Source organism: Chionomys nivalis, chromosome 7 (assembly GCF_950005125.1).
Source record: "Chionomys nivalis chromosome 7, mChiNiv1.1, whole genome shotgun sequence".
NCBI lineage: Eukaryota > Metazoa > Chordata > Mammalia > Rodentia > Cricetidae > Chionomys > Chionomys nivalis.
This window is the reverse complement of record NC_080092.1, coordinates 82,859,770-82,930,183: the sequence shown is the minus strand read 5'-3', so window position 1 is coordinate 82,930,183 and position 70,414 is coordinate 82,859,770. Positions and strand designations below refer to the sequence as shown.

General features: G+C 50.0%; 2 protein-coding genes across 2 annotated transcripts; both read left to right on the top strand.

The window, feature by feature from the left end:
• The first annotated feature begins 25,113 nt into the window (after positions 1 to 25,113).
• C1ql1 (complement C1q like 1) lies at positions 25,114 to 32,304 on the top strand. The gene is made up of 2 exons (XM_057775785.1): positions 25,114 to 25,950; positions 31,715 to 32,304. Exons 1-2 carry the CDS (start codon positions 25,354 to 25,356, stop codon positions 31,892 to 31,894), a joined length of 777 nt encoding a protein of 258 aa, XP_057631768.1. The 5' UTR covers positions 25,114 to 25,353; the 3' UTR covers positions 31,895 to 32,304.
• A 10,220-nt stretch (positions 32,305 to 42,524) lies between these two features.
• On the top strand, positions 42,525 to 63,449 carry Kif18b (kinesin family member 18B). The gene is made up of 16 exons (XM_057775634.1): positions 42,525 to 42,618; positions 52,154 to 52,480; positions 53,020 to 53,177; positions 53,487 to 53,591; positions 53,813 to 53,923; positions 54,002 to 54,199; positions 54,310 to 54,486; positions 55,056 to 55,130; positions 55,265 to 55,362; positions 55,768 to 55,936; positions 56,391 to 56,506; positions 60,376 to 60,581; positions 60,800 to 61,325; positions 62,303 to 62,386; positions 62,865 to 62,950; positions 63,167 to 63,449. Exons 2-16 carry the CDS (start codon positions 52,162 to 52,164, stop codon positions 63,241 to 63,243), a joined length of 2,505 nt encoding a protein of 834 aa, XP_057631617.1. The 5' UTR covers positions 42,525 to 42,618; positions 52,154 to 52,161; the 3' UTR covers positions 63,244 to 63,449.
• The last annotated feature ends 6,965 nt before the right edge of the window (positions 63,450 to 70,414 follow it).

The following is a 70,414-nucleotide window of genomic DNA, read 5'->3' as shown; positions in this document are numbered from 1 at the left end:
GGAGGCAGAGGCAGGCCAATCCTCTATGCCTACATTGCTTGCATTATCCGCTAATCCTCCAGACAGAGCGTCAATGAGACCAGGAGGCTGCTACTGTCCTCATTTCACAGACGAGGATGTGGAGGCACATGGAAGGTATGCGAGATCATGTGACCAGCAGATCGGAAGACTAACAACCACTGGTACTATTGATTTCCTAGAAATTCTCGTCCCAGGTCTGTCCAAATCTTGTGAAGGGCTTTTTGTTTTTGTTTTGAGGAAGGCTCTTATTAGGTAGCCCTAACTGGCACTCTCCATGGAGACCAGGATAGCCTCAAACTCATAGAAATCCACCTGCCTCTGCCATCCATGTACTGGAATTTTATAAAGCTGTGTGCCATTATTTCTGGCTATCTTGGGTGTTTTTTTTTAAAACTACGAACTACAAACAAAGCTGGCCATATGGCTCAGCAGGTAAAAGGGCTGTCACCAGGCCTGATGACCTGAGTTTAGTTTCCACCTACTGGAAGGAGAGAACTGACTTTCACCACAAATTATCCTCCAACTTCTATATGTACACTCCTAAGTAAATAGGCTAATAAATTCTAAAAATTAGAATAAATAAATAGAAACATATTTCTTCCTTTCTTCTTTTGTCTTTCTTTTCCTTCTTCCTTTCTTTAAAAAAAGGCTGGCCTTGAACTTGGTACGTACCAAAGGATGACTTTGAACTCCCAATCCTATTGCCTCTACCTCCTGAGTGCTAGGATTATAGGCATGAGCCTCTCTGATCCTGGTTTCTGTGGTGCTGGGGATGGAATCCAGGACTTCATGTACGCTAGGCAAGCGTGCTACCAACTGAGCTACATCCTCAGCCCCTGGAGTACTGTGTTGTTGCTGTTTTGTTTTTCTTTCTCTTTTTTTCTTTTCCCTTTTTCTAGTTTGCTTTTTCAAGACAGGGTTTTATTTTGTAAACTAGGCTGACCTTGAACTCAGAGGTCCACCTGTTTCTGCCTCCCAAGTGTTAGGATTAAAGGCGTGCACCACCTGTCTGACTGATTACTGGATTTTTGGTTTTGTGTTTCTTTCCTCTTGATTCTTAGGCATTCACCCAGGTAAAGGGTAACCCCGCCCCCACCATCCCACCAGGATCCAGCATTGGGCTCCCTATAGCTGGGCATAGTGCCAGCAGCCCTCTGTTTGAGGCAGGTGGGCAGGGTTGAACTTGATCAGGACTGGCTGGGGTTAGGGACGGCAGGGAAATGAGATCTACAAATAGCAGCAAATTGTTCATTGATTTCTCTCCTGTTGGAAGGAACCCTGGGACCAGTGGGAGCAAGACTGGGTTTGAACTAGAGAAGCAGGAAGGAAGGCTCGGTCTAGGGCTGGCAGGCAAAGCCAGGAGGCAGGCGTCCTGCCTTTTGGGGATGTCTCCTTCATCTACCCTCGAGATTTCTGGAAGGTGGGCAGATTCTAGTCAATACAACATGCAAACAGAGGAGGAGGTGAGGAAATACAAGAGAAAAAGGCTCTGTCCACAAATGCCTGCTTCTTCAAGATGACCCACATTTTAAATACCCTGCCCATTAGGTCCCTAGACACACACAAATGATTCTGCCATATGCTGAGGCTTGGGAATCAGGAAATAACCATCGTGCCTTGACAGGGCACAGGTCCCTAGTGACCTGTCTCCTTGCCTGTGTGTCCTCTGGGTTCCTAGAGTTGGCTTTAAGTTCCCTATGCTCCTACCCATGCCCTAGCCCCTCATTGTCTTTGTATAGGCAGGACTCTCTACCTAGAGTGTTTTCTCCATGTCCTGTCCTGTGTGATCGTGAAGACCTCGACAATCTAAGCCCTGCATCCTGCCAAAGCCTCCCGGGTTGCCTGCAGCCTCCTGGCTTCTTTCTTCCTTTAACGCCTGGGGTCTGGTCTGTAGCAATCATATTCCTGCCTTCTGCTTGCAGCGTGTGTGTAAATGTCTCCATGTGGAGGCTCAGAGAATGCTGCTCTCCTGTGGTTTCCTGGGCAACAGTCCCATCGCCTCCACTGGACAGTAAGGATCTGGCTGTCAGAAACCACTCCTAACCGTCTCCACCCCCACCTTTAGCCTGCAGCCCACGGTGCAGTGTGTGGCTGGAGCCTTGGGGACACCTGCAACTAGAAGGATCCACAGGGACATCTTGTCTTCAGCCCTGCAATTCAGAAGTTCTCGTGGTGGAGGACAGTTTCCCCTCACCTTAGTTCTGCTTCATTACCTGGGAAGAGCTGAATGAAAGCGCTCTAGGCAGCTTTCCAGTCTTAAACTCACCCCACTCCATACTGTGTGAGGATCCCATCCAGGAGGCTGTCCCCAGGTACAGTTAGAACCCAGGAGAAGAAAGAAAGAGAGAGAGAAAGAGAAAGAAAGAAAGAAAGAAAGAAAGAAAGAAAGAAAGAAAGAAAGAAAGAAAGAAAGAAGGGAGGGAGGGAGGGAAGGAGGGAGGAAGGGAGGGAGGAAGAGGGGGCAGGCATTGGTGGTACATACCTTTGATCCTACCACTTGGGAGGCAAAGACAGGCAGATCGCTGAGTTCGAGGCCAGCCTGGTCTAAGAATAAGTTCCAGGACAGTCAGGGCTACACAGAGAAACCCTGTCTCAAAGGAGTCATATTAATAATAATAAAAGAACCTGGGAGAAGTCATTGCCATCCAGTTCAGTTTTGCAGTTCTGGGCAAATTTACAGGGACCTGTGGTTGTACCTGTGAGAGGGAGGAAGAGGAGCCCAGAAATTGCCCCCCCCGGGGGGGGAATCTGACTTCCTCATTGATAGAAAAACTGAGGCTTGGGACAATGACCTGCTCTGCCTACAGTATGCCAGAGGCCAGTGCCCTCTCACCATACGGGATTCTCCTGGGGCTGGTCCATGGCTGGTAGTGGGCAGGGCATCACAGTTGGTATATGTAACTCCCTGGGCAGGCCCCAAGGAGGAGAGGGCAGTCTGTCTCACAAGCCTGCAGCCAGGACCGGACCAGCAAAGGTCCTATGAGTAGAAAGGGCTTGGCCTCTGAGGTCTCTCAGGTGAGAAGGCAAGGCCAGGTTGTACAAGTGATGTGTGGAGGATTGAGTAGACATTTGATAGCCCATTTAGTAGAGTTGACTAGCATGCACAAAGCCCTGGGTTCAGTCCCCAGTGGTGTGAAAGCTGGGAATGGTGGCACACACCTGTAACCCCAGCACTCTGGGGGTGGAGGCAGGAAGATGAGAAGTTCAAGGTTAGCCTCTGCTACCCAGGAAGTTTGAAGACAAGCTGGGATACTAAGACCCTGCCTCAAAAAAAAAAAAAAAAAAAAAAGTGATATGGAGAGCATGGATGATGGAGTGCTTAGGGATGCAGAGAAACTCTGCAGGGATGGGGGCTGGGAGAGAGGCCAAGATGCTCATTGATGAATTGATTCCCACTATTGATGTTCCTTGGAAAATTTTTGAAAGGTGACGCTGAGGGAGAGGATGGAGGTCTCTCAGAGGAAGTCATGACATGACTTGGCCCCACGGAATACCAATGAGATGTCTGCTCACTTGAACTGTCACAGCTTCCCCCTGAGGTACTGGTGGGGACATAGGAACTACAGCTGTGAGGACTTGAGGGCCCACGACAGGCCATGAGCCGTAGTTCTCGAATGTAGCATCCCAGCTACTCGCATGCATGAACATCACAGGGTATCCTAGCTCCCCATGGGAACGGTTTCTGCAGAGAGCTGATCATTCTCCAAAATAAAGAGATCATTTCCCTATTCGACGGACAGAGAATGCCCCGAGCTGGAGTTGTCCAAGTAAAGTTGAGAAGTCCCCTCTTGAGAAAGGTGGCCTCTGAGTCACCCCTCCCACCCTGCTTTCCTTATATTGTCACAGAGCTCTTATTCACGGTGTGAACGGTGGGAAATGGTCATATCCCCCTGGAGGCGTGGGGACACTTACCATGGAGGGTAGGCAGGAGACAGGGAGAGACAGGCCAATCCAGTGCTGTGACCTGGGGCAGAATTGGGAGCAGGATGATGATTCAGGATGGAGTCAATGCCAAAGCTGCCATGACCATCAATGCACAGGGTGAAGGCTAGAAGGCACAGTCCGATAGAGGAGGTGCCATATGTGCCTTAGATAAATGTCCAGCCCGATGGACAGGTCCATTGCCTTCCTAGGAACCCCACTGTGAAAAGGAGACATAGACCTTGCTTCAGGGAGCCCTCAAGTCTAAAGACAGAGGCAGCACCTAGCCTTGAGTGACCTTTGCTTGGGAGGAAATGTGATGTGGGATTCCCCTCTGTATGCTGTGAATACCATTGGTTAAGAAAGAAACTGGCTTGGCCTGATAGGGTAGAACAGAGCAAGGCGGGGAAAACTAAACTGAATGCTGGGAGAAGGAAGGTGGAGTTTGGAGAAGTCATGTAGCCCCACGGGAGACAGAGGCCGGAACTTTACCCAGTAAGCCACAGCCTTGTGGTGATACACAGATTAATAGAGATGGGTTATATATATAAGAGTTATAGACAACAATGAGGACCCTAAGAGAGACATACATAGATCTAATCTACATGGGAAGTAGAAAAAGACAAGATCTCCTGAGTATATTGGGAGCATGGAGACCTTGGGAGAAAGTTGAAGGGGAGGGAAGATAGGGAGGGGAGCAGAGAAAAATGTAGAGCTCAATAAAAATAATAATAATAAAAAGAGTTAGCCAATAAGAAGCTAGAGCTAATGGGCCAAGCAGTGATTTAATTAATACAGTTTCTGAGTGGTTATTTCGGGGCTGAGCTGCTGGGCGGCCAGGAAACAAACAAGCGGCCTCTCCTTCAATAAATATGCAAGTCGTCCTGAGGGGAGGTGCAGTGGGGGACCAGGTCTGAGCTGGATGACAGAATGTGGAAGCCAGAGTGGACTCAAAGCTATAGCTGAGATGGACTAGCAGCTAGCTGGCACACTGGCTTCTAACCCTCTAATAATCCAAAGCTGGCCTAATTCATCCCCTACTGCTGCACCTGTGTGTGCTGATCTGTCCCCTGCTCTGTCCCCAATAAATTATTAAAAGTGCTCAATGCAGAAGGAGGCCAATGTTGCTGCTCCTGGCAGAGGGGACCCCTCCAGGTGTGCCTTTTCTCAGCCATGCACATCAAACCACTCTAGATCCAGACTCCACTTCCCGGGAGGCGTGCCCCTTACCCTGGCACCCCAACCATAGGAGTCTCTAAGGTGACCAAGACCCAGATGATGAGCAATTGTTTCAGCATCACACATGGATCTAAACATAGTCATAACAACTTCCTGCATGACATTGGACAAGCCTGTTTCCTTTGCCACTCTGGACACGGAGTGGGTTCAACTTAATTGCCTTCCAGGTTCCTGCAAGCCTCACTCTTCAAGCAAAGGACATGACTAATAGCAGTATCCGGCTGGGCCAGGTGGTGCTAGAGTCCCGGAGGCTCTGCTGTTTAGCCACGTGTGGCCTCAGTCAGGAGATTCTTCCTCCTGGAGCCTTTGTCTCCTGTAAAATGGGCACATGGAAAAGGTGTCATGGGTACAAAGGCTGACTCTGCCTCCTGAGACCAGCGCAAGCATCCGATGATGGAGCCAGTCAAGCACCTGGCTCACAGTCCATACCTGATAAATCCTCCCGACAGCCAGGGCTGGTGGTATTTTATTCCCAGGAGCAGTGCTGTCTTAGCCCTTCTTTGGACTTCATTCCTCCCTCTTCAGGTGACTACTATACTACAGCTGTCTCCTTCAATATACTTGGCTCCCACACAGCCTTCCATCCCGTTTCTGCAAGGGTCCCCCTTCCCACTGACAAGCCTGCCCAGCCCCCACCCTATACACTTGCCACCACTCAAGGGGCCCACCCCACCCAGCCCCCCTCCACAGCAATTACGTAGAGCAAACAAGAGCAGCTGATGAGAAAGGAGCTGCTATTAGCTTAACCTTTCCGAACTGGAGCTGCTGGGAAGAGTTGGGGGGTGCGCAGGGAGGGGGCTCCAGCAGCAGGTGGGCTGGGGAGGGAGGCAAGCAGAGCAGGGGGAAGGAACTGGCTCCCGGGGACCAATGGCAGAGAAAACAGTAGGGGACAAAGGATGAACAGAAAACCCAGAAGTAGACTTAGGAGCCTGGAAGGTGGTGTAGAAGGAGTGGGAGGCAGACGGAAGGTCTGGAGAGGCCGACAGAACCGTACAACCCAGCACTTGAGGCTTCCTGCACACAGTAGGAGTAGTGTGCTAAAGAGCTGTAGACACTTCTACTCTGACCCTCTGCTGAATTACCGAGTAAAGATTGTCAGAGCTGCACGAGATCTCAGACACCACCTGACCCTGCGCTCCCATCTTGTAAATGGAGAAACTGAGGTCAAGAGAAAACCTTAAATTCCCCAAATCATAGTGAATTTTGGTAGAGCCTGTGTGGTCAGCCCCCCACCCCCCGAGCTTCTCCCCCTATCACCTCCCACCTCTCCCTATCCTGTCACCCTAGAGACACAAGCTTTCAAATTCAGTCAGAGCTGAGTGGACAGGGCAGGGTCCCAGCCTGCAGAGGCAAGAACTTGGAACTGGTGTCTGGTGAGGATGAGTAAGGAAACAAAACAGGGTATACAGTTCCTCAGAGAGACAAAGTATCCGCTGGCCACTACACACCGTTGCCTCTCCTCAGTCAGCTCATTATCAATGTCTACCAGAAAATTGGCATGAATCAGGAAGGCTCCAGGGAAGAGGTAGTGTCGGCCTGGGCTTTAAAGGATGAAGCAAGGAATATGTGGCTGTGTGGCTTTTCCAGTAAGGGCAAGGGAAGGTGCTGAAAAACACTGGGAGTTCAGGGCCCTGATAGTCCCTCTTCTCTGTCCTCTGGGAGGAGTTCTGGGAGGATGGCGCAGGAACGTTAGGAGGTAGAGAAGGAATGTTGCCTCCATGGAGGCCTTTCCCTTCTGAGGCAGAGGGACGATGGAGGCCGCTAGTCCTGTGAAGCAGGCCAGGAGCTAATTGGTGTGTGTGGGGGTGGTGAGGGGCTGCTACCTTTCTGCTTGCGCCCACCCATGTCTCGCCTGTTTCTGATCTCAGGTTCAGGTGGGCCAGTCAAGGGAGGACAGGTACTGACTCAGATCTTCAGAAGGCCTGGCTGGTAGCCCTGCTACGTGATCTGGGCTTGACCAAGCATGGCAGCTCACTGGTGACCCTTCATCCTCCTTGCCACTCAGGGGGCTGAGGGAGGCAGTGGGGGACGGGGAGAGAGAAGAAAGACCTGACTCACACTTAGCCCACATCCTCGGCGAGACAGCAAGGAATATTTTTAGGAGCTCATTAAACAGGGAAGAAAGAAAGGAAAGGGAAGGAAGGAAGACGAGGATTATGCATTATTTTTCATCCAAGTGACAGCTCCGAGCATCTCCACTGGAACTGTCATGCAAAAGAAATGGCATGTCTAATATTATTATGGAACGGGTGTGCGCCAGCCCGCGTGGCTATGCGCGTGTGGGAGGGCGCTTGTGCCACCAGTATGCCACACCGCGAGGTGGTGGGACCAAGGTAGGTCTGTGTATGTGACACCAGGCAAGTGTTCCCAAGTGTGCAGTGCAATAAAGACAGCTGTATGTGGGCATCAGATGCCTGGGATCTCAACGGAGGAACAACTCTCCGAAACTATGTGTAATGGGGCGTGCAGTCGGTGTACAACTGTGTAATTGGGTGTGTGTAACTCGAGTATGTGAGGCATGGATGAAAGGCCTCTACCTCTGGAGCTGGGGGTAGGGGAGCATAATCATAAGTGAGGGAGCCATCAGGAGGGTGCGGCTGTGAGCGAGGGGACAGAGTCACAGTTGATTCCAAGACTACCCCCAAAAGACAATGGGGAAATGCAGAGGGTAGAAGGGCCCCTGCACCCACCTATCCTTGTCTTGGAAGGAAAGAGAGCTGGGGCTGGAGGGTCCCGGCTCACACCCACGCTTTTCTGAGGGGAGGACACTGTCCCCCTACCGTGAGTTCAAAGTTCTTTGGATGGAGCTCAAACTACTTAGTAGGCACTTCCCCAAAATGATCTCATTGGATTTCCAGAGCGCTCTGGAGAGGCAAGCACTGTTATTCTCATTTTCCCGGTAAAGTGGGCCTGAGGTATCTGTCACTCGGACTGACAATTACTTCCCCGACATCATGGAATTCAGGTGATCAAAGTTAAGATGTGAATCTCCTACTGACTTCTTGGAATGGGTAGCGCTGAGCACAGGAAGGTGACAGAGGGAGACTGGTCGTTGGGGAGGCTTCTCGGGGCTTGTCTGGGGTTAGATGAGCATCTGCCTAGATGATGAGACCCCAGAGCACTCTGGGAAGGAAGGAACCGGGAGAGATGCGGGGAGACAGAGCCATGAAGTAGGGCTGGTGAGGAGATCCGCTACTGTCAGAGGCTGAGCTGTGGCGCGGGCCCTGCCGACTCGGTAACTAAAGCCAACCTCGTAAGTGGCTAATTGATTTCTGTTCCCTGATTAAATGTGCAGCGCTTTACACGGCAGCAGAAGGAGGTCAGCGCTCCCCCCACTTCTCCAGCGCGCCTCGTGCGGAGAGACAAAGAAATTGATTTTCCAATCGATGCACTGAGCAATGATTAAATGTTCACTGCACAGCGGGCCTAATGAGTCCCAGAGGGGCGTGCCGGCCCTTTAATTAGAGACTCCCAGGGGGCCCGGGATAGGGGCTGCCCTAGAGTGAGGGGATCCAGCCAGAGAGGAGACATCATCTCCAGAGATTTGGTGGGCTTCGCCTCCAGGGAAGCGTCCTGGCCTGAGAAATGCTGTCTAAAGGATCCCGGGATAGGGGACCCTGTGGAGGGGTCACTAGGAGGTCTCCATGGAGGGACCCTCCATCAGGGAGATCCCATGAAGGGACTTACGGACTGAGGGTCCCTGAGCTGAGCCTACCAGGGAAGACCTAGGCAAGGAGAATTGGAGACTGAACCCCTACCTCCCGCTCCCCCCACGGAATCCAAAGACCCATGTGCGTGGGCATGATGCATGGCCTCCACCCAGTGGGCTGGGGGCTCAGGCCCGTGCCACGACCTCCGGGTAGGCAGCAGTTCTCCCGCCGGTCTGTCCAGCTCCTCCGGCAGCAGAGACCCAGACAGGAAATGAATCCAGTCTAAGAGGCTGCTGCGTTTTCATTACCCAGCTGCCCCATTGGAGGAGCCGACTAAAGACTTTAGAAATTCAAATGAGGCTCTCGGGGGAGACCCGGGCTTAAACATTCCCCTGCGCAGGCGGCTTTATTGAAGGAATAAACTATATTTGCAAAGTAAGATATTGAGGCTGTCAGTTTCTCTTAGGGATATAATGAGATCCTGAGAGGGAGGGAGGCAGCAAGTTGGAGCTCCCAAGGGCGGGAGCCCCAGACTGGAGCTCTGGGGTGAGCTGACTCCCAAAGGTCAGACCTGCCCTTACCGTGGAACCCAGTCCTCCCCTCGTCCGCTATCCAGCCTGGTGTCCAGGGAGGAAGAATCTATTGTTGTGACCTGGAAATCCCAAGACAGCGGAGACCTCGTAAGTCCTCGTAAGTCCCGCTGGTCCCTCTTGGCTCTTCGTCTAATACAGCTCTACTGGGAACACAGGAATGGAGGGCAGGAGCTGAGTCTGGCTTGTAGGTTGGGGCTAGCTGTATGACCTCGAGTAAGTGAGGTACTTAACCTCGGCATGCCTCAGCAACATTTCTTTCAAATATTAATGCCTACTTCATAGGGTTGTTGGGAAGAGTAAATGAATTATTATGTATAGAGTATTTGGCATGTTACTTGCTTATGGGTAACACTCCATAAATCACTGCTACTATTAAAGAATTGCACGGGGGGGGGGGGGCTCGGTGGCCATGCGCTCAGCTGGGATAGTGCTTGCCTAGCGCACATGAAGTCTAGGTTCAGTCCCAACATTGTATAAAACCAAGTGCGGTGGGCCACACCTGTAGTCCCAAGCTCAGGGTATGTAAGTAGGAGGATTGTAAATTCAAGGCCATTCTTGGCTTTGTAGAGAGTTTGAGGCCAGCTCGAGTTAAAGATGTAGAAGACCATAGTTGGCCAGTCGGCCTCTTTCCTGAGAGAGCTTAGTCTGTGGTGACCACCCAAGAGCTACAAGGCCACCCTCACATCCTCCGTCACTGTCACCATCACCGGCATCGGCATCGCCATCACCCCTGGCATCTAACACATATTCCTGAATGGTGCAGGAATGGTGCAGGTGAACCAGAGGCCTGGACCCGATGGGAGGAATCCCGGAAGGCTTCCTGCTGGCCGTGTTTGGGAATCAAATACAGCACAGTTCTCTTGCTTTGGTAGAAAAATCAAGTCCAAGACCAGTAAAGAACCAGGATAGCAAGATCGCTAGATCCCCAAACTTACCATCTCAAAGCTCAGAGACAAGGGAAGAAGGGTGCCAGCCAGTGTCTTTCTACCTCTGTGCCACTCAGAGCCACTATAGCATGGTGTTGAGGCCAAAGGAAGCCCACAATCAGACCTGGGAGTGGAGCTATCGATTTAATGGGTCAGGCAGCAGCAACTGGGCTGCCCGCCACTCTCTTCTGTGGCCGGAGGGGAGACTGCACTTGACAGTGGACAGGGTGAGGAGACAACAGACTCAGAGGCTGCCCAGGAGCAGAGGAGGCGGAGTTAGCAGAACTCCATGGGCTCATGGTCTTTGCATCTTCCTTGCTCCCGAGATTGAAAAGTGCAGACAAAATGGCTGGGGCCGGCTGAGGAAAGTGGTAGTCTGGTTGGCATGCAGGCGGGCGGCCTTGTGATGGCACAAGAAGGCAAGTGGGAGCGAGGGGTGCAGTTAACAAGTGGAGCACACTAGTAGGCCACCCCCCAAGAATCTGCGAGGCCCAGCGTAGCGTTTTTTGTTTTTGTTTTTTTTTAAACAAACAAAAACCAAGAACATGGGTTAGAAGCCAAAGGATTTCAATACCTTCCCATACCTATAGCAGGTCACCTGATAGCTCTGGGCTCAGAGTTTTGTTTATTCAGAGTCTCACCGTGTAGCCCAGGCTTGCCTAGAATTTGTGACTTTCCCCTCAGTCTGACTGCACACAGCTCTGTGTACTCTATCTGCAGAAGGAGACAGCACTCCCCAGGCAACGCTGTGAAGGCGAGGCAGACACCACAGGACCCAGCACACAGGAGGCCCTCCCGGCTCAGCTGAAACAGAGCTCTTTCTTCTAGCTCTCTTCTGAGTAGAGCGTTCTTAAATGAACTTCCAGCACATGGTCACCACACTCGCCAACTGTCACCACCATCTCCTCCTCCTGCAGCAGCAGCAGCAGCAGCAGCAGCAGCAGGTCCACGATTATCTTCACCAACACCATCATGACCACCATCGCCATCTCCACGTAAGGGTCACACACACAAACAATACGCTTCTGTCCCTGAGTCAGGGTGCAGAACAGTGATGTATGCAGTGTCTGGGAGGTACAAAAGCAAAGCCAGACCTCCCAACTCCCTCCCACACAATGAGATACCCCCACCCAAGAGCAGTCAAACTTGGAGAACAGCATGAAGCAAAGGTACAAGGGACAAGGGAATGCTGGGTCTTCCTGCAGCCCTGACTCTCATGCTTCAGCACCCAATTACTGGCTGTTAAAGATGCAACAGATACATACAATTGGCAAAGGTGCGAGCATTAATTTAGGCCCTACTGTGTGCCAGGCACTAGCTCTGGTGTCTACATCATAATCTCCTTTGACACTATGCTAGCATATGGTGGGTATTTCCTAATTTCAAAGAGAAAGAAGTGGCAACTCAGAGATGGGGAAGATTTGCCTACAGTCACCTGATCAATTACTGTCCAAGGTGGGATTCATACCATACCCTTTTATTATTCTTATCTTACTTCATGTGTATGGGTGTTTGCCTGCATGTGTATACTTCTCCGTACCACTTGCATGCCTGCTCCCTGCAGAAACCAGGAGAGGGCATTACGTCCCCTGGAATTGGAATCACAGATGGTTATGAGTAGCTATGTGGGTGCTGGGAATCAAACCTGGGTCCTCTAGAAGAGCAGCCAGTCCTCCGAATCACCGAGTTGTCTCTCCAGCCCATATCACACTCTTGCTCCCATTCCTAGATGGCTTACTCAGGAGAGCCGAATTGCAGGTGTATGGCAGGAAGGTTTTGATCCTGGGATGGCAGTGGCCTCTGGACCACATTGTTTTGTGGCTTGTTTATTCATTTATTTTGCCTGTGTGTTTTGAGTCCCCATGAAGGTATAAAGCCCAGGCTGTTTTAAGCATGATAAACAGCTGAGGATGACCTTGAAGACCAGATCCTACTGCTTGCTTCTCCCAAATGCTGGGAGTGTCCAGATGTTTGCCACTATACCAGAACACCCAGCTCCTCCTCATTTTTTTTAAATTAAAATTTTCTTCCTTTCTTTCTTCCTCCTTCCCTCCCTCCTTCCCTCCCTCCCTCATTCCCTCCCTCCTTCCCTCCCTCCCTCCTTCCCTCCTTCCCTCTCTTTCCTTTCCTTTTTGTTTATTTTTCAAGACAGGGTTTCTTTTTGCAACATAGCTGTCCTTGAACTCGCTCTGTAGACCAGGCTGGCTTCAAAGTCACAGAGATCTGCCTGCCTCTACCTCTCAAGTGCTGGGATTAAAGGCCTGCACCACCACCATCTGGCTAAAAATGTTTAACATTTATTAGTGCACATGCACTCGGATACATGCATGTCACAGTACAGTCAGAGGACAGTTGTGGAGTTGGAGGTCAGTGTTCTCCTCCCGCCGTGAGGGTCCCGAGGTCACCAGAGTTGGCAACAGGCACCTCTACCTACCGAGTTGTCTTACTAGCCCCAATCCTTAAAAAACTGAACCAAACCAGGCGGTGGTGGCACACACCCTTAATCCCAGCATTCAGGAGGCAGATGCAGGTGAACCTCTGTGAGTTCAAGGCAAGCCTGGTCTACAGAGTGAGTTCCAGGACAGCCGAGGCTATACAGAGAAACCCTGTCTCGAAAAACCAAACCAAACCAAACAAACCCAAAACACAAAAAACCAAACCAAACAAAAACCACCACCACCAACAAAAACAACAGGGTCCTGTTCTGTAGTCCAGGCTGGCCTTGAACTCATTATCTTCCTGCTTCTTCTTCTCCAGTGTTTGCAGCAGACAGGCAACACCACATATAGCTTCTGGATCATTTTCAAATCTTCTGCTAGGAGAACAAGATGTCTTTGTCTCCAAGCTATGTACTATGACATTGCCCCTAGACCCCGAGGGAGTCACTCTGTCGTGCATTTGCTCATCTTGATGTTAAGAACCAGTTCTTTTTTTTTTTAAGTAAGCTCACTATATTTATTTTTTTAAATATTTATTTTTTATTTATTTATTTATTATGTATACAATACTCTGTCTGTGTGTATGCCTACAGGCCGGAAGAGGGCACCAGACCTCTTTACAGATGGTTGTGAGCCACCATGTGGTTGCTGGGAATTGAACTCAGGACCTTTGGAAGAGCAGGCAATGCTCTTAACCGCTGAACCATCTCTCCAGCCCAAGAACCAGTTCTTAACATCAAGCAAGCGGGAACCTTGCTGGCTTTCTCACTGGCTGCAGAGACACGGCACAGGGCCTGGCAGTAATGGTGGCTGAGTGAATCCATGAATGAACCTGTGAAAACATGAATCAGTCAGGACGTCAGGACCTGGGGAGAGCAGCACTGACGGCCAGAGAGCAGGAAAACAGCAGTGAGCACCATTTTTCCTGCATTTTCTTCTTCTTCTTTTTTTCCCCTTTCTGATTTTATAGAAATGGTTCTCTTCAGATTGCTGAGCAGAAACTGACTGATTGATGCCCCAGAACTAACACCCTCAGACAGACCCAAGGCGAGAGGACGATTATTTAACACAGCACCCAGGGGCATGTGGTATGGGAACATCATTCTTGTGTAGTATAAAGCCGATGAAATAAAAAGTTTATGCCAAAAACAAGTCAGGCTCCTCCTCGGGGTGGCTTCCATTTCCCCCGCAGCCCCTGTCTGTGCTTCCTTTCCTCTGCACGGCTGGCAGATCCTGGATTCCTGGAAATAGAGAGCGGCTCCATGCTCCCTGAGCCCCACTTGGGAGTCCAGGTCCCTGGGCAAGATCTGATTAATACTGCCCATCTTTTGGGGGCGTGGGAGCCACTTGCTTTCTTCCCCTAACGCGACCCTTCAAGGTAAGGCTAGTGCTGATCCCCGGTCTCATCTGGGTCCTTTTGGGTGACGAGATGGACACTGATGGGTGGGTGAGCTGGCAGTCAGGCTGGAGCGGCACAGTCAGATGCCCTGGGCGCTGTCTTTCCTGCTTGTCACCACTCCCGGCTGCCCAAGCAGCAAAGCAAAGCCACACTGACAAGATCCAGAGGGGAGAAGCTCCAGCTGGGGCTGTGCTGGTCTCACAGGCCATTGGAGCAGCAATGTGACAGTGTCTCATGGCGGGGAGGGCACTGTCCCTGCCTTCTGCCCTCCTCTGCTTCAACCCACGTCAGTCTCCATTTCTTTGGCTTGCTTTTATTCCATCTTTTTGTTCCAGACTGACCTCGGCTCCAAATGGCCCTCAATCCAGGCCTCTATCCGTTTCCTCCTTTTTCCCTTACTCCTTAGCCCCCCCACACACACACCGTCTTTCCTGGGGGATCTTCATTAAGACCGCAGTAAATGACTGGGACTTGAGCCCCCTCTAGGTGGTTGTAAGCTGGTATGTGTGCAAAGGCATGAGCCTGAGAGCATCAGTGCAGATGTGGGTGTTACAATGTGTGAGTACCACACGAGTGTGCAAGTAAAGGTCCTTGAAAGTTGAAAATAATGTGTGTGAGTCGGGGGTGAGTGTGGCCTTGACCTCGTGAGCCCTCAGGTAGGCTGGGTGAGGAGGAAGGACGGGGTCGACTCTGCGTGTGGAACCCCAACTGGGGACAGATGGACAAATGCATCCCTCCAGCTGGCCTCTCTGGATGTAGAAGCAGCCAGCCCCACAACCTATTTGACCACCCGCTTTGTCAGTCGAGACTCTCTCAAATCAGGCCAGAGAGCAAGGAGGCTGCTGCGCTGCAGGCAGAACCCTTGCCCGCTCCCTGGGCCTGTCAGCCACTGATCTGTTCCTGTTCCTATAAATATTTACAAATCCCAGCTGCTGAGGAGCAAGACATCCCCTGCCAGCTGGGGCTCCCAGGCTGGAAGCTGGTGGGAGGGATCTGGCAAGTGAGGACCATGGGAGGGAGGGCAGGGCTGCTGTGGAGAGACAGGTGTTCAGGACTCCTGAGTTCACAGCTTCTGACTTTGCAAAGCTTAGCCCATGGCCCCTGTAGGTCTAGAAATATCAGCCACAGCTCTGGATCAGGAAGCCTGCCCCGTTCTTATCTAACAGAGGGTCTTTCTCCTGCACCTACCTATGTCTCTCAACTCAGATACAGGAAAGGGCCTTCCTACATCTTAGATGACATGGAACTCCCCCGCAGTCCCTGGAGGGTGCTGCCAGGAGCTCTCTGGATTGGAGGAGGCCAGTGGGCATGCAGTTGGGCGCTCCGCTCTGTAGACTAAAGCATTTTCAGCTGGAGTTATCCTCCGCACCTGTCAGCCCCATCACTCCTATTACTGGACTGGGACTGAATGGATACCTGAAGGAGAAGGGTCTGCGTGCCCGAAGCTGTCCACACCATGGTCCAAGGTGGGTGCTCAGGCATCATGGTGAACTGGAGGAGGCGGAGTACCTTTTCCCAGACAGAGACTGAAAACCTAATCTTCTATGTCTGTGCCTAGCACCGTGCCCCACACGCACAGGCTCTGGGGCATCGTAGGAGTTTTGAATATGCAATGTAGCCTAGGTTGGTCTCTGTCTTATGACTCTCAGGTGCTTCATTTACAGATGTGCTACCATGCTTGGCATCCCCATTTTTTTTTTCTGCCTGGCCTGGAACTTGCGATGTAGACTAGGTTAGCCTCCAGGAACTTGCTATGTAGAGTAGGCTAGCCTCCAAGTCCCAGAAACCTGCCTGCTTCTGCCTCCTAGGTGCTGGGAACAGAGATGGGTCACCACACCCAGCTACAGCCACCGTGTTCCCAGAAGCACTTCAAAGCTGGCGGACTCCAGCTCTTAGTGGCAGAAGGACCCAACACAGACTATCTACGATTTCAGGCTCCTGGCTGGTGAGCCCCTCTGACCCGCAATGGTACAACCCCCTTTGACCTTGCTCAGATGATGTCTGTACTGCGTAGGTGTTTTGAAGACGTCAGGTCATGTAATAAAAGGAAAAATTTTTAAAGTAAGCAGGGGACCTGGTGACTCTGAGGGTCCCTGGTGGCTTATATGAATCACCCAGCTGGAGCTGTGCACAAGGGCTGTGCTCTACCAGGGAGCACAGAGGCCCCGAGGGTTTCCATCTTACTCTCTGGCAATCAGGTCTAACCACTCCACATTTGTGTTGGTTTTTGGTTTTTGTTCCTTGGTTTGTTTGTTTTTGAGCAGGGATTCTCTGTAGCTTTGGAGCCTGTCCTGGAACTCACTCTGTAGACCAGGCTGGCCTCGGATGTGCATAGATCTGCCTCCATTCCACGTTTTTAAGACGAGAAGAGGGCTCAGTGGTTAAGAGTATTTCCTGCTCTAACAGACGACCTGAATTTGGTTCCCAGCTAAAAAGACGAGAAGGGCTGAGAAGATGCTCAAAGGGATTGCTCTCCTTAGTGCCCGTAGGTAAAGAGCAGAGAACTGGGTTCAGGGGCCATGCGTTTTCTTTGGCGAAAGTCAACTCCAACCTTCTCAACTGCTTGGGAGGAAGAGCAGAGGCTGGGAGGAGGGAACAGAAGGCAGGGACAATTTTGAGCTGGCATGTGTTCTGGAAGAGAGATCTGGTGATGGCAGCGGTTCGGGAAGGGTTAAGAATATTCCTAAAATAGCCCAGCCTGAGCCCAAAGCAGCCAGCTAGTGCCTCTCCCAGAGAGCGTGGATCTATAGCAGGGAAAAGCCAGCGTACTCTATACCCCACCGCCTGCTGCTTGGCATGGTTGCTAATTGATCTCCCAGCACACCCCCAACACACACACACCAACCCCTTCTATCCCAGCAGGAGGCCAAGGGAGGAGAAAGCAGAGGGGTTGCATTTCATTTTGCCAAGGGACGGGAAATTCCAGCTGGGACCAAGAGTCTGGTGTCCAGTGCCCCCATTTCATTTATACCCCCTGGCCTTGGGTTAGGAATGAAACACAGATGGACAGGCAGGCGCAATGCATTGAAGCTGACAGTACACTATGCCAAGTTCTTCCAACACATGCATGGTCGACCATGGTAGATGAAGATCCTAGGAGGCTCACCAAACACCAGTGTGTCCCCTCTCCACTTTGGGATATTGACGTGGTATTTGGGCAGGGGGATATCAGGGAGATCTCTCCAAGATGAAACTACATTTTCACTCCAGGGACAGAACCAGCCAGCGTCTTTGCAGAACTCAGTGGGAAGTGAACATGGTTCCAAAACTGGTAAGAATTTCAGGGTGGTGAGAACAGAGCATTAAACCAAATTCAAGTCTGTTCTGAATGCAGGCCTCATACTACTGCACAGACTTCATGCCTGTCCTTGCAGCCAGCCCTGTGTAGGGCCCCATTTAGTGAACATGTACTATGTACCCCTTTCTTAGTTCTACTTGTCTCCATGGCTTTCATATACCCCTCTTCATAAAGAGATGAGAGGCATTCTGAACACAACAGGAAGGAGAACACCATGCTACCCCAGCCCCGGCTGACTTGGGCTCTCTGAAGATGCTACCACAGCCATAGTTCCAGCATTCCCACCAACTCCCCAAAGCCCCATCCTCCATTACCACCCGAGAGGGTCTGTGTGTGTAGACACCCAGTCCAGTGATGGGTTATCTAAGCTTCTCACCAGTGTGGCCTTGGAAAGAGCCCCAGGGATTCATGATGGTTCTGCCTCAGATTGACCCTACAACCTTGGGCAAACCAACCCTCCCTCCCTGGGACGACTCTGTTTCCCTCTCTGTGAATGGACAGGTCTCTAAGACCTCTCTAGATCCTGTCTCTGCCTCTTGAAGTAGGTATAAGCAGGGAGGTTTTTCCTTAAAAGGGAGGTGCTTTTGAGATGAGTTCAGTGACACAGGCTTATGCTCCCAACTGCTAAGGACAATAGTAACTCTAGCTGGTCTACAGATAGGGTTCAAGGCTAGCCTGGGCAATATAACAAGATCCCATCTTAAAATAAAAATTAAAAAGTGGGCTGAGGGTATAGACCTAGGAATAGAACTCAATGAGCTGGGCGGTGGTGGCACACGTCTTTAATCCTAGTACTCAGGAGGCAGAGACAGGACTGTATCTCTGAGTTCTACAGAGAACAGTTCCAGGACAGCTAGGGCAGTTACAGAGAAACCTTATCTCGAAAAACAAAAATAAACAAACAAACAAACAAAATAGAGTTCAGTGGTAGAGGGAGCGCTTGCCTAATAGTCATGAAGCCCCAGGTTCTATACCCTGTCTCCCCTCCAAAAACAGAATCTAATGCTTTGGAAGAGAAAGCCTTCCCAAGTCATCCCCCACCTCCCATCCTTAGATGGAGAAATCTGTGAAACCCCTCCTGAGTTCCTCAAGAGCCCCGGTTTCTTCTCTAGCCTGGCTTCTCCGGCTTCTCTGGTGGGATTGGAAGAGTTAAGGCCTGTGGTGAGGGAACCTAAGGGAGCCTGCAGATCCTGCTGGCCAGATGGGGCTTCCCAGTCGCCTTTGCAGGAGGCTCAGGCGTAATTGCACTGCCTGTCACTCCTGCGTCCTGATATCTGCCTCTCCGGCTGACCCTACGCACCCCCTATTATATTGGTTCCTGTTGGGCCTGTGGAGCCTCATCACTTATACATGCAGCTGGGGGAGGCAGACTGGGCTGGGAGAAGCAGCCCCTCCCCTTAGTTCTCCTCCACCCTCAGCCAGGGCCTTTTTTGAGCTGTCTCCCTGGAGTTGGATCTGAGATGGCAATAGGCAGCTACTGATCAGAATGGGTGGAGCAGGGTGCACAGGCCTGGGCAGGTCCCTGGAACTCCCACATAGCACCCCACCCCCATCTTCAGGCATGAGGTCCAGGTTCTGCAGTGATGAGGAATAAGAAAACCTACCAATGGCCTGGGAACTTTGTTTTTGTTTCTGGATCCCTCTGTCCTCCACAGAAGATGGGGCTAGAGGCAGGGACCTGGAGGTCTCCTTTCCAACCTCTGAGATGGGTCATAATTGAGTTCTGAGAACCAGCCTGGATCAGCCTGCTGAGGTATGCACCCCTCCCCCAGATCATAACTCAAAATCTGTTCTCCTGTACTTTCTGACCCAATGTCATACTTCTCCAAGGGGGAGGGGGCCTAAATTATGGAGAGACTTTCATGAAATCTCTGGAAATGTTCAAATTAAAATGTCATGGAGCAAATGGAGAAATTTTAATGGATATCACTGGGGAGATGTCCTTACTGTGAGCAACACATCCTTCCAGAGCTTTCCTGGACAATTATTAGTCCAGAGGAGTAAGAGGAAGTCCTAGCCGGGCAGATGTGGTGCATGCCTTTAATCTTAGCAGTTGGGAGACAGAGGCAGGTGGATCTCTGTGAGTTCAAGACCAGCCTGGTCTACTAAGCAAGTTCCAGGACAGTCAGAGAAACCCTGTCTCAAAGAAAGAAAGAGAGAGAGAGAGAGAGAGAGAGAGAGAGAGAGAGAGAGAGAACAGGGGAAGGGGAAGGAGGAGAAGAAAAGAAGAAGGAGGAGGAGGAGGAGAAGAAGAAGAAGAAGAAGAAGAAGAAGAAGAAGAAGAAGAAGAAGAAGAAGAAGAAGAAGAAGAAGAAGAAGAAGAAGAAGAGGACCTCTAAGCCTCTAAGCCAGTCTTTGCCTCTGATAACCAGTTCCTATCTAGGCCAAGCCAGAGTTTAGAGATTAGAAATGAAATCTATCTGGGCCTTGATCCTAAAGTCCTCTTCTTTGTCTTCCCTCTCAGGGATGTACCTGGAAGGGATGGAGAGACGAAAGGTCCCAATCCAGGCTCCAGGAGACCAATGTTCCTGTGCTGACTCTCTATTTTACTGGTTGCATGATCCTGGGCAAGTTACTTAACCCCTCTGTTCCTCAGTGTCCTCCCCTTCCACGTGGAGATGGTGGCACTGATTCTTTAGACTCTAGTAAGAATTCAATGACTAGAATACAAAAGAACATAGTCCATATCGGTACCCGGGCACTGGCAATAGTATCCATCCATCCCTCATTCCCATAATATACATTTCAAGATTCCTCCAGAAATCTGGAAGTCCTCTGTCCCCCTCCCTATCCTTTTAGGGTCCCTCTCATTAGTCACTAACGTAAACTCTCATCTGCCTATTCTAGGCTTTCACGTCTTACCTGGACCACAATCACCTCCTAGTCTCTCCACAAATGTTCTATTTTGGTCTTTCTTCCCCACAGGAGCCAGAGTAATCATTCTCATGCAAAATTTCTGATCATATTTCTCATTCAACATTCTTCAGTAGTAGTCTCTAATTGCCTTGGGATAAATTGTAAACTCTATCACAGCCCACAGGACCCCCCACAAGCTTAGTCCTTAACACACGCTGTTTTCTCTAGCTAAACCCCTCTCCTATCCCCCTCCCCAATCCCTCTGACAGCCAGCCCCTTACCTGACTGACTTCCTTTGTCAGGGCTTAATTTAAATAGCACCTGGATCAGGAAGTGTCCCCTCTTTGCGGCCTCCAGAGAATCCTGTGTGACTGTCACAGGTTCCCAGGCAGCAGGCTTGTCAGGCTTAATAGCTACTGCTTGTTTAATAGTCCAGCGTCCAGTGGTACGCTGTAAACTACATGAGGTCGGAAGCCTTTTCTTGCTCATCATTATGTCCCCGTGGTAATAAATTGGACCCCGAGTCAGTTAAAATTATGTTACAGAATGGATGGGAGAAAGATGAATGAATAGACAGACAGGTGCGACAAAAATGATGCTTCCTTTGTAATGCCTCCCTAGAGTCCCGTGGGCTTGCCAATCTTAATCTGTAAATCATTTATGCTTCATAACATCTCGTGCAAACCCCTACCCAAACTCAGACTCCTCAGTCATAAAACAGGGCAAATAACACTATCTACCTTGAGGTTTGTACTATGAAGACACATACTGGGCATGGTGGCACACGTCTTTAATCCCAGCACTTAAGAGGCAGAGGCTGGTGGATCTTTATGAGTTCAAGGCCAGCCTGGTCTACATAGCAAATCCTAGGATGACCAGTGCTATATAGAAAATAAATAAATAAAGACATACAATAACTTCAGGGTCTAGAGAGATAGTTCAGCATTTAAGAGCACTGGCTGCTCTTCTAGAGGACATGGGTTCAATTCCAAGCACCTATATGGTAGCTCATAATCACCTATAACTCCAGTTCCAAGGAATCTGATGCCCTCTTCTGGACTTCACAGGGTCAGGAATATAAGTGGTGCACAGACATACATGCAGGCAAAATATTCAAACACACAACACACTAATTTTCAAAAGACACATAATGACTTTAAGTCCATGATAATCAACTATTCATTTTAAAGAGAGGAATACATATAAAGTGCTTGAAATGGGTTCTGGTATTTAGTAAGTGAATCAAAACTCGCACTGGCTGCAGTAACATTATTTTATGATTTTTTTCTGCCCGTGTCTCCTGCCCAACGGTGCTTCCATTGAGCTCTTCTCATGGGGCAGATCACCACTACCATCTTGCAGCACCCAGCTAGGTGTCTCCAGTCAAGGCAAACACCACTGACTGTGGACCTGCCAGCTGCTCAGTCAAAGTCTGTTTCCCTTCATCGCTCACATCCCAGACACTGCTAACACAGTCTCTCACAGTCACGCCCACCCACTCACACTCATTCAGCGCACCTCCAAACACAAAGGACGGCTACTCATTCTCAAAAGCAGCCATACATAAGTCAGAACCCTTGTTCTCCTTTTCCTGTGCCCTCCCCAAGCAATTCACTCCATCACTGAGGACCAACCCCACCACGAAAATGGAGGGACCAGATGGATGAATCCTCTATCAGAAAAGGGAAGTCAAAGCCACACATGGTTTTGCCCTCAACAACTACGGAATCCGGAATGTGGAAAGGTGCTGCCTGCCTCCTGCAGGCAGAGTCTTCACTTCTGGACCTCCCTGAAGACCTAAGCCCTTATGTTGCTCCTTAGTTAAGGCCTGGAACTTGACAGTAGTGGCACATTCCTTTAATCCCAGCACTCGGGAGGCAGAGGCAGGTGGATGTCTGTGAGTTCGAGGCCAGCCTGGTCTACAGAGAGAGTTGTAGGATGGACCAGGGCTATACAGAGAAACCCTGTTTCAAAACGAACAAACAAACAAACAAAAATTAAAAGTAAGAAAAGATTCGTGTGCCCTCTCTAAACCTAGAAACATGCATACAGCCTCTGTCCTCTCCTAGCCCAAATACGGCAGTCTTCAGGAAGAAGACAGCTTAACACACAGCCAACTTAGGCCAAGGGTGGGTGGTAAGAGGACTTTCTTAGGTGAAGCAATTATCTTAGCAGCTAAGGCCCGACATTCTATATACGTTGTATCTCATTTAATCCCCCACAACCACCCTTTTTCCAGAGGAGGACACTGGAGGTAATGGACACAAGGCCATTGATCTAAAATCACCAGGTGGAATCGGCACCTAGTTCTTTAATTCTAGAATTTTGGATTCGGCTTTTGAGAATGAAGAATGCTTGGAGAAGGTTTTCATGAATTAAAATGAGGAGACGACGTTAATGCAGCATCCTCTCAATCCGTCCAGACCTGATCTCTCGGATAAAAAGGTGCTGAGCTCCGGAGGGGTAGGAGTAGGGATGGTCTCTTATGGGGGAACCTGGGCGGGGCCGGGAGAGCCCAGGGGAGGAGCTCAGGGGAGGAGGCGGTGGCTCAGGCTCACAGGCCAAGATGGCTGTTAATTAAAGTGCTGGCACCAGCTCCTTTCTGCAAAGTTTGAAGCCGTTATTTTCCACTCCAGCGAAGCGGGGAGAATCCGGCTGGGCTGACAGAGACGCCACACCGCGCCAGGGGAGCGGGCGCGCTTTCGGGGCGGGGGGCGGAGCACGGTGCGGCGATGAGCGCGCCTCTCGGATGGCCAGACGAGCGAGGGGGTGGCCGCCTTCGCCCCCACCTCGGCGGCTGCATATTGTTGGGTTGGTTCCCCCGCCCGCCACGCTAAGGCTGCGGGCAACCAACGAACGCCAGTAGCCTAAGGGACGAGGGTCTCTAGCGTGTGTCTTGAAGGCTGCGGGTCTGGACAAATGAAACTCCCATGACCGCGCATGTGCCCCTCGGGTCACCAGCCCGGTCGCTCTAAAGGGAATTGCACTTAAGAAACTGTCCCGAGGGACCAGGAGGTCTTCTTGGCCTGCGTCTGCCTGGAGAAGCGTAGGGGCACTAAGGTGTGCTCACATCACCTTGCACTTTGGACAGTAACTAGTCCCCAGGGACCCTGTCGCGTTGAGGTTGGAAAAGCCGGGAATGAGGCTGCGGGCTCGAATGCTAGCTAGCTTCCTCCACCACATCTTACTTACATGACTTGGGGGCAAATCTCTTAACTTCACAGAGCCTCTGTTCTCCATCTGTAAAGTGAGACTATTGGTGGGCTTTATGTCTAGATTGATTTGAAGTTCAAATATGTTTATACATACACAGCATCTAACACAGTTTGTTTGTTTTAGCTCCCTCCTTCTTGGTGATCCATGTCATTCTGACCTGGGTTAGTGCTTAGAAGGTCCTCTCTGGCAGCATCCCGCCCACCCCCACTCCTACCATCGGTTATTCCTGTGTCCCTTAGTCTCAATCTTAGGTAGGAATAGTCACAGAATCAAGTGGACCGCAGGGGGCCGGCGGTGGGAGTGTGAGCTGGGAGGAGTCTTGCAGCCATAGAGAATGAGCTGGAGTGTCATTTTTTATCGTGACCAGAGGCCTCCGAAAGACACAGTCCTCCTCTGAAGGGGGTGGGGGTGGGTGAAGGAGGAACAGAGTGCAGCAGCTTGAGCTGGGCCTCAAATAATATGACAAATATTTTGATGGAAGCAGACACATTTCAGTTTATGCAACCTAAACACTTTATTGCGCTCAAGGAAAAAAGAGAGCCTCACGCAACCTGATGGGAATGAGCTAGGGAATCCCCTAAGGGGCTAGGAGAGATCAACCCCTCCTCTTTTGGCAGCTAGAAAATAGCACTACCCAGGACTGGTTAGCATTAAGAGATAACATGGGGGGGAGGGTCCTTCACCTTTCATGGGCCTTGTTTCTCCCTTGTCTAGCTAGTAGCTGGGATCAGAGGAAGCCGCGGGAAAGAGGTCCCAGGCAGAGGCAGCCTAGCAGATAGCCCTAGGGGCAGTAGAAAAGAAAGGGTTGAAGATGTTGCCACCCTGGGAGAGGGTGTTCCTGAACAGTTATTATAATAATAATAATAATAATAATAATAATAATAATAATAATAAAAAGACGAGGTGGCTGCTTTTAGAATTCAGAGATCCCTCTGGGCATCCTAAAAGCAAAGTATCCAGACGGGTTATCTGGATGCTAGACTCCCTAGTCTTCCTTTCCCGCTTTGGCCTTCACTCTGTCCCTCTTTCTTGGTCTGTCCTCTTGCTCCTTACTTTGCACAGCCCCACTTCAACATCTCTTTGTCCCCTGCAGATAGAGGAAATGTTTCATCCTTCAACCTCCTGCATGTGGTGATCCTTTGCCCTTCTGTCACGGTTTTCCTCGGGACTGACCCCCGGGACATCTATCTTGATGCCACTCTGAGCTCTCTGCCTCTCCCTTCCGTTGGTTCTTTGGTCCTACTTATCCCTTCCCTCTGGGATCCTCCTTGTTTACCTGACTCTAGTCCCCCCCATTTCCGAACCTCTCCAGCTACCTCTGTGGCGCCCACCCCAGTCTCATAAACCCCGCCCCTCTCTGCCCCTCCCTCCTCACGTCTGCCGCGGCCCAATTAGGCGCCTGTCCCTCCCGCAGCCCCACCCCTCGCCCTCTCCGAGCCCGGCGAAGCGGGTGGGCGGGGCCCAACGGAGGGGGCGGTGGCCCCAACCCGAGAAGGCGGGAGGAGCTAAGCGCAAGGCGGGAGGCGGCGGCCACCGCGTTCAGTCCGGCAGCGCAGCGGGAGGGAAGCACGAGGCCGAAGCCGGCTGCTGGGCTCCGCAGCGCAAACAGCGCAGCGCGGCGCCCGGGCCCCGGCCCCATGCCCGCAGCCCCGCCGGACCGCCCTTGAGCGCGGGCATTACGCCCGCGCCCCCTACCCGCCGGCACCATTGCCCCGACGGTGCGGCCGGGTGGCCCGGCTCTCCCCAGGCTCCGCGCCGGCCGGAAAACGCTGCTGGCAGCCGCCGCGGGCGTGGTGATGCTGCTCGTGCTGGTGGTGCTCATCCCGGTGCTGGTGAGCTCGGGCGGCCCGGACGGCCACTATGAGATGCTGGGCACCTGCCGCATGGTGTGCGACCCCTACCCTGCGCGGGGCCCCGGCGCCGGCGCGCGGTCCGACGGCGGCGACGCTCTAAGCGAGCAGAGCGGTGCGCCCCCGCCCTCCACGCTGGTGCAGGGCCCCCAGGGGAAGCCGGGCCGCACCGGCAAGCCGGGCCCCCCCGGGCCTCCAGGGGACCGGGGCCCTCCTGGTCCTGTGGGACCGCCCGGGGAAAAGGGTGAGCCAGGCAAGCCTGGTCCTCCTGGCCTGCCGGGTTCAGGAGGCAGCGGCGCCATCAGCACGGCCACCTATACCACGGTGCCACGCGTGGCCTTCTATGCCGGCCTCAAGAACCCTCATGAGGGTTACGAGGTGCTCAAGTTTGACGACGTGGTCACCAACCTAGGCAACAACTACGATGCGGCCAGCGGCAAGTTTACATGCAACATTCCTGGCACCTACTTTTTCACCTACCACGTTCTCATGCGCGGCGGCGACGGCACCAGTATGTGGGCGGACCTCTGCAAGAACGGCCAGGTGGGCCATGAGGGGGCATGGGGCTGACCTGGGGGCAGGGCACCCAGGGAGCCCCAGCAGAATGCATTTTGGATCAGAGTCGACAGGCACACCAGGCAGGCGTAGGTGGAGACCCTAAAGCGGCCCCCTTAACTATCACATGAAGAATGGTTGCAATTAACAGGCACCCCTGACTCTTCAGCCCTTGGGCTCGAGCTCTAAGGCAAGTGGTTCAAGGGAGTGAAAATGCGTAAAGATAAATCCAGCTAGTCAGATCATAGGGCTCTAGGGCGCGCGGACCGGTCCTTGGGGGTTTGGCCCTTGGGAGGCTGATTCAGGTTGATTTCACTCGAGAGCTAAGATTCAAGCTGACGCCGACTGGCTTTAAGGGAACAGCAAAGATGTGCTCTAGGGCACGGATAAGGAGAAACAGTCTCCGCACCGGAGGACGCTAAACCGAGTGGCTAGGGCGCGCAGGAGGAGGGCTGAAGGAAATGTTTTTGGCACAAAGGCAAAGGGAGTCCGGCACCCGATAGCCTTAGTTGCAGTACATCCCTGGCTCTAGAGAAGGTATCCTCGAGCTGGTCTGATACCCTTTGCAAATGGAATGGTCAACCTTTTCTCAGAGTCTCAGAGCTATCCAGCGCCTCCGGGGAAAAGTTTCCTCCAGAGGCGGGGCGGAGTGATAGGAACTCCCCTCCTTAAGGTCTCCAGGTCCAATTCCTCCGTTATCCTAGAAGATAGGAAGGTGGAAAGGTCTTCCTTGTTCCACGGATTGCTTGGGTCTGAGATAGGGACGGCGGGCGGGCGGGCGCACAGCGTTTTCCTTGGAACCACCCACCCTGGTTTCCCAGTTCCCGGCGCTCTCACCTCTGGGTTACGTGAGCCCCACCCCGGGGGCGTGGTCAGGTTGAACCTTCTCTTCTCAGAGGCCAGGGTCAGAGCTGAGGTAGACTGGTGAAGTTAGAAGGAACCCCCTGTGGTTGAGACTCCAGATCTTCTCGGAACCCCTCCCACTGCAGCAGTACCCTGCTCTGGGATCTGCAAAGTTTGGGGACAGGAGAGTGGGCAGAAAGCCTATCGGCATGGAAGTCTGGCTTCTTTTTTCTTCTGCCTGCCCCCTCCACTCCCCAGTATGGTTTCTGCCTCTTCTTTCTCTGTCTCTTGACCATTTCTTAGCGGGATCTGCCATTCATCTCTGTCTGTCTTCTCTGGGTCCACCCCCACCCCCATAGCTGTATCTCTCTCCCATTTGTGTCTATCAGGCTTCTGGTGACTCTCCTCTTTGTCCTTGGTTCCTGACCAAATGGGAAAGCCCCAGAATCCAGCAAAGGCTCATTCTGCAGACAGCCCCACAAGTCCCCTTATTAATCACCAATAAGGCATGCAGCAATGTCACCTTCATTGATGACATTCCTTCCTTCCTCAAAGAAAGTTTGAGCTGGCCCAAAGCCGAGGTTTAGGGGACTGGAGGCTTGCTGGAATTGAGTGTTACTAGGCCTTTAGACTCTGCCCCACCACAGGGGTCTCCCAGCAGGGTCCCAGAAACAGAGCTGAGGAGACTCCTAAGATAGCATGTACTTGGAGTAGGGCCACTTGCCTTAGCGTCCTGGAACTGAAACCATTCCCCAAAAGTCTTTCCCCTCCCCCAGAGACACAGTGTTAGCACAACCTGATGAAGAAGGGTTCTCAAGGCAGGAGAACCACAGGCTGCCAGAGGCTCACTGAGGGTAATTTTAGGGTTTCAGAGACTCTACCCATTAACAGTTACTCAAGACATCCTCCTTGGGCAGTGGTGGCGCATGCCTTTAATCCTAGCGCTCAGGAGATAGAGACAGGTGAGTCTCTGTGAGTTAGAGGCCAGCCTGGTCTACGAGAGCTAGTTCCAGGACAGGCTTCAAAGCTATAGAAAAACCCTGTCTCAAAAAAACCAAAAAAAAAAAAAAAAAGACACCCCCCTCCAAACAAAAAACAAAAAAATTATAACAGCAATGGAGTCTGCGGCCTCCTCCCCAGTATCCTTTTGTGCCTCCTTCCAGATTGTCCAAGAGGTTCACGGAATCTCACCAATCATTCCACGTGTTTGTCATGACTCCCTACAGGAAACAAGGTGTGAGGCTTGTTTGGCACCAAGGGGTGAGCCCATTTGCCCACTGGGTCTTTATGGTTTATGTAGTAGAGACAGTAGTGGTCACATAATAACCCACTCATTTGCACTCAGCTGCATTGAAGGTGGGCTTGGAATGCATCTGGCAACTCTTGTCTCCGAATGTGTTGTCTAAGAGAGTGATTCAGCAGGTCGGTCCTACCGTAGCTCAGAACCACTTGGCAGGAAGGAAAGGATGCTGAACCTGGGTTTGCCAGGTAAGGAGAGGCCACTAAAGAGGAAGGAAACAGTCAGAGGAAGGGGAGAACATTTTACTAAGGAGAGAAGACAATGACAGGGCTGCACAGTGGGTGGAAGAGAGGAAAGGAGCTTCTGCCTTCCGTGCCTTCAGGACAGAGGTCACCAGAGTGGTGAGTGTCTAGATTCCTGCTTTCAAAGAGGTTGCCAGTTCTTTGGGAAGGCAGACCAATTCTGGGCAAGAAGAGCGGAGAAAGGGGTTTGCCATCCGATGCCTAGAGCCCAAGGACCTTTGTCCAAGGTCCACTGCCCTCCCTCCACAGGGATAGCCTTGTGTCAATCCCCCCAATCTGATTGCACCTGGTACTAGTGCTTAAGATGAGGCGTCTGAGAAAAGGGTTCTAGGATTGGGGAGACTCTCTACCTCCATATCTGGTTCAGATAGATTAGGGTGGACACAAAATTGATCAACATGGCTATAGGAAGAGGCCGTGTGAGGACATGCCAGTGGTCAGTGCTGTTTGTCCAGGGAAAAGGACACGGGAAGGTGAGTCTACACATGGGTGAGGGCTTGGAGGGCTAAGGCCGGCAGAGATCTGTAAATTGAGGACTGTGCCATAAAAAAACTCCTGGGGATCACCTTCTCACCTGGAGGGTGGAAAGAGACCCAGCTGTCCTCGCTAGTTTCTGGTACCAGCACAGCACAGAGCCTAGTACCACGCAAGGAAGGGGTCCTGTAAACCTATGAGTCCTCTGTGAACCAGGCACCTTGGCCACTTCTGGGAGCCACACCTGCAAACTCAAGACCCCAGCCTGGACTGGGGACAGGAGCCATTTCCCTGACTATAGCCTAGCAACTCGGTTCTCTTGGTTGAACCACTGCCTCAGTTTCCCCTCTTGTCAGCCCTTCCTGACATGGAACAGGCTGCTTTCTGGACTCCATGGCAACCTCAATTCTCCCATCTTTCCTACGGCTCCCAAGAGGAGCTGGATGCCTCAATGGCTTCCAGTCTTGAGTGGAGAACCGGGACCCCTGGGTTCCGTTTCAGGATCTCCCGCTGTCTAGGGATGGAAGGGCATCAATTCTTGCTGCTTCCATGGATAATTAGGATAATTACAGCAACAATCATGGTGATGAATAAATAATAAACGTAAGCATAACACTTGTGATGCCCGTCACATCACCCGGAGATTCCTGTTGACGGATGGCTCTGTTCTAATGGATCTGGCTATTAAAGAGCACACTGTTTTAATGAGTTAAGTCTAAATTAATCTGGGTAATAAAAATAATTGTTATTAGTAGTAATTTATTAGCGAAGATAATGAAGTGCACGTGTAATAATAAATATTACCAGGATTAGGGCCCAGGGAACAATACAGAAGTTGGCTGTTTGCTTTTTTGCTCTTCTCTGCTAGTTTAAAGCCCTATCAAGGCTTAATTTTTTTCTTTACCATCTAAAGGCGTTTGTAAAGGTGGGCAGTAGTGAGATAGCGACTTCTCATCCAGTTTTCTAGACAGAGACACCGAGGCTTTAAATTAACAGAGTTTCTTCCTCATTTCTTTCCACTTTTTTTTTTGAGGGGTGGGGAGACAGGATTTCTCTGTGTAGCCCTGGCTGGCCTTGAACTCACAGAAGCCCACCTGCCTCTGCCTCCCGGGGGCTGGGATGAAAGATGGATGTACGCCAGTATTGCCGGGCACACCTTTAAAATTTTATTACATTATTGAGGTGGGGACATAACACTTCTTGTTGTGGAGATCAGAGACCAACTTGCAGGAGTCAGTTCTGTCCTACCATGCGGGTTTCCATCTGGGAACTGAATTCAGGTCGTCAGGCTTGGTAGTAGGGGTACCTTTATCTTCTCACCAGCCCCTTCTCCTGCTTTGTTTTAGGAGACGTCTCCCCAGTTAGAATTCACATAGTTCCAGCCCTGGCTGGAGAAGAGATTAAGGAGAGATAAGACTGGATAACAATGGAAGGACATTGACTTTTGGGACGCTGCATTCGAATGTGATGGGCCCTCTTGGGTGCAGCATTGCTGCGGAGTCGGCTGGTTTAGCAAAGATGCTGTGCTTTGGCGTCAGCCGAGGTTGCAGGAGCTGCCTTCAGAGGAGCGGCATAGAGAGGAACTGTGGGAGAGCCTGCTTGAGAACCCAGTTCATCGTAGCCTTCCCCACTAGTGGCCACAACCCAGGGGATGGCTTTTCTCCTCTCGCTCTCTCTTTTTAATTTTTAAAGTTTATTTTATGTGGATGGGTGCTTTGCCTGCACGTATGTCTGTTCATCACGTGTGTGCCTGGTGCCTTTGGAGGACAGAAGAGGGCATAGGATCCCTTGGAGCTGGTGTTACAGGCAGTTGTGATGTAGGTTCTGGGAATCGAACCTGGGTCCTCTGGAAGAACAGCTCTGTGGTCTTATCCACTGAGCCAACTCTCCAGCCCCTCTTCTTCCGTTCCTTACTCTTTATTTTAGGGAGATCCTAAGTCCTAAAGCTTAGTTCTCTTGTTGCTTCAGAAATGTCCACAGATAACTCAACCACCAGTATCCTCCCTCAACGTCTTAAAACTAGTGAGAGCCTCCAAAAGTCGTGGTAACATTCAGATTTCTGTGCTAGTGCTTCCCTTGAGCAGTCCCCTCCTGTCCTCATGTCCCTTCAAGACAAGGACACTGAGTATGTAAGGTCTCAATTCCTTTCTTCCCATCCCGTTCCTCTCTGCTGCCCTATGAAGAGACATGATCATCCTTTGGCCAGGGATGTAGCTGTAACTCCCAGAGGCCTTGGGCAGGGAGGTCAATCAAAGGCCAGGAGAGGAAATAATTACCAGGCCTTGAGTCTCAGTGGCAAGGTAAAAGAGACTCTGGAATGAGCTTTGGATTGGACCAAAGGTTCAGCCCCGGTTCTCGGGTGGCTCCTTACTGGCAGCCTGGTATTACCCCAGCTGCCTCACCTCTGGCCAAGCTGTATCCTTTGTCCATCCATTGCCATGAGAGCAGGAGGGTGTGAGGGAAAGGAAAACATTGTCGATATTGAAGCAGAGAGGAAGGAAGGCTAAGGACAGATCTTCCATCTCAGGAAGCACAAGGCAGCCCTCTATGCAAGGAAGGACTTCCAAGCTGGACCACCCTGGAGGCACTGAGGTGGGCAGCAGGCAGATGGTAAGACCTGCAGGAGTTACAGAGGAAGACTCCATCTGGACTTCCGATTCGGCGCAGATGTGCCCTGCCCTAGGATCCAGGGCTTCTCTATGGCTGCTCCCAAAATGTGATGATGCATGATTAAAAGGGGATAGGGTAGGCTGGTGGGTGGGAAAGCTGGACCTGAGGGCCCCCAGATCCTCACCGTGTGGCTGCCTCACTCCCTTCCCCTCTCACACTGCCCCATTCCCCATCCCTAACGCCCCCCCCCCCCGCCTCCCCCACGCTCCTCCCCCACCCATAGGTGCGGGCCAGCGCCATCGCCCAGGACGCAGACCAGAACTACGACTATGCCAGCAACAGTGTGATCCTGCACCTGGACGCAGGCGATGAGGTCTTCATCAAGCTGGACGGAGGCAAAGCGCACGGTGGCAACAGCAACAAATACAGCACGTTCTCTGGCTTCATCATCTATTCAGACTGAGCCCCTGCACCCCTTTCAATCCGTTGCTCTTCATCCCTGGGGCTCCCCTCTCCGGAGAGGCAAATGAGAACCCATTCCCTACTCATTTTCAAATTGCCTGGCCCAGGCTGAATCGCCCCCAGCCCGCCTCCAACCACCCAGTCCAGGCCTTTACTCCTTGGAGCGCTAAATCCCCTCTCCGGCTCTCCCCCCCCCCCACCCGCACGCAGTTCCGGCCCGGGTGGCAGGTCGCCTTCCTGGTCCCAGCCTGCACTGTATATGTGTACAATAGGACTGTTTACTGCCCACCCCGTCCAGCCAGCCAGCCCCAGTCTGGGGGGCGGGGAGTTGGCGCTGTTGCTTCCTGCGGAGTGACCCCGCCTCGGGGAGAAGCGGGTTAGGGGCTGGATAACTTCCCAGCACCCACAAAACCCTGGAACAGCTGCAACTGGTCTGACCAAAGCTATAATAAAAACATTTCCACCCCGTGGGGATTTCAGTCTGTGCCCTGGGCAAGTCTGTAGGAGGTACCCTGGACCTTGTCCTCTAGACTGGGAAGGAGCATGGTAAAAGTTTCTAGGCACAGTCAGATGCTGGAATCAGAGCTGCGCCGGGAGGACCAAAAGGTCTGGTGCTTACCACAGCCCACGTGGGCAGCTGGAGTGGGAGGAGTGGGAAGCAATGCTGTTATATCTTATGTGGGGGTGAAGTGCCATTTTTGCATTGGCTACGTTGGGAACAGAGTACAAACAATTTTTTTTAAGCAGAGAGCCTAGGTTCTTGTGAGACCGCCTGTGATCCAAGTTCCTTTCCAGCTGGTGAAAGCCACAGAAAGAACCAAGCTTTGCACCAAAAGCTAGTTAACGCCTCTGGTTTTTCATCAGTAAAATGTGGGAAAGGAGACCCACTTACCCCATTGAAGATTAAAGAGTTACAATGTACATGCTCAGAGTCCATAGCTCTTCCTGTTTAGACTTCATTTTGCTTTTAGGTACCTCTCCCACCCACGCTGGAGTTGGGTGAATGGGCAGGTTTGGTTGTTAAGTTCTGTGGTTGTATTTGAATCCAAGTCACCCCGAGTCTCTTTGGCCTGCCTCTTTCGACTTCTTGTAACTGGCAAGCTGCAACACCCAGACAGATATAGCATTTCTAAATAATTATAGCTAATATTTAGAAAACTCCCACTGTGTGTCACACTGGGTAGGCACTTTATAAATATTTCCTCACAGTTGTGTGTGAGGTGCAAAATGGGTTCATGAAAAGATTTCCTATGCCCACAGATGCTTTTATTTTGTCTAATTTTTGTTTGTTTGTTGAGAGATGGTTTCACTGTGTAGCCCTGGCTGGCCTGGAACTCACTCTGTAGACCAAGCTGGCCTACAACTCACAGAGATCCGCCTGCCTCTGCCTCTAGAGTGCTGGGATTAGAGGTGTGTACCACCACCGCCCAGCATGTTTCGTGCATTTTAGTGATATATTTATTTTGAGGTGGAGTCTCGCCCACCATCTTACCAGGTGGGTCATCACTCCTGAGCTCACACGAGCCTCTTGTTCCAGCTTCTCGGGGATTACAGGTGCACTGCTTTACTCCTGGCTATTTTATCCACTTTTAGATAAAGAAACCAAAGGTCAGAGAGGTTACGTAGCTGGCCAAACCACGGGGCTACAAACCGGCAAATGCCAACCTTTGAGCCAAGATAGTGCTCTTACCCAGGGCTCCATATTCATGAGGAACTGGCATATTCAAAGCAGAGCTGAGACTGAAGCTGAGGCAGCCCTGCCCCTTTCTTCTCCTTCCACTCCAGCCCTACAGAGGGCTGATGCATTAATAAACATCTGCCATGGGCCGCAGCCACGGGCTGGGGCTTTTGGAGAATGCCAAGACTACATTGAGGGAAGGTCCCATCTGGCTGGCCAGTCTGGCTCAGCTGGAGAGACAGGAAGGAGGGGTAGCCACCCTCCTGGCCAGGCCCCATGTATGGACCCTTGTCATGGCTGGCAGATTTGAATGGCTTTCTTTATCTTCCCTTCTCTCCCCTGTTTCCCCCCGCTGCCAGCTGTGGCCATTTAATAAAATTAGTTTAATGCTTGTTCCCTCCCTGTGGGATCTGGAGATTGAAATCTGCAGGTCCCCACAAACCCAATAAAACCCCTGGCAGCTCTGGATGGAACTAGAAACTCCGTGGGAAGTGTGATTAGATTAGAAGGCACTCCTCCTGTCCCCAGGGATGTCCACAGCTGCCTCTGACTCTTTGATAGCCACACTGGCTCAGAATTACCCAGTGACCATACTTGGGGTGTCCGCCCTAACCTAGAGACCATAAGGACTGTCCCAGGACCTCTGGTACGACCAAAAGCATGCTAATTGTGTCTGCAGTGAGTGCTTGGCTAGCTGGCTGCTTTGCATTTCTTTCTGGTGACTTGCTAATCCTCATGTCATTTTGAGAGATGGGGGCTCACAGACTCGTGACTTGCCTATGGCCAGGTAGAATGTCTGGCACACCTAGGAATGGACTGAAGCCAAGGTTTTTTTCTACCTTTGCAAGACTTCAGGACTGCCCCGCGATGTCAGAGCTGCTTGGCACTTAGGCGATATCCCAGCTGCAAGGGAATCTACTAGAAGGTGTCTTCTCCATCAAACAGTGACTCCCTAAAGACAAAAATCTGTTTTCTCCCTCAGATGAGAGACAGCTGATGAGGGGCAAGAGCTATGTCTCCACTATTCAGACTGGAAAGTCTTCCGAAGGCAAGGCTTGTGTCTCCTGCATCAGACGCGTGGGACCTCAAAGTCTGTATTTTCTTCTCACGCTGTCACCTGGCTCCTTGACAGAGAGCTGTATATCCGCTTCCATCAGTAACTGATCCCTCAATGTAGTGGTGGTGGTTCCCACTAGCAGTTCTGTGGGTAGGCACAAGCTTACTTTTCCGTTCGTCTAGGCCTTTCTGAGATGAGGGAACTGTTTCTACCCGTGAGCTAGGGTAACCTTGAAGACAAGATTGTCTCCTTTAAGCTGGGAGTTCTCTAAGAGCAGATGGCCTGTCTCGCCTCAGCCTCCTCAGTCTGGGGCTCTTTAGGTACAGGGATATTCCAGAGCAGGGCTAGGTGGGGAGTGGAAGAAGGCTGGACAGACAGAATACAAGGCCACTCTAGGGAATGGAAGCAAGAAGTCTCCCCAGGTTAACCCCCCCACACACACTGCTTTAGAAAGATGTGTGACTAAGGAAGAATGTCTCTGTCAGGAGGGGAGTGAGGATGGAGATATCCCCAGAGTTCACTCACACAGGAATGGCAGCCCATTCTCTATCCAGGCAGCTGCCAGCCGTAGGTGCTAGCGTCACCCTGGTTTCTGAGGTTACTAGGTCCAGAGGGGGCAGTGGAGTCCACTGCTGGGGACTGCCCTAATTGGATGACTTTGCAGGAAGGCCAGGCAGGTGCACTCAGCCCTCCGCTTCAGCTTCCTACAACACATCTGCCATGTCGAGGTCTAGGGGTTAATTGGCTCCTGCCTCACTCCTGGTGACCAATATTTCATTTACTGCTCAGAGGGGGAGCTGCCCAGACAATCAATCCTGGACAAGTGTCCAGGAGGTAGGGGAGCTGGGCGGGCACAGGAGCTGTTCGGGGAGGAGTTTGGGGGCACTGGGGAAGGGGCGGTGGCCAACTAACTCTTCAAAGCAGCTCTGACCCTGACTGGAGTTCTGCTGACCATGATAACAGCCCCAGGACCCTCAAAGGCCCCAGGACCCTCAAAGGCCAAGAGCAGATTCCAGGGGACCAGAGACTTCCGCACTGCAGCCAGTCATGCTGTTTCCATGCCCTGGCACTGCTGCATTCCTTGATCTAGATGCTCCCCAGACGAGGCTGTGACAGGTTAGATACTGTTAATAAGGCCTCTTTTCACACGTCATGAAACCGAATTGGAGGTGTGAGTTCCTAGCTCCCAGGTAACGAACCTTAAAATTCTACAAATGAAGTGATAATGGGGTGGAAGTGAAAAGCCTGTACAGGAAGGGCCCAGAAGGGTGACTGCGAAACAGCAGCTAGTGGCTGAAAGGGACCAGAGGACTCTCCCGCCATGGGCACTTTCCACACGCCGCCCATTTGTCTTATCTGCTGAAGCTGAGAATCGAAGCCACAGAGTGGGTGGCTTCCATTCCACAGCTGGAAACACAGGGGCCCAGAAAAGGTTGCCCAGGGCAGAGCTCGAACCAGAGATCGCAGGACCTAGTGGACAAGCTGGGAGTGGAGGGAGACGAAAGACCCCGGATCAAGTCCTGGCCGTGGTACATGCTCTAGGAGAAGACACTTTTCCTGACCCTTTGTTTCCTCATCTACAAAACGGGGCTGGGTGACAAAATCAACTTGCAAGGCTCTCGTGAGGATGTGAATGAGAACCTGTAAGTTATGAGGAAAAAATGCGTATGTGTTGTTATTGTTGTAATCCAAGTCCCCTGAGCCCTGCGATGTAATGTTTTTTGTATGTCAGGGCCTGGGGTTGACATGATGCTTCCTAAGAGACAACACCTGGGTTGTTTCCCAGTCTGTTAACAACCAAGTAAGTGGGGGACTCTAAGGGGAGGATCTGGTATGGGGGATCCAGGAGGGAGAGCTAAGGATTCAGAATGTGCTCTCTGGTCTCCATTCCGGACTCTACTACCCTTCTGCTCTGTGGTTCCCAGTTGGTGTGAGAACAAGGATACCCTAAGGCCTCCATCTGTTCCTGTCTGGATCTCCTCTGAACACCTACGTATATACAGCCAAGGCCCTCGCTCGGTGCCAAGGAGCTGGACAAGAAGCCGCTAGAGCAGTGGTTCTCGATCTGTGGGTCGCAGTCCCTTTGAGGAAGTCAAAGCGGTCTTTTCACAGGGGTCACCTAAGGCCATTGGAAAACACAGATGTTTACATTACAATTCATAACAGTAGCAAAATCACAGTGATGAAGTAACAATGAAAATAATTTTATGGTTGAGGGTCAGCACAACATGAGGGACTATATTAAAGGGTCGCAGCATCAGGAGGTTGAGAACCAGAGCACTGGAGATTCAAGATACCTGTGGGGACAGTGTACAGCCACCCCCAGCATGGTGGCATGTAAGGGCAGGGGAAGCTGCACCAAGTGTGAACAGGGCTTGCTGTGGCGCAACTGCACTACGCGGGGCTTGCTTTGTTCGTGTTTTACACACACGCTGGTTTCTATAATCTGAGCCCCTGTACCAGCAATTGTTGTAGCTGAACTTTTGCGGTGACAGTATTTCTTCTTCTATTCCAGGCTGAGCGGTTCTCCTTCCCCTTAGTCACCCAGCAGGCCTTCTGTAATGCCTCCTTCCAGCTGACGAAGGGCAAATCTGAAGGCTTCTCCCCAGGTCCCCAAAGTAGAAGTTCCTTAGGTCCCTCAGAAGGAAGCTCCAGCCTGGGCAGGGAAACTCCAAGGGCAAGAAAGCCACAGACTTCTCCCCCTGACTGACTGACCAGATGTAGAGATGGATCTGCTAGGACCCTTGGCTACCACAGCTGCCTGCAGAATACCTGTGCACTAGTCAAAGCCCAGGTCCTTCGCCTGTTCTTCCACAAAGCCTTCTGGTGAGGGCCAGGCTCAGTCTTTTCCATAGAGGACAATGTTTCCTTTAGTACATGACACTGTGCCAGCCACACAAGAACCATTCTGCCATAATGTTAGCTACTTCTTTTTCTCCTTCTCCCTCCCTCCCTCCCTCCCTCCCTCCCTCCCTCCCTCCCTCCCTCCCTCCCTCCTTCTCTCTCTCTCTCTCTCTCTCTCTCTCTCCTTCCCTCTCTCCCTTTCTTCCTTTCTTTTTTGTTTTTTTTTGAGGCAGAGTCTCCTCTGTGTAACTTTGGAGCCTGTTCTGGCACTTGCTCTGTAGACTAGGCTGGTCCCAAACTCACAGAGATCCCCCTGCCTCTGCCTCCCAACTGCTGGCATTAAAGGCATGAGCCACCACCACCTGGCAATGTTAGCGATTTCAAACATCTCTCGCCCTCCTTAAACTCCTCCCTTTCCCTCCTTGCTGGTGGATGGGCCCTGCGAGACACCACTCAGGTGTCCTTCAGGGTGAAAGGATCTGTTCCCTGACTGCTGGGAGTGCTGCCAGCCAGCCATGTGCAGCTACTGAAAATCCCTCTCCTAGGGGACTTACCTCTGCCAGCATGAGTGCGCCTGTCCTCTCATAACTCACTCCCCCATCTGAGTTTGCCAAGGGCTTTGAGACCTCTGCTCCCTGCCCAGTCCTCCCGCCCCTACACAGGACCACTTTGAAGTATCCTCCTAGCTTCAGAGAACTCAGCAGTTTCTCCTTTTGCTTCATCCTGCACCATCCTCTTCCACAGGCGTTAACTCCCAAAGCAATAGGGCTGAAATTAATGAATGAATAAAAATTTGGGACACACTGATTTGCTCCGCGGAACCTACTCTACAGTGTACCCAGCCTGTCATACTTTGTCTGATTTAAAAAAAAAAATGAGTTAGGGTTTTACTACGTAGCCCTGGTTGGCTTCAAATTCTCTATGTAGACCAATCTGGCAGAGAACAGATCCACCTGCCTCTGCCTCCCATGCTGGCATTAAAAGTGTATTCTACCAAACCTGAGTATCCACTTTGATTTTTTTTTTTTTTTGGTTTGTTTGTTTGGGTTTTTTTGTTTTGTTTTCGAGACAGGGTTTCTCTGTAGCTTTGGAGCCTGTCCTAGAACTAGCTCTTGTAAACCAGGCTGGCCTTGAACTCACAGAGAACCGCCTGCCTCTGCCTCTTGCCTAATCCCAGTGCTGGGATTAAAGGCCTGCGCCACCACCACTGTCTGGTTTTGTCTACTTTGATTTTTTGAGACAAGTTGCTCACTGGGGCCTGGGAATTTCTCACCAAGCTGGAATAACTGACTGGTGAGCTTCCGGGATCCACCTGTCCCTACTTCTCCAGCACTGGGATTACAAGTGCATGCCACCATGCTGAGCCTTTTACATGGGTGCTGGGATTGGAACTCGGGGATTCATGCTTGCCTGGCAAGCAGCTTACAGACTGAGCCAGCCATCTCCCCAGTCCTGATAATCTCGGTTTTGTATTAATCTTCAACTGCTCATACTTCATCAGCTCCTTTCCATCACGGTTTAAATCTTTCTGTGTCAAAGGCCTCCTTAGACACTGTCGTCCCTCTCACCTAACTACTTCCTCTCTATCTGTCCCCCTTGAGAATTAAATGTCTTTAAAGAGTGGTTACTACTTTCCTTTGTCCCATCCTGATCTGGAAGCTGCCATTCCTCTGAAACTGTGCAAGTTAAGGCCACTGAGGACGCCCCCGTGATAAAGCAAATGGACTCCTTAGCCCTCATGGCGCTTGGCTTCTGTACTAGGTTCGACTGGGTTTGGTTTAAGTTGCTAAGAATGGTATCGTAAAGCTGGCCCTGATGGTACAGGCCTGTAAGCCCAGCTACTTCTCAGGCTGAGGCAGGAGGGTTTTGAGTTCAAGGTCAACCAGGAGGACAGTGAGTTCAAGGGCATCTTGAGCAACGCAGCGAGACCCTGTCTCAAAATAAAAATTAAAATGGAGGGCTAGGGCTATAGCTCAATGGGAGAGCACTTGCCCTAGTTTGTGGAGACTCTGGGCTTCATTCTCAGTATTACTAATAAATAGAAGACTGAACAGCAGAATGATGGGCTTGATACAAGGACCTTTTCTTTTGGTTGTTGTTGTTTCTTTTGTTTGTTTGTCTGTTTTTTTTGAGACAGGGTTTCTCTGTGTAGCCTTGGCTGTCCTGGAACTGGCCCTGTAAAACCAGGCTGGCTTTGAACTCACAGAGACCCACCTGCTTCTGTCTCCCAAGTGTTGGAATTAAAGACATGTGCCATCACTGCCCATCCCAAGGACCTTTAAAATTTTTCTATTTCTTTTTTAAAATTTTTATTTGTTTGTTTGCTTATTTGTTCATGTGTTTGAGGTTTTGTCTGCATAGATGTCTATGCATTGCATGCATGACTGTGTCTGTCTGTGGAAGCCAGAAGAGGGTGTCAGAGTCCCTGGGATTGGAGTTATAGACCATGATAAGTAGCCATATGGGTGCTGGGAATTGGATTTGAGTCTTCTGGAAGATCACTTAGTATCTCTCCAGCCCCTAAAATTAGTCTATTTCTAAAGCATCTAATGCCAGACCTTGGTGCAAAGATTGTATAAGTTAAACACATAAGGGATGTGTCTGCCTGGCATGCACAAGGTCCTAGTTTTGAGCCCCGGAATTAAAAAAAGAAGTGTCCAGATGTGCTTCTCCTCTGCGTCTGCATCCCCTCACCATGTAGGGCTGGCTGTTTCAGCAGTCACAGAAAGTGAGACGTACGTACACCCCACAGGATGTAGCCACACCAGTCAAGAAGCCCTTCTTGCCTGAGCAGAAGACAAAGGCTAAGACTGCACAATCTTCAGGGCTAGAGTCTATGTCTTGAGGGTATTTTTTCTACATGTATTTATTCACTGTGCATTATTTCACATTTATTTATGCACACCACAGTAGGCATGCGGAAACCATAGACAACCTGAGGAAGTTAATTCTCTCTTCCACCATGTGAATTCTAGGGATTAAACTCCAATCGTCAGTTTAGCGGCATTCACCACTGAACCACCATGCCAACCCCGCCTTGAGCTTGTGTGTACTCGCATATATATTTTACAGTGTTGGGCATCGAAATGCAGCTTCCTGATTACCAAGCAAGCACTCTACCGCTAAGCTAAGCTACATGCTCAGCCCTAAGCCTTAAAATCTTTGTGTTTTTTTTTTTTTTTTTTTTTTTTTTTTTTTTGAGATAGGGTATATTTTATTTTGGCTATCTTGGAGCTCAATATGTAGACCAGTCTGGCCTCAAACTCACAGAAAACCTCCTGCCTCCTGAGTGCTGGGATTAAAGGCATGCACCACCATGCCCAGCTGAAATTCTTTGGATGGGGGAGGGTCGTGAATCAAGACAAGGTTTCTTTGGGTGGTTTTGACTGTCCTGGAACTAGCTCTGTAGGCCAGGCTGGCCTCAAACTCAGAGATCCATCTGCCTCTCTGCCTCCCTGAGTGCTGGGATTAAAGGCATGCCCCACTATACCCAGCTGAAATTATTTTTTTAGGATTTAAAAAATAATTATGTGTACATGTATTTGTCTATGAGTGGGTGTTTGCATGCATGTGTAGGTTTTTGCAGAGACCAGAAGAGGGTGTCAGATCCTCTGGAGCTGGAGTTACAGGCAGTTCTGAGCCCCCCACTATGAGTGATGGGAACTCAACTCAGATCCTCTAGAAGAGGTGTAAGTTCTCTTAACCAATAAACCATCTCTCCAGCCCCTAAGCCTTGAAATTCTTATTGGGCTAATTGTAGGTCAATTTACCTTCTCACAATAAATATAAATAAATAAATATTTCTTATCTTGGCTTCTAAGATCCAAGCAACAGACACTTTGCCAGACTATCCCAGGGGCTCACTCTATAGCTCTGGTTGGCCTCAGACTTACTATGTCTATGAAGCTGGCTTTGAACTAGTAACATTCCCCTGCTTTTTCTGCCTTAGCATGTACCGCAATCTCCACCCTTGATACATACCTAATTTTGCCTATAGAGTGTGAGCTCCACGTATCACTTATCGCTGTATCCTCTGAGCCTGGCTCTCATAACAACTGTTGAATGAATATGAGAACACCTAGTGTCATTTCACTGAATGTCTCTACAAGATGTGTTGCTCACATTATGGCTTTTTAATTTTTTTACTTATGGGGTTGGAGATTAAGCTCAGTGGTAGAGCAAAGGCCCTGGATTCAATCCTCAGCTCCAGGGAGTGGGGGTCGGCGCAGGGGGAAACAAAAAAACAAGTGCCAGATTTGATACCTGTTCTCTTCATGGCCTTCAAGGTTCTGAACCCTAACTACACCTAACCTCTGTACAAACACATCACTGTAAGAGGGAGAGCACCATTAGCCTGAAAGCTATCCTTAAACAACTGATGCCTTTTGTTGATGGAGAAGGCAAGGTTATCCAATGTTCTTGCTGCTTTGTTTCGTACTCACTAAGGGCTGTTCTATCGTTTTGGGTCTAAGAGCTCGGGTCACGTCAACCAGGTATTCAATAAAGACGCTACTAACCTGTTGACAGTTGTGGCGGAGGAAATTTTTTTCCTTTCTTATATGCTCTAGATCAGCACACAATGTCACAATTTACTGAAAATAGAGAGCAACTAGAGGTCTCATTTTGTAGTCTTGGCTGGCTTTGAACTCACACAGATCCGCCTACCTTGAGTGACGAGATTAAAGGAAGGCGCCACTACAGATAGGAGGGTGCCCGTTAGGGCAACAGAAACAGATTTAAAATCCTGTCGAATTTGTGGTCGCTGTAACTGATGCGGAGCTCAGCAAACAGACGACAGAGATGGGGCGGAGCCCCTCGTTTTACAGCTGGGGGTGGGGAATGGTTTCGGGCGGCAACTCTGGGCAGTCCAGTCTCTGCCAAAGAACCTCCGGCACGCTAAACCGCAAGTGCGCAGGCGCAGCTCGGGCTGTCTTTGTTTCTTAGGAAACAGCCAATTAACGAGCTCGGCGGTGGCCAATGGGAAGCGCGGATGAGCGGACCGGCTAATTTGAACGCGCCGCGCCGGAAGAAGGCTGGTTCGGTGGAGGAAGGTGTGGGGGAGCTCTCTCCTGAGTCCGTGGGCTCGGGTCTGCGGCGGAGGGACGCGTGAGCCACCCGCGACACCAGCGGCGGGAACCGACGTAAGGTAAGCTTTGGCCCACGGCGGCGACGGCCCCGCGAGCTCGGTGCGGAGGGCTCGGACGTGCGGGCCGGGCTGCCGCCGCCCGGAGCCCGAGCCAGCGCTCGTTTGGCAAGGGCAGGGACGAGTAGGAGGGCACTTTACATCAGACGTACAGCAGATCGCAACTCCTGTGTCCGCCGTTCGGCACCCAAATTGGGCCCGCTCAGGTACACCGGTCATTTGAAAGATGCCACCCGGCTCCGTAGCAGCTGCCTCTCTTCGAGTGTGAGGTGGAATTGGGACTTTCTGTGTGCTAGACCTAGAGAGCTGGGACGCCCTGCGGCGTGGGGTAGCCACGCTCCTCTCCACACATCTTGTCAGAGTGGATTACACAGCCTTGTGCGCCAGGGGTCGGGGGTGTGGGGGCGCTGCAACTTGGTTTACGAGGCACTCAGTAAACACTGTCGTGAACGAAACAGAAAAGGAGCGAAAGAAAAGCAGGTCTGTGTTTTACCAGGAAGATCGATTTAAAAAAAAAAAAAAAAAGCTTTGAACAGTTGAGCTGCTGACGTGACATTTAAAAGACAGAGTCAAAGAACTTAAAATAAGTTTATTGAACTTACTGGTTCTGTGTATCAAGGGAAATGCTGTATCCTATAATTTTACTAGCAATGTCTAATATTTGTTGGGCACTTACATGAACTCAGTTTCAGGTTGGAACGAACTCATTCAAGCCTCACAATAACTTGATGAGACAGATAATAATATTACTTACAATTTGCATATTGTGAAACCGAGGCACAGAATAGCTAAGCCTGACTTGGCAGAAGATCTATAATTTTATTTTTCCCAATGAGCTTTTTGGTGTTAACACCACTTCCCTCAATCTCCCCACCCCATTTCTTCTTTGCCTATTTTATTATTGAACCCCACTCCCACCCAGACAGGTCTTTAAGGTGTCTCATTCTCAATTAATTAATTGATATATATATATATATATACATACACACACACACACATATATATATATATCAGTTTTGCTCCATTTGTACTTTTTTTCCTTTCTGTTTTCACAGTCTAGGGATCAAATCCAAGACCATGAGCACTCTACCAAGGAGCTCCATTCCCAGCCCTGGTACCATTTAAAGAAAGTATAAAAGCAGCATATTGTTAGAGAAGTTTGTAAAGCCTTTCTCTGTCTGGTGACTGTGGGGAGTTATCGTAATCCTGTGTAAGCTGCATACTCTCTCTACAAGCGGCTAAATTATAAACACAAGCCAGGCACAGGAAAATACTTTCATAATTCTGGCACCTGTGATCCCAGGTGAGCTGTGGACGAGGAGGATCTCAGAGTATAAGGCCAGTCATGGTGAGACTCTTTCAAAAAAAAACACAAACAAATACCAATGAAAGAAATAAATTTGCATTTGGGAATTTAAAAAAGTACACTGTGCCGAGCAGTGGCACACGCCTTTAATCCCAGCACTCGGGAGGCAGAGGCAGGTGGATCTCTGGGAGTTCGAGGCCAGCCTGGTCTACAAGAGCTAGTTCCGGGACGGGCACCAAAACTACAGAGAAACCCTGTCTCGAAAAAAAAAAAGTACACTGAACTCAGTTAAATAGAACGTCACAGATAGAATTAAAGGGTGAGTAGCAGTTGTTGGGGACGGGATTTAGTGGCAAAGCTTGCCCAGCATATACTAAGGCCTGAGTTTAGTTCTTAGCACCCCCACCCATTCCTCCCCAAATAGAAGTCATAAAAATTCCTAATTGATCTAAGGCAATTAGTTTAAAATTTACCTTCACATAAATGGAAACCCCCGACTGAATTCCCAGATATTCACAGTCAATTAGAAAAGCAAACATTTGCATTCTATCTTAAGATTTAGACTTTATGTTGAACCTGATTAGAATTACAAGTACATAAAAAATAAGTGTGGTTGTTAAAACTTCAAATAAAACATCAGGAATTAGAAATAAGCATGTTCAGGGCCCTAAGTTCAATCCTCAGCACTGCCCACATCCAGTGTCTGTGTGTATTTGTGGGGGTGAACTGGAAATGGAGACAAATACCCTTAAATTGACACCGTATGAAATAATAAGAGCATTCCTTATACAACGAGGAAAGATGAAAAATGCTCACTATTGCTGCTTCCATTCAATACTGTAATAGAATTCCTAGCCAGAACTGTAAGACAAGAAAAGTAAATCACGATTTAGAAGATAGGAAAGTATAGGCAAAGGAGACATGGTGGCCTGTGCTTAGAGTCTGGCACCTGGGAGGCTGTAGCAGGAGGATCTTAAGTTCCAGGCCAATCTGAGCTCTGTATCCAGACCAGAGAAAATGGCAAACTAAAGGGACAGACAGAACTATTAAACATCTCAGCACTAGGACACCTGCCTGGCATGTGCAACACCCAGCATGGATAGAGAAAGAATAGCCTATGATTTTCTATTTAAAAATCAAGCCATGCATAAGAGAATCCAGTTATAGTAGCACACTATCCTCTGGATACCAAGGGGAGGGACATACAAAGCCCACAGGTGGGACAAAAACACTAAGCTGACTGAAGGGCAGGAGTAGTGTGGAAGGGTGGAGCAGTGCTTACCATCTGTTGAATGGGTTGTCTTGCTTCTACGTCTCGGGTAAGAATCCTATTCACAGCCGGGCGGTGGTGGCGCACGCCTTTAATCCCAGCACTTGAGAGGCAGAGGCAGGCTGATCTCTGTGAGTTCGAGACCAGCCTGGTCCACAAGAGCTAGTTCCAGGACAGGCTCCAAAACCTCAGAGAAACCCTGTCTCGAAAAACCAAAAAAAAAAAAGAATCCTATTCACAGAATGGGACTGTTGAGGAAACTAAAAGAAGCCATTTGTAAAGTATTTAGCATCGAGTGCTCGGCACACAGGCACACTCAGCGAGGCGCTCCGTAAGTGTTAGCTATGATACTTATTGTTAGGCTTTCGGGTTCCAGCTCTGTTCATCTCTGCCCCTTATTCATCCCCAGGACAAGTATTGTTCAGCACCTGCTGCATGCTGGGACAGGTCCCCAAATGCCTGCGGTGCGTGGGTGAGACAAGACACACGAGTACAAGGACTGGTAAAAATCAGTGAAGGGGCTGTAGCTGGGCCTGCAACAGGGGTGTCCTAGGGATGTACTCCTTCATCCCCCCCTTCTCAACTCCCGTCATCTGCAGGGGCATCCCCTCAAGTCCTAAGAAATTCTCCAGGGCCCTCAGAGGTTGATGTCATCCCTACAAGGATGGGCAAAAGAAGCCACCCCTAATACATCTAAATCTTGATTTCCCAGCCCCAGCTCAGCAGCACACTTGCCTCTGGGTTTTAATGAGCTGCCCAGGGTTAGAAATAGGACTTGAGTGTGCCTGCCTGAGAACCCTGAAGATCTTATTAAAGAATCATCTCCCTTGTACTTTGGGCTGAAATGCTCTTTCCAAGCGAGGATCAAAGCAAACTTGACAAACGTTCTCTCATTAATCTCCCCATCCCCCTGGGGTGGGAGCAGATTGTTAGCTGTTCTCGCTGGCTTCCAAAGCGGGAAGCTGAGGTGCCCCTGACGGGTGGCGTGGCTCTCGGAAAGACCACCCCGCTAGTTGGATGCAGAGTGCAGACCAGGACCCAGGTGTCCTTAGGGCGCCCATGGCAAGTGTTACCCTACATTCTGCACCTGGCACCCTCAGCACTGTCTCAGGAAGAAAGAAAACATCTCATTAGGCAAACAGACTGGCCCCTCTGGCCCTCAGGAGGCGGGAGGAGAGAGCTGTAAAGGTTACTCGCACTCTTTGCCAGTGCCCTTTTTAATTTCCTGCTTAGAATGTTAGGCCGCTCTGAGGCTCCTCCTCAGCCAGAACCCTCCCCGTAGGCCTCTGGAACTGCCAGGGAGGCAGCCGCCGCAGACCTAGGCCTGCTCTGCCTTCATTCTCCCACAGAGAAACGGGTCTCCGGGGGGGTGTGAATGGAGAAACAAGAAAAAGGAACTCTGGTGTTGAAAATTTGGTAGAGTCCATATATCTGCAAGTACTTCCGGAACATGCCATCTAGTCCCGAAAGAGGGATTATAATTATACAAGCATAAGGGACTGTTAAAATCATGTGATCATCAGAGCACAATACATAATATCATTATCAGACAGGATGGCAGGCTCTGCGGTCAGACTGCCTGGGATGGAACTGGGGCCCCATCACTCACTAGTATTGAAACCTTGGGCAAGTTGCTTAACCCTCTCTGTCTCAATTCCTCACTGAAAAATGAGTGTAATAATGCTATCCATCTTGTGGGACTGCAGTGGAGATAAAAGGGGATGATGTGTGCACAGGGCTTTGACCGGACCTTGACAGCGAGTTCTTCACTAATGTGTGTATTATGACAATCTGATTGCTGGGACGGAAACTGGATTATACACACATAAAAGGATTATTGCTGGTTGCTATCTTTCCCTTGTTAAGTGCTGGGAAGAAGTTAAGTTTAGGGTTGAAGGAACAGGAGTTTCAAATCAGCTCACTTCTACCCTGAGCTGTTGGCCAGAATACTCAGCAGAAGCCCCACCTTGCTGAACAGCCTTCATTATGACTGATCAGCAGATATTACCTTTATTGGGAAAGCATCCATCTGTTCATGTCCCTCAGGAACAACCCCATTGCTTCCCCATGTTAATATGTCCCTAGAGCCGGGCTAAGCTGACTGACTCCTGCCTGCATCCCCCCAAACTCCACTCCTACCTTTGGTAGTCTGCTCAGAGGAAAAATGAAGAGGCGGGCGCAGAGGTATGAAGGAACACCAAATGATTACAGGTAGGAAACCTCTGGAATTATTACTAGATCAACACTGGGGAATCTGTTGTCTTACCCTCTGCATCAACAGACTCTGGGAGCGACACCGAGAAACCATCTCACCAAGTACCCATTCCCACATCCCTAATGGGCAGTGGAGGGCAGGCAACCAAATAAAGAGAGCTGAAAATAGAAAGCAACTGTCATTATTTGCAAACTGTATTATCATTTAATTGAAAGGCCTAAGAGAATCAATGGCAGTCTATTAGAACTAATAAGGACATTTGGTATTCCGGGCAGATGCACGGTATGCGTCCAGATATACAAAGCTTTCCTATATTCTGGCAAAATACGGTTCTGAAAATGCAATTTTAAAAGGTGTCTATTCACAATATAACAAAGACTGTAATAACTCGTAATAGACCTAACCAAGAATGTATGATACTCATGGGAGGAAAATTATGAAATTTTACTGATGATTATAAAGTTGTAAGTGCATGGAAAGAGACAGCAGGTTTCTAGGTGGGAAGCTTCCGTTTCATCAAAATACCAAGTCTGCTCATATTAACCTATAAATTAAAAATAATCCAGGTTTCCAGGCGGTGGTGGTGCACGCCTTTAATCCCAGCACTCAGGAGGCAAAGGCTGGTGGATCTCCCTGAGTTCAAGGCCAACTGATCTACAAGAGCTAGTTCCAGGACAGGCTCCAAAGCTACAGTGAAACCCTGTCTCGACAATAATAATAATAATAATAATAATAATAGTAATAATCCAAGTTGAAATCTTAGCAGGATTTTCTTCATGGAGCTTCACAAGATAATTCTACAGCCTGGTCTACAAGAGCTAGTTCCAGGACAGGCTCCAAAACCACAGAGAAACCCTGTCTCAAAAAACAAAACAAAACAAAAAAAAAACCGAGATAATTCTAAAATCACATGCAAGGCAAGATGTCCAAGAATAACTGAGAAAAAATACAAGAGGCGGCACGTTACAGAGGAACTACAGCTCTGGTGTGCCAGAAAAGCGGAGTAAACTCACAAATCAGTGCACGTCTCTAAAAAACATTAGTTGTATTTGAAATAGGTTGGAAAGAAATCGTCTTCAATAAATGATCTTTTTTTTTTTTTTTTTTTTTTTCTTTTTTTTGGTTTTTCGAGACAGGGTTTCTCTGTGGCTTTGGAGCCTATCCTGGAACTAGCTCTTGTAGACCAGGCTGGTCTCGAACTCACAGAGATTCACCTGCCTCTGCCTCCCAAGTGCTGGGATTAAAGGCGTGCGCCACCACCGCCCGGCTTCAATAAATGATCTTGAGATCACTGATTGCCAGTTGGAAAGAAAGATATTTCTAAAACTCCTTCATTAGTCACAACAAATTAGCTCCTTAAAGCACAAAATGGGAGAAGGGAAGATATTGGACAAGAGTGGAAGAAAAGCACCTGCTGCTTTGGAGAAGAAATGTCTTCTTCTTTTCTTTCTTTCTATTTTGATTTTTTGAGCCAGGGTCTCATGATGTAGCCCTGGCTGCCGTGGAACTCACCACTGTGTAGACCAGGCTGACCTCCAACTCACAGAGATGGACTCTCCTGCCTCTGCCTCCCCAGCCCAGCAACAAAATGTTTTAAACATGACATAGAAGTCATAAAAAAAATACCTGGGCATGGTGGTTTGTACCTGTAACTCCACCGTTTGGGAAGTAGAGGCAGAAGGAGCAGCTTTTAGGATCATCCTGAACATACTGATGCTGAGTTCAGGGTCAGCATGAGTGGCATAAAAGGAAAGAATTGACATATTTGGCCATTTGAAAATCTATCTCAAAAAAGTACAAGTAAGCCAGGAGTAGTGGTGTATCAATCCAAGCACTTGGGAAGTAGAGACAAGAAGATCAAGAGTTCAAGACTAGCCTCGGCTTCATAGTCAAAAACCAACATGGGCTACATGAGACCCTATCTCAAAAAATAGAATAAAATAAAAATTGTTGCATAAAGGATAAAAAGCTACCTGAAAATTGCTGACTATCCTTGTCTGTCCTTACTGGGTATACCCAGTAAATTGTGTGGTGACACATCTGTAATCCTACCACTTAGGAGGTGGAGGCAAGAGGGGCAATAGTTGAAGCTTCTTCTGCCCAACAATTCAAAGCTAAGCTGAGCTATCTCAACACAAATAAAAATGTTACAAGTTTACCACATTTGAGGCAGGTTTTTCCCTAGGAATACATGGTTGCTTTTGATACCAGTAATAGTCAATGATGTACCCCAGGCAGAGAAGACACATAAACATTATCAGAAGATGTTTTGTTTCTTTGTAGCTTTGGAGCCTGTCCTGGAACTCTCTGTGTAGACTAGGCTGGTCTTGAACTCACAGAGATCCACCTGCCTCTTGAGTGCTGGGATTAAAGGTGTGCCACCACCCCATCTGGCTTCAATATCTTCCTAATAACAACTCTATTTAAAATAATAGAATGCACTGGAGAACGGCTTAGCAGCCGGTAAAGGTGCTTGCTGTACAAGGTGTTCTCTGACCTTCTCACATAGACATGGACTTTGTTTTTCTTGGTTTTTCGGCAGGGTTTCTCTGTATAGCTTTGTAGAACTCGCTCTGTAGACCAGGCTGGCCTCGAACTCACAGAGATCTGCTTGCCTCTGCCTCCTGAGTGCTGGGATTAAAGACATATACAACCACTACTACCAAGAAGCGCCACTACTACCCAGCGACTTTTTTTAAAATAAGAAAAAAAGTTGTTTTAAAGTTGGAGAAAAGGGGGAGGGGAATCCTCAAATATGTAAGTGTTTATTTGACAAGTCCGAGAAACATAAAAGTACTGGAATTAAGCTTGGCAGTGGGGGCACACACCTTTTAATTCCAGCACTCAGGAGGCAGAGGCAGGTGGATCTCTGAGTTTGAGGTCAGCCTGGTCTACAGAGCGAGTTTCAGGACAGCCAGGGCTGCACAGAGAAACCCTGTCTCAACCACCCCCCCCCCCGAGAAAAAAGTACTGGAATTAAATAAGTGAATTTGAGCGTGGTAAATATAAGACCCACATCCAAAGCTCAGTTGGAAATGGAAGTAGGGAAAATGTTCCATTCATAATAGCAATTAAATTGGACCAATGAGATGGTTCTGTGGGTAAAGGTGCTCGCTGAAGAACCCTGGCAGCCTGAGTTCCTGTGTAAATATGAACGTAGAGAGCCACTTCCACTAAGTTGTCTTCTGACCCTCTCTCACACAATAAATGGGTATTTTTGAAAAGCAATTAAATCCATACTTTCACATGTACATAATTAAAATAAAAATACAATATATTGAAAATGTAGTTACATAATATCTGGAACTTTTTTAAAAACAGAAAATCTCTTCTTGCGGGACTGTCCTAGAAGTCACAGAAATCCTCTTGGCTGTCCTAGAACTCAGAGAAATCCTCCTGCCTCTACCTCCCAGTGCTAGGATTAAAGGCATGTGTCATCACACCCAGCCTAAAATGTTCAATAAGTATGTAAATTTGATGTAATTTCAGCTGTAATCACATCAGGGTTATTTTTGAGAGGAAAGGGGTGTTGTGGGTTGGGGTTAATATGTATTTAGATATGTATGATATATGTATTTAATGGTGCTGAGAATCAAGCCCAGGGCCTCATATATGCTAGAATACATGTTCTGCTCGCTACACTGCATCCCAACTTCCAATTTACTTCTTTTTTACTTCCCGTTTGGTACTTAGGATGGAAGCCAGAGCTTCATAAGCACTTGGCTCCAACCTTCTTATTTACTTATTTATCTGAGCCGGGACCTCACTGTGCAGCCCAGGCCGACTCCGGACTCGTAGTCTTCCTTCCTCATTCTTTCCTATAGCCAGGACTGTAGTCTTGCATAACCAGGGTTAGTGCCAATAAAATTTCTTTAAAAGTCAAATGGCATAACAAATGCCTGGGGATGACTAAGAAAGTCACAGAAAGGTCCAGTCAGGCCATCTTGCTGCTAGCTTTAAAGTGTGTTTAGCGGTAGGGAAAGTATGGCACTGGTATAAGTATGGACAAATTGTTTACTATGTTTTATTTGTCAGAAGAGGGCCATGCCACAAAGCATGTGTTGCAGTCAGAAGATAACTTGCAGGAGTCCTGGATTGAACCTATGTCATTAGGCTTTGCAGCAAGCACTTTTGCCTGCTGAGCCATCTCGCTGGCTCATAACCAAATGACTTGGTTGGAAAATATAGGAAGTTCAGTAAAAGGCTTTTGGAAGCATAGCCATTTGAATATGACAAAAGTGGTATTTCAAGTGGGAAAAATATGCATTCATAATTGATACTGCTGCCGGTCGGTGATGGGCGCACGCCTTTAATCCCAGCACTTGGGAGGCAGAGGCAGGCAGATTTCTGTAATTTCGAGGCCAACCTGGTCTACAAAGAGAGTTCCAGGACAACCAAGACTGTTACACAGAGAAACCCTGTCTTAAAAAATAATAATAAAGTTGGGCAGTGGTGCACACCTTTAATCCCAGCACTTGGGAGGCAGAGGCAGGTGGATCTCTGTGAGTTTGAGGCTAGCCTGGTCTACAGAGCTAGTTCCAGGACAGGTTCCAAAGCTACAGAGAAACCCTGTCTCGAAAAACAAAACAAAGCAAAATAATAACTGATACCGCTATTGATGTCTTGCTTCCTTGGTGACAAAGAAAAGTGGAGGTCAGCCACTTTGGAAGGTGGGGGAAGACCCTTTAGTATTGAAGCATACTCTTGAGTTGTCTTGGTCCTCATCTCAGTCATGTCTCTTGCACAGGTGTTGCCATGGTGATGGCTGTGGAAGACAGCGTGGTTCGGGTGGTCGTACGGGTGAGGCCTCCCACCCCTAAGGAGCTAGAGAGTCAGCGGCGGCCTGTGATTCAGGTGGTAGATGAGCGGGTGTTGGTGTTTGACCCCGAGGAGTGCGACGGGGGATTTCCTGGCCTAAAATGGAGTGGCTCCCACAATGGCCCCAAGAAGAAGGGCAAAGATCTGACATTTGTCTTTGACCGGGTCTTTGGCGAGGTGGCTACTCAACAGGATGTGTTCCAGCACACGACACACAGCATCCTTGACAGCTTTCTCCAGGGCTACAACTGCTCAGGTGAGAACTGCCTGCTGGGTAGTGGGCTTCCCTAGCTGTTCTGAGAGAAGGGGCTCATGGATCTTCCGCTCTCTGCTTTGGGTTCCATTCATTCACTTGACTAGACCATGCATTCCATTGCATCCTAGTCTACAGTACTAGCCAAATAGTTAGACATGGCTTTGAACTCCTGGTGCTTAAAATGCTCTAGAGGGAAGGGGTGTGTGAGTGTGTGTATGTGTGTGTGTGTGTGTGTGTGTGTGTATGCGGTGAGTGATGGCAAGAGAACACTGTGGACCTCGGTCAGCTTGGAGAAGGAAGGGTAGTCCTAGCTCCAGTGCAGATCCACAGGTCCTGGGGATCAGGATGGGCCCCGGGAGAACACGACTGAACTTGAGCATTGAGGGAACGCCTGTGGTGGAAGCCTTGGGACTGCGGTCTTAGACAGCAGGGGGAAGGGACTTGAGAAGGTTGAGCCTGACGGAAATGTGCTGGGATAGCCCCGAGAGAGAGAGATTTGGCCCAGCTGCCACCCTCTTTCCCCATTTTGTCCTTTATAGTGTTTGCCTATGGGGCCACTGGGGCTGGGAAGACACACACCATGCTGGGAAGGGAGGGAGACCCTGGCATCATGTACCTGACCACCATGGAGCTCTATAGGCGTCTCGAAGCCCGCCAGGAAGAAAAACAGTTCGAGGTGCTCATCAGTTACCTGGAGGTAAGGCTGCTGCCTCTTTGGCCCACATCGTACTTCATTCTCAGAAAACCTGAAGAGGGGGTGGAGTGAGACCTGGGGAAGAGGGTCCAGGGGACACAGACATCGCCCAGTGAGAGACCATGCGGAAAGGAAACCTGACCTCCCTACTCTTGTCATTGGACATGACCTGCAAAGTGCTACTTTCAGGGCTGGTATCTCAACGCCGGTTCCACTAAGTCTGTCCCCGCCGAGTCCCCCAGTCAGTGCTCTGTTGCTGTCCCAGGGAGCATGCTCTTCCTTAAGTCTCTTCCTCTTGTCCTTTTTCCTAAGGTGTATAACGAGCAGATCCATGACCTCCTGGAGCCCAAAGGACCCCTCACCATTCGTGAGGACCCTGATAAGGGAGTTGTGGTGCCGGGACTCTCTTTCCACCAGGTACATGCTGGGCCTCAGATGTGGCAGCCACTCCATTGGTCCTCTGGGGTTCCCTCAAGTGGCAATTTGGGAATCTCCTGAATGCTGTGGTGGTGGCGGTGGTAGTGGTGGTGGCGGCAATAGCAATGGAGGGTGACAGGCTCTGAAGAGCAGCCTTTTCTGCCAGGAGAAAAGCCCTGGCGGTAAGACCACAGCCCCCTCCCTGGGTATCTCCTCTGTAGCCAGCCTCAGCTGCACAGTTACTGGAGATGCTGACCAGAGGCAACTGCAGCCGCACACAGCATCCCACGGATGCCAACGCCACGTCTTCCCGCTCTCATGCCATCTTCCAGGTGAGCGACATCATGTGCTCAGTCTACAGCTGGGGGCCCTGATGTCTACACTCCTCATTCTACCCTCTGTGTCCCCAGATCTTTGTGAAACAGCGGGACCGGGTTCCAGGGTTGACCCAGGCCATTCAAGTAGCCAAGATGAGCCTGATTGACCTGGCTGGCTCAGAGCGGGCATCTAGCACCCATGCCAAAGGAGAGCGGCTACGGGAGGGTGCCAACATCAACCGTTCTCTGTTAGCTCTCATCAATGTGCTCAACGCCCTGGCTGATGCAAAGGTAATGCAGAGCGGGTCCTGCACTTCCAGAGCAGAAAAGGAACGCCTGAACCAGTGGTCTTTCCTCCCAGCACAGGATGGTCTAATCCAGCTAGCCACTTACTTCCCCAGGGTCGCAAGTTGCATGTGCCCTACCGAGACAGCAAACTGACCCGCTTGCTCAAGGATTCCATTGGGGGCAACTGCCGCACTGTGATGATTGCTGCGGTCAGCCCTTCCAGCCTGACCTATGAGGATACCTACAACACCCTCAAATATGCTGACCGCGCCAAGGAGATCAAACTCACGGTACATGCCGCGGGGAGGTCCTGCATGTGGAGGGTGCCCCAACCTGAGAGGAGATGGGGACAAGCCCTAGACAGCCACCTTAGATCTCTATTTATTGTTCCCCAGCGCAGGAAGGTTCCCTGTGCCATGAATGCTTTGTGATAGAAGCAGTAATATTTTGTCCTGAGGAAGAGCTCAGCTCCACTGAGGCAGAGTGTCCAGACTTGCTCCAGGCAACAACCGTATTGTCAATACAGTGATATCAATGCCCATGTTCACTGACTCAGACAAAAGCAGAGGAATTCCGGTCTCCCCTGCCTGTCTCCGCAGTGAACCCTGCTTACCTGGAGCTGCTACAGAGCAGGCCGCTGCGTGGGTAGAGTGTTACGGTCAGGGTTCAGGCCACACACAATCCTCTGCCTCTTGCTGTGGTCCCAGGCACATTACAGTAGACCTCTGGTCTGTTACCTGACTTGGGAGAGCGAGTCACACAGTACCATGAGTGAGGCTTCGCACACAGCTCGTGGTCATGGAGAGCATTGTCATTTGTTTGAATAAACAAACAAGTCTCTTCTGTGTGCCCACCACAGCTGAAGAGCAACGTGATCAGCCTGGACCATCACATCAGCCAGTATGCCACCATCTGCCAGCAGCTCCAGGCTGAGGTGAGGAACCATCTAGGAGGCAGATTTGGGGCAGGGAGCAAGACACAGAAGCTTGCAGTCCTGCTGGGGTTCTGTGCCCACCCTGGCTTTTGTGGTCCCCTGGGGCTCTGAGGACTGGGCTGCTCTTGTTTTAGGTGGCGGCCCTGAAAGAGAAGCTCCAAGTGTATGAGGCAGGAGCCCAGGCCCTGCAGCAGAACTCCCCACAGCCCCCCAAGTTGAGCATACCACAACAGTGAGTTTGGCTGCCCTTTCCTGCTTCATCCCTTAGATCAGCTGCAGGAAGAATGAACCCCATTCTTTTTTGCCACTTGGTGGGTTAGGAATCTTTGCCTGCATTCTAGCACCTAAACGAGGGGTTCCAAGCCAGGACCCAGCAACTAGCCACTAATAGTAACCTAGATGAAGCACTAACACTCAGCCATATAAGCAGTGACTCTTCATCAAGAGAAGGTCAACAGGGATTGGGTGTCATTGTCTCTTGAACCAGAAAATCTCTGACACCCCCCACTCCCAATGGCTTCTTACTTGTCACTCTGTTGCAGATGGACTCTGCCACCAGATTCCAAAACATTCTGCCTCCCCTTGCTTACTCCACCTCTTAGGCCTCTCAAAATCTCAAAATTCACTTCTTCCTTAGCCTTCCCAGCTCCCCATTACAGCCTGGGCGCTCCAGCCAGTCCTACACCCCAGAATTCCATGCACAGTGTGGGACCCTTCAAGAGGAGAGCCTGGAGTCAGAGGCTCAGGACCAGAAGGTTTTGGAGGACAATACTTCCAAGCAGGAGTGGTCCCCACAGAACAAGCAGGTAGGACATGTGGGTGGGAAGCCTGGGCCTTGAGAAGGTTTGGGCTGGTGGAACATTATAAAGGAACTCCCTTTCTCCACTGGAAAATCTCGATCGACCAGGTGCTTACATGCTTGCAAGTGGCTGGGAGAAGGGGGAGAAGGATTCTACTTATTTTTTGTAACACTTACTTATCTGTCTATCTATCTATCTATCTATCTATCTATCTATCTATCTATCTATCTATCTATCGTGTGTGTGTGTGTCTGTGTGTGTCCATGCCATATGCATATGTACGAGTCGGAGGACAAGTGACAGTTGGTTCTCTCCTTCCTTTGTGTGAGTCCCAGTGATTGAACCCAGGGTTTCAGGCTTAGTGACAAACCCCGTTGTCTGTTGATTCCTGTCAGCAGCCCAGGGGAAGGATTTTGAGAGATCATCCTAGCTATACTACTAATGCTGTCTCCTCCTTTAGTTTCCAGACCAGATGCCAGAGCCGAACCTGCCAGGGTCCCCTAGTCTGACTTTGCAGCCGAAGCCAGTCATGAGTCAACACTCACCACAGAAACTGGACGGGGACCACTTTAAGCAGTAGGTGTCTTCTTGCCAATTGAGTCCAAGGTGGGGAGGGACAGATCAGGTTCCTGAGATGGGAACTGGTGTTCAGATTGTCATGAAAGTTCCAGTTCTTAGCTGACAGTTAAGTCCCTTTGTTTGTTTGTTTGTTCATTTGTTTGTTTGTTTTTCATGCTAGGGTTTCTCTTTGTGACCCTGCCTGTCCTGAAACTCATTCTGTGGACCAGGCTGACCTCAAATTCAGAGATCCTCCTGCCTCTGCCTATGTAGTTCTAAGATTAAAGGCATGCGCCGCCATGCCCAGGTTCAAGTCCCTTTTCATCAACCTTACCCCATGCAGTTTTCAAGCCCTTGCTGTGGTCATGGATTTCATCTTCTTTATTATGCCACATTGTTGGCAACCTAACAGGCAAGGAAAGCAAAGCAACCATAGTCACACGCACACACGCACACAGACACACCTCTCTCAGATAGACAGCATCAACTGAACTGGGTAGGGCAGAGTGCTGGCAGGCAGCTTTCCAGTCTATGGGCAGAGCTGCTGTATAGCCAAGAGGAGCTGGGTCCCAGGCGGAAGAGGGGCAACCTTCATGAGTCAGGTTTTCCTATGCATCCTCAACAACAGATTGTAAATAAGATCTCCTACCCCAAGCCAAAGAGGAAAAGATTTGGGCCATTTCTTCTGGGCCACAGAGAGGGGTTTTTCTCCTGTTTTCCCGTGGCCCCCGGTACACAAATCCCCTGCCACTTAGCATCGCTACTGTCAGCCCCCTCTCCCTCCCCTGCACGGTTCACGCTAGGCAGTGTATTTAAAGCTTCCGGACAGAAGGGCCTGCTTAATTTTATTTCTTGTCGGAGAGTGTCTGTTCCCGACTCAGCAAAAATGCTGCGGCCTGAATAATCAAAGGCTCATTATCTGTCTCCTGCTGCCAACTCCGTGGGCCCCCGAGGAGGCAGGGAGATGTGGGTGGGGTGTCCCATTGGCCTCCCAACTACTGGCTCCCATGGAGGACTCAGTGTCTTTCTGCTTGGTGTCCCCCATTATAAAGAGAGGCCACTTGGTCATCATTTTTGCTTTGCCTGTGGTGGTTTAGTGGCCTCTGACAAGTTATTTCTATCTAGGCTGTGATTTGAGAATCACAAGTCTTCCGCTCTCTCTGAGTTCTCTGAGATGAAATACTAATAAAATAAGGCACAGGATCCCAAGTGTCAGTTGCTTCAGAGCATTGTGGGATCCTTTGCATTTGGAAAAGCTCTGACAACCAGATAATTGGAATTTCCCTTTGACTTGATTAGAACCCAGAGCCTTGGGCCACCAGGGCAGAACAGATTTGAGATTTATTTTTTCCTGTTCAGTTTTTCAAGACCTTTTTTTTTCTTGTTGGAATAATCTTTCTTTTTTATTTTATTTATTTGTTGGTTGGTTGGTGTCTTGAAGTAAGGTCTCTCTACATAACCCTGACTGTCCTGGAATACACTATATAGACTGGGTTTTCTTTTTTTATTATTATTATTATTATTTATTTATTTATTATATATACATTATTCTGTCTGTGTGTCTGCCTGTAGGCCAGAAGAGGGCACCAGACCCCATTACAGATGGTTGTGAGCCACCATGCGGTTGCTGGGAATTGAACTCAGGACCTTTGGAAGAGCAGACAATGCTCTTAACCTCTGAGCCATCTCTCCAGCCCCCTAGACTGGGTTTTCTTAACTCACAAAGATCGCCTGCTTTTACCTCCCATGCTGTTTTACAAATACTGGAAACCTGATTTGAAAGTCCAACTGCCCATGTGTCAACTGGGGAGCTGTAGCCTTTGTACAGGGTGCAGAGCAAGGACAGAACCCAAACCTGAGTCATCTGATATCCAGACCCATGTATTTCTCCCAATGCACACTTTTTAAGTATTCAGAAGGGGAGCTGGGCGGTGGTGGCACACGCCTTTAATCCCAGCTGAAGCAGGCAAATCTCTGAGTTCAAGGCCAGCCTGATCTACAAAACTAGTTCAGGACAGGCTCCAATGCTACAGAAGAAACCCTGTCTTGTAAAATAAAAGAAAAAAAATTTCAGATGGAGTGGGGGCAGTCTGGAGAGATGCCTCAGCTGTTAAGATATCTGGCTGCTCTTCCAGAAGTCCTGAGTTTAATTCCCAGCAACCACATGGTGGCTCACAACCATCTGTAATGAGATCTGGTGTCCTCTTCTGGCCTGCAGACGTACATTCAGACAGAACGAACACTGTATACATAATAAATAAATAAATACATTTTTTAAAAAAAGAAAGAGAGAGACAGCCAGGACTGTTTCACAGAGAAACCCTGTCTCAAAAAAACAAAAACAGAAACAAAAACAAAACAAAACAGAGAAAGAGAAAGAAGAAAAAAGAGAATTCAAATCTTCCTCATAAAAGTGGCTCAGAAAGATACAGAGTTTCTGCTGTGTCCTTGTTAGTTAATGTCCTGCCTGCTTTCACAAAGTGAGGCCTTGAGGGGCCTTTGCCAAATGAGTTTGTGTTTCCTGAGCACACACTGACGGGCCAGTGAAGAGGTTCAGAGAGTCCAGACAGGTGGTTACCTGAGGATAAATTATTTGCCATGAATAATCCTTACCAAGGTAATTGTGTTTATTTCTTTTATCACAGGCGTGCCTTAGAGGAAGAAAATTTGCTTTATGAGATTCTAAATTTACAATATCAATAATCACATTACCCTCAGAATTTCCTTTAAATAGTCCCCTGGTACGTGTGAAATGTGTGTTGATTTTCAAACACTTTTTCAGGGTCCCTACTATTAGCTAGCAAACACGTCTCCAAATGCATTTCAAGGGTCTTCTCAAAGCCACAATCAACATAGCCTCTTATTAAATCTCCTCTTATTCCAGCAAGGGTAGATACCATTTTACAGAAACAATAGCTTGCAGTGTGCCAGGCATTCTTTAAATATTCTGCATCTAAAATAAGTCACTTAGGCCAGGTGTGGTGGCTCACATTTTAGTCCTAGGACTTAGAAGTCTAGACAGGTGAATCTCTGAGTTCTAGGCCAACCAGACTTACGAGATGAGATCCTGTCTCAAACCACAGTAACAAAACCAGATGTGGTGGTGCACCCTTTAATCCCAGCCCTTCGGAGGCAGAGATAGTTGAATCTCTGATTTCTAGGTCAGCCTGGTCTACAGAGCAAGGTCCAGGACAGCCAGGGCTATACAGAGAAACATTGCCTCGAAGAACCAATAAATAAATACCTCAGCTAATGTCTCCAGCAGCCCTGTGATGTAGTGGTACTTGTTACCACCCCATTAAAGTTGTTGGGCCTGAGGTTAACCAGTGCAGTGAGGATCCTTGCCTTGAGATTTGAATAGGGCTGATTGGATCTGGGCTCTTAACTAACCCTGGGGGTAGAGATAGGACCACAGCTCTAAGCTAGGAGTAGTGGTGCCATCTATAAACCTCGTGCTGGGCAGGGGGGGACTGGAGGGAAGATTAGGAGTTTAAGGTCATTCTCAGACTGTAGCATGTTCAAGGCCACTCTGGGCTACGTGAGACTAAAGACTATTAAATGGCAGAGCTGAGGAGGAACTCAGACTTCCCAAGTTCAAGGTCACTTGGCACCTTTTCCTATTTCTCAAGTCACTGCCTTTGTTATAGGGAATGTATAACAGGGGACACCTCACCATTATCTGGAGGTGTTAGCTTTCAGTGAGGGTGCCTCAGAGCAGGATCCATGGCGGGGGGAGGGTGACACAAGCCAGTCTGGGGCAAAGCAGAAGGGAGATAGTAGACCAAGTGTCCTAAGCCACATCTAGAACGATGGGTCAGCATACAACACAGACCTGCTCGGGCTGGGTCTAAATAAGTCACATACAAATTCTTTGTCCTCTTTTCTAGGTTGGCCCTCCGGGTGCTATGCCTGGCACAGCGACAATACTCCCTGCTGCAGGCAGCCAACCTCCTGACTCCTGACATGATCTCAGAATTCGAGACCCTACAGCAGTTGGTTCACCAGGAAAACACCGAACTTGGGACTCAGAGCTCCAGGACTCCTGGTCAGGCGAGGGGGAGCCCTCTGGCTCAGGAGCTATATTTGGAGTCCAGTGAGTGTCTCACCTGCTGTTGCAGTCTCTAAGGTCCACTTGATGCCAGGGTATGCTGTGGTGGGAGGCTGGAGCCTAAGGTCGTGGGTTTCTGTGCACAAACAGGCCAAAGAGAACTGAGGAGTTAAGGGCTCTTCTGTGCCTCCCGTGTCTACTCCCATGTTCTCTACAATCCTCCAGCCCCAGGTCCCCTTTCAGCATGTTCCTTCTCTATACAGAGTCTTCAGGATACTGTGGTCCTGTGACCCGGACCATGGCAAAGCAACTGAATGGCTTCACACACACTCTGGGAATCCCGCTTGGACCTGACTGCACCTCAGATAAGACATTCCAAAAGCCTGCCGAGGAGAAGAAGAAGAAAAGGAAACTAAATCCTAGAGAGCCAGGCAGTCCTCCAGACCTTAACCAGGAGACTAAGCGCCAGCGCCAGTCCTTCCTTCCCTGCCTGAGGAGAGGCTCTCTACCTAAGGCCCAGCCTTCTTCTGAATCCAGAACTCCCAAAGGAGAAAGGGCCTCTTCCCCCTCCTCTCGAGTCTGCCCATCTACAGTCATTAAAAACCGGGCACCCCTGGGCCCTTCTGCCTTACAGAACTGCTCCACTCCTCTTACCCTACCCGCTCGTGACCTCAACACCACCTTCAATGTCTATGAGGAGTCCCCCCTCAAACCCAGCTCCCACGAATGTGTTGGCTGGGAGGAAGTCCCTCAGCAGCTGAACAGCACAGATCAGCCCTTCATTCCCAGGTGAGTTCCCAGGCATCTCCCACTTCTCCCAGGAGATGGAAGGCAGCTGATTCTCAGAGTGGAGACCTTTGCCATTGGTCTCTCCTTGGTCACTTGTCAGCCTTGTGCCCAGGCCCAGGAAAACAAAGCATGCAGTTGTAAGGCAACATGGCTTATCTTTGAGTCCCCTGTGCCCATGCCTTGTCCCGCCAACCCTGCTGGTTCATGGCATGCTAATGGGACGTCAACTTAAGAAGGTTCATCAGGGAACCCAGAATTAACAAGCCCAGCTCTATCTGTTCTTAGGCTTTGTTTTGGTTCCGTGACAAGTACCTATTTCATCTACATGTACTCCAGATTTTTCTCTCTATCCCAGCATCTGGAATAGGGAAGGAAAGCTGAGTGTGGTGGCGCACACCTTTAATCCCAGCACTCGGGCAGCGACAGGCGGATCTCTGTGAGTTCAAGACCAGCCTGGTCTACAGAGCAAGTTCTTGTCTAACCATGGCACCCTGCTTCAAAAAAACCGAAAGGAGATGTGGAACCTGAGAAAAGGAAAACTTTTCTTCAGTGTTTTCCAGTGCGAAGATGAGCTGTTACCTTTGCCCTCGAACCACATGATAGGGGAAGGGAATGGCAGCCAGCTCAGGACTGAGACGGAGGCCAGCAGACTGCCCAGCCGCAGCCCCACACCTTCCATGCCCCTGAGCCAGCTCTCAGTAACAAGCTCAGAGCTGGGCAGGTGAAAGGGTGAAACTGCTTGAACTCCAGCTCCCAGGACACGCCAGAAACTGACATCTGGATGTCCTCTCAGAGCAGGGCTGTCACTCAGCTGTCAGCGCAGGCTGAGAGAGGCAGGGAGAGAGACTACCTCTTAGCAGAAAGAAGCCTCAGGTCATTTGGTCCAACCTCTCTCCCTGCGAGCTTGGGACTGGAGGGAGGAGACTGGTCAGTGGCATTTCTGGCTTCCTCCTGATCTGCCCCTCCCACCCCCACAGTGCACCTGTGTTCCTGTTCACCATGAAGGGCCCCAAGTCTTCTCTACCTACGACCACTGCCGGCAAGAAGAGGCAGACTGTGAGGTGAGGTTGGAGGTGGGGAGAGGAAAGCCCTAACCAGATCAGTAAGCGCCAACTAAGCACAGGCCCCCACCTGGTTTCCTCTGGCCTCCTTAGAGAAAGTAGCCGTGGTCCTGTGAGCAGGGCCAGCATTTAGTTCTCTGACTGGAATCTCTCTGGTCTTTGCTTATCATTTATCAGGAAGTTTTCCCAGAGGTGATATGGGCCTTAGACCCCTAGCCCTGAGGGAGATTGGCGTCATTCATTGGCTAATCCACTGATTGGATGGTTTCTCTCACCTCAGTGTTCTTGTATGTCCCTCATTCCACAAGCCTCTCCTCCCCTCATTGTGCCTCCCATACTCTCAAGTGGTTCTGAAAATGGCTGTTCAGCTTTTGCCCTTGAGGTTTAGTGTCTAGCTGCCTCCCTTCTGCTTGCATCCCTGTCCAGAACACACCTGTGACCTTCTCACTTTCTTGCCTCCCTGCGTTCCCTTCTTCAGGGCTTCAGTTTCCCGAGGCCGCAGCTGCATTGCCCGCCTCCCCAGTAGCACTTTGAAGAAGGCAGACAGAACCTTCACGGTCCCAGGTAACTGGAACTAGGAGCAAGTATAACAGCCCAGTGGAAGCAGATGAAAATGGGATGTAGGACAGGGTGGATGGAGACCTGGGTAGAAGGAGGGCCTGAAAAACTTGCAAGCATTTCAGGGACCCTGAGAGGGAGGAGGAGGATGGGATGAGAGGCAAGGGGACTGGGACAGAACTTCACTTTGTCCCTCTGTACCCCTCTCTAACTGGCCTGCAGAACCACCCTTGAGTCCCCAGTGCCTTGGCGACCAGAGGACTCACAAGGGACTGAGTGGGGTGACAGAGTGCTGTTAACTGACCGTGAGGCCTCCAAGTTCGTCTCGATCCGCCAACACCTCTAGGCTGACAGCCTTCTCTGGAGCTGCCAATACCATGAGCCCCTGACCTGCCCTCCTGACCTTGGAACAATTAACACATTCCTTTTCGGTATTAACACCCCTCCCCAACCATCCATCTGCCGTTTGCCTTCTCTGTTAATCTCTGTTACACTCAACTTCTTGTATCGTTTGTGAGTATTAAACGTGTGGCTATGTTAAAGGATCCTGTCAGCTTTCTAATTCACAGAGCCTTCCATCTGAGCAGGGAGCTCCTGTGCTCTGTTCTCTACCCCTAACGTTCATACTGACAACAGGCTCTGCATAGTGGTGGCCTCCACACAGTGAAGGCGATGAGGACAAAGTGGGGATTTGCTGACAAGTCTTGCATCTTCAACCCCGTGCCCACAGCCTGGGGCAGGAATGCCTCACCCCTTGTTGACAATAGAGCTCCTGACAGGTTCATAAAGTATTACTTTCACTCACTAGACACAGGGTATACACTCAATGTATAAGGAAAGAAGGGAATATAACCTTAATGTTACCACTTAGATATAAATGCTAGCTGTTATACTGATATTTAAGCGTCCTTCTCATCCTTGGCTTCTCCATATATACATATGTATTTATATGTATATGCACAGGTATATGCCTGTAGATCTATAGATTTTTCTGCTGTAATGATCATCTCTCTCCCTGGAGTGTATTCTTCCTGCTACACCCTCATGGGTTAGTGCCCCCTTTCCTTTCTTACCTCAAGCTGAGTGTGGTGACACATGCCTGTAATCCCAGCACTTGGGAAACTGAAGCAGGATGATCATGAGTTAGAGGCCAGCTTCTAACATAGCATGAAGAAGGTCAATGGACAACTTCTCGGGCTGTACTTCAGGGGTGGGGCGCTTGCCTGGCCGCCTGCAGTCTTCTGTTCTGGGGCCTGAACCTGGCTTTTCGCTCCAGGGAGGAGCCTCTCCATGAGTCTAGGAGACGGCTCAGCCGGTAAAAGCGCTCGTTTTGTAGGCCTGCCTGACAACCTGAGTTCAATTCCGGAACCCACCAGAGTTGTCCTCTGACCACACACACACATGTGCTGTGACATGCATGTTGCCTGTGCATATGCACATACACGGTATTTTCTTCCTTATAGGATTTTTGTTCCCAGCGGGTTTAAAAGAAATCTTACTTGGATGTCTATTACACCTTAGGGATGGGTCATTCTGCTGTCAGGAATGGCCTTTCCGTAGGACCCAGGCCCGAGTGAGGCTCCAAGTGGATCCCAGCTGGAGTACCGTGCAGCCTGCTCCTCTCCCTACTGCACCAGCTCTTGATGGGAGGGGACTTCCTTCCCACTTGCCGGACTGTATAGCAGTTCAGCATGGTTATCTCTGTTCTCCCCATGAAGACATGGTTGGCTGAGCAAATTAATAGTGTAAACAAAATTATAGGAGCTTGTGTTGAACTTACTCCTGAAAACAAACATTTTAAGGGTATTTAGCACATTGTGAATAGTATGTAAATAATGCTGCCATGTTCCCAGAATGCCTGGCTCCTCCTGCTCGGTTCTGTCCCTTATCTGGAGAGTGAGGAAAAGCAGGTGGATGAGCTTCCCTGTGCTGCCGCTGCTAGGCTCTGTCCCAGCTGACATGGGCCCTGTTAGCCGGATAAGAGAAGCAAAGTGAAAACCCCTTCACCCAGCTTGCCCACAGTTGGACAGCAAGTGTTTGGGACCCAGCCCATGTTCTGGTTTTGGCATAACACGGGACTGCTTCCTTTCTGAAGTGAACAGACATCATTTCTCTTCCCAGGCATGGGGTTCCCGCCTCCCCAATTAGTCTTAATGAGTTTGTTCCCCTGGGTACCCATGGCTCCCTGGAAGCAGTCACATTCACGTCTGTATCCCCTGGCGGTTGGCACGACACTTTCACTGAGGGATGGATTCCGTTGGAACAACGTCTCCATTTCCTGGGGTCTTCACATATATTACCTCTTACGATCATCACTGTTGCCCTTCAAGCCCAGAGACAGTCTGCATGGGGCAAGGCGACCAGTAACAAGGGCCAGGAGGGCACACTCAGCACCATGGGGGCCTTGCATGAGGCAGAGTTTGCTAGGCCAGGGGCAGCGTGACAGTTGAAGAGGTCACTTTGACGAGGGTGTTCGGCAGGCGGCCTTCACCTCGCAAACATTTGCGGCTCTGTGATGCAAAGTGTGCTCTCGGGTGACCCATAAAGTGTACAAGGTCTCTGGACTGACGGAGCTAAGCACGGTGGCTCCTGCCCTCAATCACAGGAGGTCGGGCTGAGAGCTTGTGTGTGGTGTCCTGCATGCCATAGGCAGTTGGACTGGCAGGGACTGCAGGGGGCAGCAAGCTGACATCCAGCTCCATCTAACTTGCATGGCCGATGAGCCTCTGAAATTGGATTGTTCTCTCATAGAGTCATCCATGAGGCCTGGGAATCAATGCCTCTCCATCTACCACAGACCCAGCCTGGCCTAACACCCCCTCTCCCTGCATCTTCTCAGGCCTGCTTCTGTGAGTTTAGAATCTTATCGCCCCACGCCCCTTGTAGCCACCCCCTTGCTCACACTGAACCTGCCATTGAGGTATTCATTTCTACCCAGTTCATGAAACCAGGCTTGTGGCAAAGAGCTGAAAACCTCTGTGATGGGAGGAGGGACAGCACCTGTCCCTGTAACTAGATGGACAGCAAAATCTAGTATCAGTGCTGACAGCTGCCAAGGGGAGGGATTTGGTCTTTATGTGTAGCCTTCAGCTTGCCCCTTCCCAAGGGAGATGGGCATCATTCCAACCTGGGGAATCTCCCCGACAGTTAATTCATGAGTTCTATCCTAGAACCCCACTCACCTGTCTTCTCTAGCTTCTCCCTGGAATGACCCCATGGCTCTCTTGGCTGTGCTTGAAAGTTCCTGGTTCCAGGTAGAATCTAAGTCATGGCTGTCTTCTCCTCCAAAGTTTTTTTGTTTGTTTGTTTTTTGGTTTTTTTGGGGATGTGTGTGTGTGTGTGTGTTTGAGATCGGGTCTCTATGTAATGTTTGTCCTGTAACTCGCTATGTAGACCAAGCTACTACCCTGGAACTCACAGAGTGCCATCATGCCTGGCTTTCCCTAGTTCTGTGAAGAGGCATCCAGGATAGTTGGGGGGGGGGGGCGGTGGATGTTGTTGGGGGAGGAAGGGAACAGATTCTCACCCAGGAGCCTGAGGACTGTTTCACCTAAGCTTCGTGGCTCCTCTGCTCCATCCGTTGGCCCATCCTATCCACTTGGAGAACTGGAGGCTAGAAAGAGTGGGTGATTGTCCGCCCTCTTCTCCTACTAGGGCCACCTCTAGTCCCCACCTCTCACCCCTAATCAGGCGGGAGTGGGAAAGCAATTAAAAAGCAGAACTCAGGGTTGGAGACTGGGAGGTAAAGGCTAAAGGAGAAGCTGAAGTGGGTCTGACTGGACCCGGGAGAGGCGAGGGAGAAAGGGCCCGAGCTTATTAACCCTGCCACAGCAGCCTGGCCCCAGGACCTCTGAAAATGAATAAGCCCACTCCAACCATAGGAAGAGGCAGGGCCCAAGCTGAAGGAAGAAGGGATTCTGGGGTCTGGTCTGGAGTCATTCTGCAGCCACAGGCGCTGATTTCTGGCCAGCAGAACCTGGCTGAGCGTAGGCTAAAAGTGGGAGAATGAATGGCTCCTCTCTAACTGAAGCCCCCGCCTGAAGAAGCTTCCATTGGTAAGAAGCTAGCCCTATGCTGTGGCACCTTAATCTGGGACGTGTAGACCCTGGTCTCAGAGGAAAGACAGATTCTAGCATCGGGAAATCTCTGCCTGCAGGAGAAGACACAGCTCATCTCCCCCGGGGGACTCAGGCAGAGGTGCACAGGGAACCCGTGGGAATCCAGGCATGAAAGGTATCAGTAGGAGTCATGATCCTCAAACCTAGGGATGGAGGAAGGCTAGTGAGACCAGAGCCCACGAGGGGATAAGGGAGGCAAGAATGTGGCTTAGGGGGCAACATCTACTTCAGACACCAGTTTCAAAAAATTTGCATGTTGGACTGAACTGTGGGTGTAGCCAAAGTGCTTGCCTAACATCCGTGATGTCCTGGGTTTGAACATCAAAGAAACCAGGCGTGGTGGTGCACGCACTGCAGCAAGCACAGTAGTCCCAGCACTCAGGAGGTGGAGGCAGGAAGGTCAGAAGTTCAAGGTCATCCTTGGCTACATACCTAGCAAGTTTGAGCCAGCCTGAGATATAATGAAACTCACAAAACAGTAACAAAAAGAAACAACAAAAACCTAATTATGTCCCCTTGTAGGACCTGAAGCTAGAAGTCCAGGAGAAAATGACATTGACCCCCACTCTCTTTACTCACTGCTGTTCCTTGGTCGTATCCGCATGGCCATGTGACCTCCCTTAGAAATGGCTCACATACTCCCAGTAGACGTCATAGGACTTGGCAGCCCTTTCTCAGGTTCTTGCCCCTGCTGGCCAAGTCACCACAGAAGCACTGGCACAGGTGAGTGGAGCACACGGGAGACAGGAGATGGATGCTATCTTTGTCGACAGTGCCTGCTGCGGCTGTCTCTCACTGTTCTTAGAAGGTGAGTCCTCGGTTCACAGATCTGGAGCTGGAGCTTCATTGATGGTTCCTGGGTCATCCAAGACGTCACAGCCCCTGAGAAGCTGTTTTGTTTTCTTCTCAAGAGGGCACCTTCATGGCAATTTCTAAAAGAAAACAAAACAAGACAATATAAACAAAGGTGGACTCTAGAGAAACCACCAACCTCTAGGAAACCCTGTTTCCTTCCACTTTTTGGACCTGGGCAGCTGAGCTCTGCCATCTAGTGGCCCTGGGGCTCAATTCCCTTCTTTCCAGCAGCACCATGGGATAGGGTCAGCCGGTCTTTACCTCACCGCTGTGCTGTGCTTGCACCCGGCAGGAGCGGGTGACACTCAGGTGGCAAGGCCACTTGGAATAGAGACTGGCATCAGGGAAACACCAGGCACTGTGTAGATGGGTTGAGACCAGAAGTGGCATTGTCCCGGGAGGCACTGAGGCTTTGGCCTGTGAGCAAAAGATCTGTCAGATTTTAATACAGGCAGAGGGACAGAAGGAAGCCATCCTTCCCCACTTTGGCTTGAAGCAGGGCTCGGTTTGGCTGTGGACTCTGGAGTGAGGTATCCTAGCATCTGTCTCCATGGTTGGCAGCACCCTGCTGCGGAGTCTAAAAGTCGCTGGAGTTTGGCCGGAGGCTTTTGTTGTTGGAGACTTCTGCTTGGGAAAGTTGAAAAGGAGTACGCCTTTTCAGGATGAGGATGAGCCAGGCTAGGAGGATGGGAATCCCTGTAGCAACTGGGAGGACAGAGGGCCTGCCTGTTCTCCTACTAAGTGCCTGTCTGGGGCAGATATGCATGAATATGGTAAGAAGTGGGCTGGGAACTTGGCTAGAGAGCTGCCCAGCGACAGGGCTTAGTCACGTGGGGTCATAAAGTGGAAACAATGCAGCTGTTAAGTGATGACGCAGGTAAAATTTTGTAGGTTCGGAAAGATGCTCACAACATATTGCTGAAGGAAAAGCAAATTGTAAAATAATTGGTGCAGTATGGGCCTGTTTTGAAAAAAAATGTATTTATATGTGTAGAAAAGTCTGGCAGTGTTTATCTGCATGTGGCAAAATTATGGCTAATTAAATATTTATATTGCTTATGTGTACTTTCTGATTTCTCTACAGCTAATGTATAATAAAAACACTAATCAAGTTTGTACATCAAGTGCAACCAAGAATGTCTTTCTTTTGTCTCTATACACAAATATCCCTTGAGAGAGCGTAGCAAGGATCCGAAATCCCAGTGCGGTTAGAATGGAACTTGAGCCTACATCAGGGGTCTAGGGAGGGGGCTGAGGGACAGAGGCTGGGGGAATCCTTCTCTGTATTGAAACAAACTCATTTGGACAGAAGGAATTCTCCAGTTGTGTTGACACACATCTCCTGCCCTTGATCTTTTCCTTCCAGAACCACTTTGCTTACACATAGAAAGGTAGGCCACTCCCACCCTGTGAGGTGTGTACTAAGGTTGCCCTCTAGTAAGGCTCTTCCTCTAAGTTCCCTGTTCTTTAACGTCCCAACTTATAAAAGGATCAATAAGTCACTGGGGCAGGAAGTGGTCATGCAAGCCTTTTATCCCAAAGGGGCAATTGGATTGCTGTGAGTTCCAGACCAGCTTAATCCAAATAGTGAGTTCCAGGGGACACAATGAGATCCTGCCTAAAGGTCACTGGGAACTTCTCTCAAGATCTACCTTATAGGGCTGGAGAGATGGCTCAGAGGTTAAGAGCACTGACTGTTCTTCCAGCAGTCCTGAGTTCAATTCCCAGCAACCACATGGTGGCTTGCAGTCATCTGTAATGAGATCTGGTGCCCTCTTATGGCCAGCAAGCATACATACAGACAGAACATTGTATACATTATAAATAAATCTTTTTTTTTTTTTTTTAAATCTACCTTACTATGCCATTGTCCAAGATGGGGGCGGGGAGATATGGCTAGATCCTGAGGGGCTCCTTCCTTCCCATGCTGGGGACTTGCTAGGGGAAATCTCAGCACCTATTGCGTGCTCAAATACCATGCAATAACATGAATACCATGTCCCTGATACGGAATAAGAGATGTCGCTATGCCAGGAGTTTAGGGGTCTGAACTGGCTCAAGCAGTGGGAGGGGCAAGCAATCAGGCATTGTGTGTAAGCTGGAGACCTGGCAGTGCTGAGCTGTTCAACCCCAGGACCTCCTCCTTGTGCCCACTGAATGACTCACCTTGGCATAGACACAATGGTCAAGGGTGGGCACACAGCCTGCTTCCCGCTGTACTCCAGGCCCCCTTCGATGCTTTCCGAGAAACCCATTGAGCTGGGAGCTTGTACAGCACCCGGGGCTGACATCCTGGCATCTTGGGATAAAAGCAGCCCAGCCCCTGTGGGGCTGCCCTCGCCGTATGGCTCCCTCACTGGCGGCAGAGAACAAGGCTCTATTCAGCAAATGCCTGGGAGTAGAGATCAGAAGCTCAGGCATGGACAGAGGAAGGCAGGGGTGCGGGGAGCTGAGCTGTCTGTTTTCCAGAAGCCCAAGGGCACAGATGGCTAAGGAG

Bases quoted from the DNA above. Each gene is read 5' to 3' on its own strand.
- C1ql1 (XM_057775785.1), top strand. From the start codon at position 25,354: ATGCTGCTCGTGCTGGTGGTGCTCATCCCGGTGCTGGTGAGCTCGGGC. The intron at 25,951-31,714 runs GTGGGCCATGAG...CCCCACCCATAG, and splicing joins ACCTCTGCAAGAACGGCCAG to GTGCGGGCCAGCGCCATCGC.
- Kif18b (XM_057775634.1), top strand. From the start codon at position 52,162: ATGGTGATGGCTGTGGAAGACAGCGTGGTTCGGGTGGTCGTACGGGTG. The intron at 52,481-53,019 runs GTGAGAACTGCC...TGTCCTTTATAG, and splicing joins CCAGGGCTACAACTGCTCAG to TGTTTGCCTATGGGGCCACT. The intron at 53,178-53,486 runs GTAAGGCTGCTG...CTTTTTCCTAAG, and splicing joins TGCTCATCAGTTACCTGGAG to GTGTATAACGAGCAGATCCA.